General features: G+C 43.0%; 1 long non-coding RNA gene across 1 annotated transcript; it reads left to right on the top strand.

Annotated features, from left to right (window-relative positions):
- The first annotated feature begins 27,006 nt into the window (after positions 1–27,006).
- On the top strand, positions 27,007–31,981 carry LOC144588246 (uncharacterized). The gene is made up of 2 exons (XR_013543698.1): positions 27,007–27,118; positions 31,907–31,981. It is a non-coding gene; the product is annotated as an uncharacterized LOC144588246 (long non-coding RNA).
- Positions 31,982–72,089: the final 40,108 nt, after the last annotated feature.

The following is a 72,089-nucleotide window of genomic DNA, read 5'->3' on the forward strand; positions in this document are numbered from 1 at the left end:
TCTTGTCAATGCTCTAAATTTCCTTCTGAGGTGTTCAGCATTGATTCCAAATCTCATGAAAACCAATTTTCTGAATGCCTCATATTCTTTTGCTTGATCTTGTGGCATTTGAGAATATATCTCAGCTAGTTCCCCACTTATTTGTGTTCTTAAAATAACCATTTTCTCTTCTCCTCTCACATTATAATCCCAGCACGCTCTCTCAAACAGGATCAAGAAAGATTCTTTGCATTCACCCTTTCTAAATTGAGGGGATTTCTTTATGTCCACTTTTGAAATCCCCTCTGCTGAATTATTACTGTTGTTACCGTTTAGAGATGCCAATTCTAATTTTTTCATTTCTAATCGGTATTCCATTTCTTTTGCTCTCATTTCCTGTTGTCTCTTTTCTGCTTCAGCTCTTTCTTTGTCCATTTCCCTTTCCCTTTCAAAATCTAACTCCTTTTGTCTAGTTTCCACCTCAGCTTTGAGCTGTAATTGTCTTTCCTCAGGTCTGTTTTTTTCTCTTATCTCTAATTTTTTTAATTTAAATTCCTGCTGCAACTTCCATCTTTCTTATTCTTGTGAGTTTAACCCAGTTTCTTCCCCTGAGGTTTCCTCTCTTGTTCTATCATTTCAAGAGAGTTATCCTCCTTGTGAGGTAAACTTTGCACGTCAGAGATCTCCATCACTAACTTTTTCCCTCTCTTAGAAGGCATGTTTCTATGTGTTTCTTTAGACAAGTTGGCTGGTGTTTACAGAGGCAGCCAGGCAAGCCTTCGTTTACAATCTTTTTTCCTTTTTAGAGATTTGAGACACTGTAGTTTTCCATTGGCAGCTTCAGATGGCTACTTTATTTCTTTAGGCACCTGGCCTGTTGTTCCTGTGTCTGAGACCCTGTTTCTTTTAGCCTCCAAACACCCAGCTGTTTTAGAAATATTTTTCTTCTCTAAGCCTCAGTTAATTTCAGACCTCCACTATTTCTCTTGACCCTGGCTTCCACTAAGGCCCCCTCAGTGCTCCCTTTTCTCAGAGCTTTGGGATCTAAAGCTAGCCCCTAGGTCCTTCCTTTCTAAGTGTGAGGTAAACTTTTAAACACAGACTTCTCTTCAGAGTCTTTTCCCTGCCTTAGCCTTTCCTAAGGTCTGTGAACTGGAGTCTCTTTCCAAGCTGCTTTAGGGTTCCCTACTCCTTCTTCTACAGCCTTTGACTATCAGGCCCCTCAGACTCAAAAGATTTCTTTTCACTTAGGCTCACTGGAATTCATTCATTTCGAATCCCACCATGCTGCTGCCACTTTTGTCATGCACCCCCTAGTGTCCCCTGTTTGTTTTCCCATTCACAGGTTCACCTTTGAACATGACTTGTTCTTTTCACCCCTTTTTGCTGCCACCAGAGGGTATTATCCTCACTGTACCAAATATAACAAGATTTATTTATGGTTTGGTAGGTAAATCACAGAAAAATCAAGGCTGTTCTTTTATTATTCATTCAATAAATGTGGATTTGATTACAAGTAAGCTTTCTTGGATTCATTCACTTTAATCAATATATTCTGTCTATGTATTTCTAATTCCTTTTAACTCTTTAATATTCTCTAACACACCAGCTTTCCAATATCTTGCCTAAACACTTCACAATCACTCCCTAACTCTCTCACTTCCATTCCCTATCTCCCCCCTCTCTGTTTCTCTGTCTCACCCAGTTCTCTTGACTCCACCCCTCCTGTCCTGTCATAGGCTTCTGTACTAGAGCTCTAAAATGACTGAGAAGAGTGACATGTGGGCTGTCTGCCACAAACCACATCTCTAATATTTCCTTCATTTTTCACCCACAATCTCCCCCCTTCCATGATGGCTGTTTCCTAGACAAAAGCACAAATAGGAGACTGAGTCTCAAGATGTATAAACATATTGGCAGTGCAGAATTTATTATCTAAAAAGCTCAGGCTTGACACACTTCATCTGTAGCCTTCTTCAGGAGCCAAGTCAGTTCCCTCTGCTTTGTTTGTTTCCTAGCCCAACAGTTTACATTCTGTTTGTGATTCAAGTACAGGGCTGAGGGAAACATAAGACTGTTTTTGCTGCTAGTGAGAAACCAGGCTGTCATGGGCAAAGCAAAATGAGATGTGACTTAAGTCATGCACCCTTCTACCTACTCTGCCCAGTGGGAGTCTACTAACCTGGAAGGGGCCTGCTGTTTCATGCCCTGATTTCCTGTGAGTATGTTTGTTTCCAGCTGCTGGGAATGAGAAGTTTTAAAGAACAGTCCACAGCCTTTGCACAGACATAAGTGAGGAGTCCAGAGACATATATCAGATGATAACAATGTTTCCGTTTCATGACGTTCTCTCATTGGGTTCCATGTGCTGGAAATTACTAAGGGCTACTATTTTCCTGGCTTAACTTGTGCAGCATAAATGGTGCAGAACTTGAGCAGAGCAGGGTTTGGATTTGGCGTAATTCAGCTCCTCCCCTGCCCTGGCCCTTTTCCTCCCCTTTTTTGGACCTTCTGCTGGCTGATCTGGCACAGAGTTTTGCTGGCTGATGCATGGTCAACCAGTACAGAGAATTAGGCCAGTCTGGGGGGGGGGTTAGACCAACACAAGGGCAGTTGTGCTAGCATACGGGATTTGTGCCCATTCCAAACCCACACAGAAAAGCCTATCTTGGAGTTTGGATTTTGCCCTAAAACAGTTTACATTGTTGGTAGCCAACAATAGGGGTGGAAAAGTTGTGCAGTGTATGGATCTTCTCCATACAGAGTACAGCTGTTCTTATTTTATTTGGTTGCTACAAGATATCATTTGGTTTATTTTGATAAGAACCCATCAACATCTGCAAATATCTTCATAAATTTAAATGGAAAGTGCATGAGAGGTTAGAAAACATCTGTAGGAAATAGCTGTCCCTAATAGCAACCAAAAATTGGGATAACAATAATTCACTGTGAAATAATAGTGAAAGATTTGTTCCAGTTTACTCCTCTTCTTGACCTTGCTTCTCTTGCTTCTGGAGATGGGCAAGAATTTTTATTTGTTTATTTGTTTATTTATTTATTTATTTATTTATTTATTTATTTATTTATTTATTTATTTATTTATTTATTTATTTATTTATTTATTTATTTATTTATTTATATCCCGCCCATCTGGTCTAGTTGACCACTCTGGGCGGCTTCCAATAAAAATATTTATAACACATAACAGTGTTACAATCAATCTAACACATATAATAATAAACAGATAAGGAAGGAAAGAAAAGAAAAAAGTTAAGTATTGACAGAAGGGAAGGCCTGAACATATAACCATGTTTTTAATTGACTTTTGAAAGTCCCCAGCGTAGGGGCCGCACGAATCGCCGGAGGAAGGTTATTCCAGAGGCGAGGAGCCACTGCCGAGAAGGCCCTATTTCGTGTCCTTTCCTTCTGGGCCTCCCTCAGCATTAGGCTCCTCAGCCTCACCTCCAGGCTCGTGCGGGTGATCCGAGTAGATCTAGGTGGGAGTAGGCGTTTCGCCAAGTATAGAAGTCCTAAACTGTTTAGGGCCTTATATGTAAGCATTAACACTTCGAAGTCAATGCGGAAATGGATGGGCAGCCAGTGCAGCATGGCCAGAGTAGGAGAGATCTGTTGGTATTTCCTCACTCCAGTAAGGAGTCTGGCTGCTGCATTCTGCACCACTTGAAGTTTCCGCATCAGTTTCAAAGGCAGCCCCACATAGAGCGCGTTACAGTGGTCTAATCTAGAAATTATGAGCGCATGTACTAAGGTAGTAAGCGCCCTCGTGTCTAGGTAAGGTCGCAGCCGGGCAATCCGCCAAAGATGAAAAAAAGTGGTGCGGACTACCAACGCCACCTATGTTTCCATGGTGAGCGTCGGGTCCAGGTGAACCCCCAGGCTGCAGACCCCACTCTTCGCAGCCAGGGTCACCCCCCCAGAATCGCTGGTTTTGTGGCTCATGCCAGTTTGCTCATTGGCTGAGCTGGTGTTTGGCACTTCCCAGCCCCACCTCCTTCAGAGGTTGCCGACTTGGAGGCAGCAGCCTGGCTTGCCTGCCCCACCTCTGCTAGGCACTGTCTCTGCAAAGACACCTGCCAAAGGAGCCAGGGCTTTTGTTGTTTAGTTGTTAAGTTGTGTCTGACTCTTCATGATCCCATGGACCAGAGCAAGCCAGGCCCTCCTGTCTTCCACTGCCTCCCGGAGTTGGGTCAAATTCATATTGGTAGCTTCAGTGACACTGTCCATCCATCTCATCCTCTGTCGTCCCCTTCTCCTCTTGCCATCACACTTCCCCAACATCAGGGTCTTTTCCAGGCAGTCTTCTCTTCTCATGAGATGGCCAAAGTATTGGAGCCTCAGCTTCAGGATCTGTCCTTCCAAACCAAATACCTGTTTTGCTGATAAAGAAATTAGCATGAAGCATTCCTCCTTCACCCCTAAAAATCTGCTTTGAAGATGAGGGCACTTTCTGAAACAGCAGTGGAGGTAGCTCTGGGAACTGCAAAAGGGAAAGGGAATATTCTCAGCTTGCTCTTCTCCCTGTTCTCCAAAAGAAGTATTTTTAGCAGAGTTGAAATGAAAATTCCAAACTGTGTGTATTTCAGAAAGTAAGCAAGAATAGCACAGTTTTACACTTGGCTTGTGTCAGTCATAGATCCTTTGTTCTGATCAGTATCAGAATAAAGGCAGAAATGCCTTGAAAACATTCGCAGTGATTTCTACAGGTTTTCACAATTCCCACTATACGTTTTTTTAATCAAGAGAAAATGTTTATGCATGCTGTACACCAGAACAAGAAACCTGTCACAATAACATTGCTCTATGAATATTTTAAAGAAATATAAGTGCCAATACAACAGTCACTGCAAACAAATACATAAATAATTACCCTGTTTCAGAAACTTCTTTCTAAGCAACTCACAGTGCAATTGCATTTGCAGGTATAATGCCCCCCCAAGGTTTCCAGGGAACCTGAAAACTTCACAAAATCCAATGCTTGCATACATAATTATTGGCTTCAATACAAATTTCCGATATAAGGGTAAAATATATGTATTGTAGATTTATGGAGCCCAGAAATTTTGTTTCTTTTTACCTTGATGGCTTAACACAACTTTTCTGGTCTTATGGTGTACTTCCCATTTTATAACTTTGCTGTCAAGCCATCCAATAAATTAATATTATTCACTAGATTGCATGACAAGCCCTTCTGTCCTCATTGTACTCTAAAAGTAATGCCCCCTTTTGCCTGTCCACTGCTTTCTATAATACTCTGCCGTAGGACAAAATAAGTAGCTGGAGGGGGGGAATACTATTTTTATGGCAATAAAATATATGGCAATAGCAGCTGCAATAGAAACAGAAAGCTGGAAAAAATATGAAAATCTGCTATAAATATATTATTAACTATCACTAACACTATCCCTAGGCTATTAGCTGTTAATTAGCATCGGTAAAAACAAGTTGGTAGGAATCAGCACTTAATTATGCATATCATCCCAGTTCAATTTTCTTAAATGAAAAGACATGTACCTCTAATTAAAAATCTCTGCTATTCCTAAAACTGGTTCCTCTGTGTTAAGCTAAGTGATTCAGTTCTTGTAATTCATGCAGACTCTAAATAATAATAGTAACAATGGAAGTTCTTCATTTTGGTAATTTTGCAGAGAAAAATTATAGTCTGCATTTCTCATACTTCAAAAAGGACAAACTATTTCCATGAGCAATAAAATATTGTGCAAGGAGATCTGTGAGAACTTGCTCACTCCCAGTGGGCATGAAATTGCAATCATAGTAAATAACTGATAAAGTTCAATGTTGAGATTTAAGAAATGTCTTCAAGCTCTTAATTAATCAAAGGAAAGAAGCTCACAGGATTTTAAAATCCTAATAAATAATATAGCATTCCTTTTTAAAAATGTCTAAGACTTATGACCTAGTTCAAACTCCTGAATAGAATAACCCAGATTTGAGAAAGCAGAGACTGACCATTCTATCTGGATGCTTACTTTAGAATTAAATCCATCCTTAAAAATCTGTATTATGTATATAAGAACCACAGCAGACAGCCAAAGAAGATTTCTGTTTATTGATCAGCAGGCAGAAATGTAAATGAAACCCAGAAAAGACTAAACACAAATCAGGGTGGAAAAGACATCACCCCACTAAAAACCTGCCCATCCCCAGACACTTAAAGGAACGCATACATTGCTGAGGCCATCACAGAAAACCCCTCAAAAAGGAAAAGGAGCTGCCATGTAAATGGAAAAAGCAGAGCACATGATGAGCAACAGGTGAGGGTGGGAAGCAGGCATGGTAAACCTTCACACAAGTGTCCTCCATGGCAGGAGGATCACTCAGTTGGCAAAAAAGGGCAGTCAGCCCTAGCAGCAGAGTTGCAGGCACACACCCCATTCATAACTCATGGAAAAGAGGGAAGGAGGGAACGGTGCAAGCCAGGAGCCATACATCCAACAGCAACAGCATCACCTCACAGATGGGAAGCAGATGCATAATCTAACCCAACCCTATACCTCTCCCCTCAGAGACCCACACTGGTGGCTCCCAGCTGGGCAAGCCTTTTACTTCTGCCTATGCCCCATAGTTGCTGCAGTTGTAGAGCCAGATACTGTGCCAGCTGAGCACAGCGCATCGTGAAGGACCTGGGCCACCTATGCATGCCCCAATGCCATCTTAGCCCTCATATCCACATGCAGGAGCAGATCCACATGCTCACACACTTTCTTAAAAGCTCATTCCACGGTAAAGTGCAGCTGCTCCACAGCAGCTACCATGTTCTGCATCTACTCCATGAGTGCCTGCACACTCCTGCTGAGAGTGGTAACAGCCCCCCAGAAGGAAGCTATTGCATTCTGCCATATCCAGGCACTTTCCAGTCACCCAAGTTACACATGAGCCCAAAGGGAAGCCACATGCTGGGGCAACAGTTGTGCAAGTCATGGACCATGGTCCCATGTGCAGAACACCACACCATTCTCACCCTTGTCTCCCATTTTCCTGCTGCCTCTCTGCTGCTGCAATGGGATGCTCCACTCTTGGACTGTTGGCTTGGGAGACATCCCCTCCAAACACCTGTTCAGCTTCTGTGTCAACTGTTATTCCTTCAATCCCCTCGTCAGACAACTCATAGATTTCACTAGCAGCACCACTGCTGAGGATAACACATTCAGCAACAGATCTTTTGAGAAGTAGCTGTGTTTCAAGAGAGAACCACTTTCTAGCTGCAGATCAGTTGCCTTGGAGACAATATAGGCTCAATGGGTGCCCAGAAGAATGCCCAATGCAGGCAGCATCTCCTCTGAGGCATCCCTTAGTGCTTCAATGATGACAGGAAGCCTTTCCGCATGCAGTGAACCTGGAGGAAAGGCAAGTAACATCAGTCCCCACAAAGTTCCTGCTGTGGAGGAGTGATACTTCCATCCCTAGCAGCCCTCCCATCTCACCCACAGAGTAGATTCATGCTGACCATTAGAACTGACATATATAGCAAACACTGGTGTTTCCTAGGTGGCCACAGGCTCTGCTAGCCATGGTTGCTGAAATGCAGCATATGTGCCAGGGCAGGTGGTTCCACTCCGCAGACATTCTCACTGGGAAGGCAGCAAGGGGTTATCTGCTGCTGATTCTCGTCTACTCTGTCTGTCAGTCCTCAAAGTGGCTCAAGAAGAGATGCAGACCTCTCACCACTAGCATCCTCTGTAAAGCTAGGCTGATTTGAAAGAGATGTACAAATAGAAAGGGAAGCAGTCAGCACACACCAGGATATGATGTTCCTCCCCTCCCCATCCAAACAAGATACTTACAACTAAGTGAATCAAGGCCTGTGCCACACACAGCTGTCATAGGGATGTTGTGCTCGGGACGTGTTCATTTTGAAACAAATTCATTATTTTATGCTGGCACAGAGTTTTGCAGGTAGATGTGAGATCAATCAGCATAGGGGTTTAGGCAGCCCTCCCTGGAAAAGACCCTGACTCCCTGGAAAAAAATCTTGATGTTGGGAAAGTGTAAAGGCAAGAAGAGAAGGAGACGACAGAGGACGAGATGGTTGGACAGTGTCATAGAAGCTACCAGCATGACTTTGGCCCAACTCCGGGAGGCAGTGGAAGACAGGAGGCCTGGAATGCTGTGGTCCATGGGGTCATGAAGAGTTGGACATGACTTAACAGCTAAATAACAACAAGTGGGGTTAGGCCAACAAAAAGGCAGTTGAGTTGATATAAGGGACTTACACCCATTTCAAACACACCACAGCCAGCCTATCTTATATTTGGATTGTGCCCTTATCCAGGCAGGTCCCTGTGTTAATCCAAAAATCCTTAGAGCACCTGGGTTGAGGAACAATGCCAAATATGAAATCATTTGAATCATATCCTATCACATGCATTAGGGCAAGATCATCCTTTCCTATTCTTGCATAGGAAAGATGCTAGGAAAACGTCTACTAAGGGATGTTGAGTCTCCAAAGCCAGGAAGTTTTCCCTTCTTGCTCATGATTGGGCAGTCAGATTGGGTCCCTCCCACCCTATCGGCTTTGTGGCTTGTGATTGGAAAGCCAGCTCGAATCCTTTCCACCATGAATCCACCTACCCCCTACCTCCTGGCTCATGATTGAGCCAGTCTCCTACTGATCCCATAGTTTTGCCTTGCAACTTTGTGTGAGTAAATACATATAGATAACTAGCAAGGAACGGTTTATAATTTTAACATAAAACTAAGAGGGGACAACTAAGCACAGACATCAGCTGAAACTGGTAGGAAAGTTTTTGTGGTTTCATTTTCAGCTTCAAATAATGATGATAATCATATTATTTTATTCAGGATTGAAAAAACCTACTCAGTGTCATGGAGGTGGAGCGAGAAACTATATAACAAAATAAAAATATTACTGATTTTATTACTTTGACCCAAATCAAGAGTTCTGCATATGGATACTGTTAATCTATAAATATGAGAAGAAACTACAACTCTCTCTGAACTGAAGATCAATTCTTTGTGTGATTCATCTTCATCTAAGATAGAGTTAAATGAGTCTACGACTGATGACAAGTTTGTACAGGAATCTTCAAAAGCCTTTACAAATCTATCCTATATAAAGAGGATCTTTTAGCATCATGGAGGAAGGAGGGTGATCTACACAGTTGCTAGTTCTTGTGCAGGATCATCAGAGTCCAGAGTCAATTTCAATCAAGCACCATAACTTGTTGTGGCAGTGTACTGGGGGATAGATCTTCTGTTTATATTATACACCTTCTCTAGTTCAAAAAGGAGAGAGAAGTATTCTTCTGCTAGCCTTCTAACCTATAAGAAAGAATGTTCTTGGTAACTCAAGGGTTGCTTTATGTAGTGCTTTTTGCTAGTTCTTTCTCTTAAGGGTAAGAATATCTTGATTTTGTACTATCTGTCAAACCTAGGAAACTGTAGCATTGGGTCACTGCTTAAAGAATGTTTCATGCTCAAATATTTCTGTGTCTGTTACTGGATGATCCTCCACATGCACCATCCATCCTGTCCAATTACACTGCTTGTCACTTTGGTGTCAAATGAGAAAATAAAAATACTAACCTGTTTTCTGCTCATCAGAACTGCTGCTCTTGAACTATCCCTCTTCATTCTTTCAAGTGACTTGCCTTGGAACATCTCTTACATTGTGAACCATTGTCAAAGCTTTCCACACCTGTCCTACAAAACTCCATGGTCAAGGACAAGAGGAAGTAAGTTACTTCTCTATAAAGTAGGACATAATCATTTATCAAAAACTCTACACATATCCTATAAAGCAGAGGTTGTCAACCCCTGGTCCGCAGCCCATGCTGGTTCGTGGACTGAGCTGGACTGGGCTGCGAAGACAGACCTCCTACCCTTCCCTGCATGCACTCCCCTCTCCACAGCTGCTTTGCACATATGTGTGCATGCCAGCACTGGCATGAGCGCTCCCCCACCCCTTCATGCATGTACCCAAGTGAAGGGGTAGGCAGGCATACGGGTGGGCATACAGGCACTCCTGCACATGTGTGAAGGGGTGGGGGAGCACTCACACCGGTGCTGGTGGGTGGGCACTACCCCACCACTTTGTGCATGCACTTGAGAGTGTGCCTGCATGCACCCACACTAGCATGGCAAAGTGCCCCACCTTCCTCAGAGGCTCAGCCGGTCCGCGGGCCCAAAACAGTTGGGGACCAATGCTATAAAGGTGTTAATGAATTGCAGTATGGGTTCTTCTATGTATTATTTTCACTACAGTTGTCCTTAAGGAACATGGCAAGGCGTAAGAGTGGAATGACCTTTTTTTCGGGAGGGGAAGATTTAAATTGTATCGGTTACTTTTTCACAAAACTTCCGCATCTAATTTTCTAAAACTTAGTAGGCCTCCATCCTTTTAGAAAGGGCAACTATCATAGTATATCTTATCTAACTGGGAAGAAATAAAAAGAAAAAGGTATCAGCCTATTTTATTGTTCCACATCACACCCCTAATGTTTATCTCTTAGTGTATGCATGGCCGAAATCTAAAGAAGTACAACACAAAACACCAGCAGCTATTTTCTGATACATTGCAGGGGTAATCTTGAAATGATGAATTAGTACATTTGAAAATTCTATCTAGTTTTGATGAAGAGAACTGCTGATTTGTAGTAACAGTTGGAAACACAATTTTTTTGCATTTCTAATTCATGATGCAGATTTTGATCCAGATTTTCAACGTATGAGTATCTGAAACTCTTAAGTAGAATTATATAAAATTCCACAACACTCAGGTTAAAGGTATATACTTACTTTTCCCATTTAATTCAGTGGGTTTTAAGAATACCCAATTTGGACTCTTCTGAGTCCTCTGTGCCATGAGTGAGTTGTGGGTAAAGGTTATGAGGTGCATGCAGTACATGTTTTTTCTTACCTTTGAGTGCCTCAATAACTGATGCTAGTCTCAGCTGAAGTTGCTGCAAAAAAGAAACAGGCAATCCATAAATATCCTGAATGCCATCCACATTACTGAAGAGGCTTTTTGAAAACAGGGGCAGTGTAAATATATATAACCATAAAGTGGGTGGAGGAGAGGGATTTGTAATCTTATCTACTTCCAGCCTTTCATTCAGTGTGATATCAGTTTAGGAATGGCTGGAGATGTTGAAAGACTTTTCTCTTCTTAGGTGCAAAGTAAAGATGAGATGGGATAGGCAGTTGTCATGATTGAAAGGCTTTATATTATGAGAGAAATCTTTGGATAAACAGGGAATTGATTCATCATGGCCTCCATTTGATATTCCTTCTGTAATGTGTATAATATTCTGTCTGAATAATAGCAAGGAATGTGAGTTGGTGTGTGTTGTTATTTTAATAGGATGAGATTCTCCAGGTTTCCATTGAGTACTAAAAACAAGAGTGAGCAGGCCCCTTTGCCAATTGCCTCTATGCTTCACTCAGTTCCAATCTATCATTGTGTGGTGGCTTTAGCACCTCTTATTGTATAAACCTGTCAAAGCATTCGATGTGAAAATAACACAATCTGCCCAGGCTGCAAAACAGTTATTGGAAGAGTTCATTTAGGTTTGTTTTGTTGCTGTTGTTGTTGTTGTTTTCCTTTTCTCTTATTTTCTCATCCTCCACCAACCATCTGAAATCTTGGGAGGAAAATATGACAAGGCATTTATATTGTATTCTTTACAGGAGAAATCACTCACTGAGGACACAAAACAAGCCTATATATTGCCAATGGTAAGAAGTGAGGATGAAGCAGCACAAAGTGAAAACTATTGTTTAGCATTATCTATGATTTTCTATATATGTGTATTTTATATGTACACAGATTTAAGTGAGCTGTTAAAATTACCTTTTAAACAGGCCCCCGTTGAAGCACTTAAAGTACTTCCAGATTTTTCTCTTATGATGTTTAAAATTAACAAAGCATTCATCCTTATAAAGGGTGGAATGAAAGCTCATTTGCTGTAAGCATCAAGGAGGCAGCTCATCTAGTGTACATAATGTTGGCACTGTTCACCCCACAATGGGAACCCATCCTGCCCAGTGTCACAGCTGGGGATCAATTTTGTTTCATTTCTGCACCTCCTTAAAATGATAATTCTTTAATTACAGCTGAAAAACTGCATAAGTATGCTTAGGGACATGGTCTTTGAATAAAAACTAAATATTCTTAGGCAAGTAGACTTTGTTCCTCCCCTGAGAATCTTGCCAGTTCCATCATCTCCTGTCTGCCTGAAAGCAGTGAGTGGGATCTTGCATGAATCACATCGACTTCTATCTTTCTAATTACCACCTCATGTTTTTGAACATATTAAAGTGTGATGGAATAATTAGATAATAGGTAGCTGTTTTTTATGTTGTGAAAACTCTGCCTCCCATTGAAAAAATGCTGTATTTTAATTTTTTTCTCCATTTTGTTCAATTTTTTTCCACATAATATGTATTAAAATTAAAATTATATTAATTGTCCCTAGATGTAGGAGAGTAACAAAGGCTGATCCCTGCCCTGGCAAACTTGTCATTTAGAGAAGGGTTCCTCCTAACAAAAAAGAGTAATGATCATAGAAAATACAAAATGGCTATTTCCAATGAGAATCTTAAGTCCACCAATATACTTTAGACACCGGTGGAAAAAAAGAGGATAAGGGTAGAAGTTGGAAAACACTAGGTAATTTAAGGATCAGTTTGAGACACTAGTTTATTTGTAATTATGTTTCCTATCAGTTTTGGATGAGAATTTACATATATGCAAAAAAATAAATAAATTTAGAGCTGTTGATTAAAGAAAGGAGTTTTGTCTAAAGCAAGAAAACATTGACATGTCAAGACAGTATCCAGTAATAAAATGTGATGGCTAAGTACTCTGAAGAAAAAGAGGAAGAAAAAAAATCTGCAGCTAGGGGCAAATTTGTACCTAGTGCAAATTTATCTCTTCCCTCCCTGATAATTATCCTGCTTCAGTCAAGTTTTCCCAGCTGATATCTGCCTCTAGCAAACTTGGAATATATGGCATTGTGCTTTCAAGAAACGGACCACATATTTCAAAACACTGATCCTATTAAGAAGTCTCCCTGAGTATTGATTTGATGAGGGGGGAAAGATGGCTCCAGAGAACATTCAGCTATGAAGAGAGAGCAAGTGGGGGAGGTACTTTCATGGGACTAAGATCTGAAATATTGATTCAGTCAAATTAATTGAATTTTTGCCTCAAGAAGTGATTACAAAAATGTTTCTCCAATATTAATTTGTATCTCCTTTGGATAAGACTTACATTAATTTCTTCACCAGTCTCCATTACACTTTTATTATTCATTAGCATCTCTTGTTGCAAGTGTAAGAGACCTTGCTGAAGCATGTTTATTCATAGGCTAACCTTTTTAAATAATTCCAACATCTCTCTAACAGAAACCTTCCTGGCATGCTGAATATCTTGGCTTTGTTTCATTATTCAACCCTTGTGCTCTGTCCTCCTTTTGAGATGCTGAACATGAATCATTCTTCTTTTCCCATCGCTCTTTTCTTCCTATCAAAATGTCCTCTCCAGTCCAATCCCCAAGGGTAATTTTGCAGAAACACACACACACACGAGAGCAAGTGAATGAATGAGCAAGAGGTAGATCTAATTTCTACAAACATTGGGATACAATTATTGATTTGCACCAAGTTCTTTTTATCATATCTGTTCCTCTCTTTTTGTTTCCTCGTTGTTATACAGTACTTTTCACTTGAATATTTGGTCTGAAATCTTTAATTCATGTGGGTACTGGAGGTGGCATTTTATCTCTGCAGAGTGCAGGTGAATTTGTGAGTTCATTTTGCAAGGCAAATGATGGACAAAGGAAAGCTAGGGTTTACTTTATGCTTCTCTCCCCCTTTTCCCCCTTCTCTCCACCCCACTACCCACACATCATTATTCCAGATTTTACAACTCTTTTCTGATACGATAGATTAAAAATCAGAAAGCCCCATCTTAAAAGGAAAAAAATCTCTCAGCATGTGGAATATCACATTTTAAATTTAGCAGAACAACACCATTGTGAACACCACAACAAAATGGAGGTTACTTCTGACATAATGCAAAAAACATGAGCACTGTTTTCCTCTAGAAACAAACAATAGTTATTTATTCATTCAATTTTTATAACACTCATCCAATGAAGGGCCATTGCCCTGGAATATTTACAACAAAGTTAAAAACCCAATCAGCCTCTCGAATAACAAACAGTAAAATTAGACTTAAACACAAGATAATAAAAGACAGCAAAATACTGTCAAGCCAATTTGTAACAACAGAAGTAAATGATACAAGTGAAACAGAAAACTATAAAAATGGAATAATATTATTAAAGGCTACTTTAAAAAGCTCAGCCCGAACTAGCTTGCAAAAGGCCTGGAGGGAGGGGACCTGGCAAACCATAGATGAGTTCTAATATCTACTATTGCTGCATGAGCATGCAGCAATGACATACATCAGAACAAATCACCATTCTTCAAGGTGGGCTTCTGGTGGAAATGGCTGCTCATTAATAGCACTGTGTGCTTTGTGTCTGCCCTACTGAGAGCCTTTTTTTTGTTGTTTAAAATTCAGAAGGTGGAATTTCAAACATTCTTCTCCCACTTAAGAGAAGGTTATTCAGCCAATGGACATATCTGGATATTGTTCAGACTGCCTAGACCGTTCAAAAGACAACAAGACCTTGGGGACTGACAGGCAATTCATGCGGGTAAGAGCAGACCATCCACCTTTTTTTATTACCCTTTTGGGATTTTTTCTTGCCTGTTCTTTTTCTTAAAACATGACTTATTTCAGAGTGAGGCTGCCTTTCCCCCCTTTTTTCTTTTCCTTCCGTCCTTCCGTCCTTCCTTCCGTCCTTCCTTCCGTCCTTCCTTCCGTCCTTCCTTCCTTCCTTCCTTCCTTCCTTCCTTCCTTCCTTCCTTCCTTCCTTCCTTCCTTCCTTCCTTCCTTCCTTCCTTCCTTCCTTTTTTTGTCTGCATACAACAAGGAAGCTGTCCAAAAGGAGACCAAGAAAAACTTATTTCATCTCTTCCCCCTCCTTTCCATTTTTGCTTTGTCTCTTCATGGGGATAAGGAGTCTCTTCTCTTTTTTCATTAGGTTAAAGACCTTATGTGAGTTAAAGAGAAAACTGTACTGAATAGATGTGGGGATGAATATAAAAATGAATCAAGATAGTCAGTGGATATCTCTGATTCATCAGATATTCATTGCTTCATATTTTTGAAGTCTGGAGACCCCGACAAATATGAAGCAACAAATATAACCCATTTATATTTGGCCCTTCATTCCCTATCTGCTTATTCACCCATGGATCAGCTGATCTTCAGGGGCATAAGCAGAGGGGAGTTTTCCCTTTGGGTGGCTTGCTAAAGCCTTCCCAAAGGGAATCCCACCCCACCCCACCCCCGTTTACAAAGACAAGGTGGATTGCTTTGCCCAAACTTCCTCTGTCTTTCTATGCACCTGCGGCATAGACGGGGAAGCAAGACCAAAGGACTTCAGTCTATTCAGTCAGTCTTCCCCTTCTTTCTATGCATTGGCAGGCATAGAAAGACAAGGGAAGTGGGCCAAAAGTGATCCCCCACACTGCCGTATTTGTTAAGACATCAGCGTGGGGGGATAACGTCATCCCACTTCCCGTCTCTTTCTTTGCCCGACCTGGCATAGAAATATGGTGGGGAAGCCTGTCTAAAGCAGTGCCCCATCCCGCTGTGTGACAGTGGGGGGGAATCGCCTCAGTCAGCCCTCTCCACTGCTCCTAAGAAAGCCAAGCTGCTGGAACTGAAACCACAGTTCCAGCAGTCTTGCTTCTGTTTCTGCAGAGCAGGAGGAGGCAGTCTGGCCAGGGAAGTGACAGTGAGAAGGGGGTGAGGACTCTTTTTTTCTAGATAGCCCCACCAGCTGTCTTTAAAAAAAAAGACCTGATGAATCGATGAATTGATTCATGGTTTGTCAGGCCACTGGGAGGCAATTCATGCTTCACTGATGACCCACAAACCAAGACAAAGCACCAATTCTCACCTCTAGTGCTGAACTGTGATGAACTGAGAGGCTACTGATGTATGGACATACAATTGAAATCTACAATCAAATATGATTTTTACAAACAGCATTAAAAGACGCTTTATACATCTCATACAGAGTAATATTTAGGGCTTCTGTCTTTTCTCTTCTTTGTTCTGTTAGTATTAGATTAAATTTAGTTTCCAGATGTCCCTCTTAACACAACTAAGAACAACAACAAAGAAATAATAAACCAAACTAGATTTTATAAGTCTGGTTGTTAATAATGCAGACTGAATATTATTTGAAGTACTCTGAAATAATGTGAAAATGTTGATTATACTGTAATACAAAAAGTGCTGATTGGTTACTATCTAATAATCCTATAATAACACAAAATTATTGTAATATTTGATACAAACTTAAGAAGGAATAAGTGCTGTAGAGGAAAAAATTATAAGGTATAGTAAAATGAAGAAATAGGATAAGGAAACTTAGAATGACCTCTACTTGTCAGAAGGCAATAACAAAAAAAAAACAAAAAAAAAACCACACAACAGGATAAAGATCATTATGATCTAATAGATCATATGGAGAAGCTCTCAGAGACATTAAGCCAACAAAAGCAAAAAAAAAAAAAAATTAATCAGCAAGTGCATTCAACCACTCTGCAAGTAAAGGGCACGTATGAAAACTAGAAATAGGCACCCTCAAAAAAAGAAATTTAAACAGGACTAGTAGAAATTAAATCTAAACTCCAAGAGATCGATAAAATAAAAAAAAGCAAAAAGAATTAGCCCAACATCAAGAAGCCAAAGACCAATTCCTGGAAAGACTAGAAGAAAGGACTGAAATCCTGGAAGTGCAGTGCAAGAATCTCAATCTTCAATTTAGAGGGGTGCCAGATGAGTTCAATAAAACACAGCTTGAAGATAGTTTTTCTAAGCTTCTACAGGAGTATTTAAAGACTTAAGGAGACTTTCTTAATACTGATAAAATGTATAGAATAAACTCCAAATTTGCATGAAACAATAGATTGCCCCTAGATACATTGGTTGCATCTTCAAATTTTAAAAAATCAAGTGATATAATACTGAACAAGCAAAGAGATCCCTCACATATAGCATCTGGAAAAGAAGTATAAATATTTCAAGATCTCCCTCCAACTGTATTAAAAAAAGAGAAAGGAATAAGATACCGCTGGAGAATTCAATTTGCCTTGGAAGTTTCACAACCTAAAGGCAGAAAAAGTATTCTGATGATAGACTAACCTAAGAAATTAGCTGAAAAATTGATGCTTGGGAACACAGCTGAAGAATTTGAAAAATCAGCAAAAGAAAAAGAAGCCTTAGATAAAGGAAAGGAGAAGCTTGATCAAGTCACAACTCTTCGATTAAAACAACAACAAAGATTCTATCAGTAAAAGTCAATGGCTTAAATTCTCCATCAGTGCGATCCACAATATTGAACTGGTTAAAGAAACAGAATGTATCTGGGCAAAGTGTATATGTCTTCAGCCAATGAGAAAAAAAAGTGTGGCCAGACATATCAATTATACTACAATTACGATACCCCAAAGAAAGATATATTATCCACCAGAAGATAAAACATATGAATTAGCATCAGTATATGTTCCAAAAAAGACCAAAGGAAAAAAATCAATGATTTTTTTTCAAAAACTACTGAACATCCAAGAAGGAAAATAAATATTATTTTGAGGGGATATGAATGGGGTGTTTGTCATGAAAAGGACAGATCACAAAAATCCAAAGAAGGTAAACTAGATAAGAATGTCATAAAATATATGCAAATGTTGAAGTCAGAGGACATGTGGAGAACCCTCAACCATTCTTCAAGAGGTTGTACTGCATTTTTCCATGTACAGTATAAGACACCAACATGTATAAAACACACCCCACTTTTCTAAATCAAAATTTCTTTCTTTGCATTTTTGTTGCAAAAAGCAGCTTTCCCCCTCCAGGATCTGCAAAGAAAATGCAGGGGGAAAGCGATTTCTGCTTTCCCCCTACATTTTCATTGCAATCATTTTGCAATGAAAATATAGGGGGAAAGTAGGAATTGCTTTTCCCCTCCATTTTCTTTGTAAAATCTGCAGGGGGAAACAAGGATCAAAGCACTTTGATCCCTCTCCCACTCTTTACTTCTGAGTATAAAACGACCCTCAATTTTTCTTTTAATTATTTTAGGAAAAAGTGTCATTTTGTACATGGAAAAATATGGTACTTTCTCAAGAACTGATATGTGCTGGACAGCTAAGAAGTTATTTATGAGTTTGAAGTCTATTGAAATTCAGCCAAAAACAATTTCTGATCATAATCCAATGTTGGCTACATGGCAAAGAGAAATGATAGCAAAAAGAAGATGGAGAATAAATGATAAACTCTTGCTGCAAGAAGATAAATAATGCGGATTGGGGATATAGAAGAGTTTTTAAAGCTAAATAAAACAGAAGGCCTTTCAGTCACATCTATCTGGTAAGTAAGGAAAGCATACATTAAGGGAAAACTAATAGTGCTCACCTTTAAGAAAAAGAAAGGAAAGATAGAACAAATCAAGAATACAACAGAGGATTAGGACTCTAGAAGCTCTACATAAAAGAATGATTTAAAAAACCAGTACTAAGTCAAATCTAACAATTAAAAAATCAATTAGGTATGCTTCAAACAATATGCAGAAAAAAATTAAAAACACTTCAAACATGCAAACAAACCAGGAAGATATCTTGCATACTGTCTAAAAAAGAGAGAATGGGGGGGGGGAAATGAGGATAAAGGGAAAAAGGAGTATGAAAGAAGGATAGCATTACATATACAAGAAATCGAAGAAGAATTTAAATTCTTCTTCTCCAAGCTCTGTAAAAAAGATGACTTAAAAATAGATGAAACGAGTGAATATACAACAGATGCAACTCTCTCAGCTGAAGACAAAGCATCACAATTTGAACCAAAGCATCACAATTCAAGAGATTACACAAGCTATAAAGGTATTTTAAAAAGATAAAGTGCCAGGACCTGATGGACAGTCAATGATACACTATAAAAAATTAGAAGAAAAAATAATTATATAATTACAAAAATCAATGAACTATGTAAGTGAAAAGAATATAGTACCAAGATCTTGGCAAGAAGCATATATTACATTAATATATAAGGAGGGTGACTATTCTTTATCATCACAATCATACAGGCCTATATCATTGTTAAATGTGGAGTATAATTTTTTTTACTTCTATTTTGGCTAAAAGATTAAACAAATGTATTGCCATACTGATCCATCCAGACTAGATGGGTTTTGTACCAAAAAGATATATCAATTTTGTAATAGATGCATTAAAAATAAGGCAATAAAAGCAGCCCTTATTTCCTTGATGCCAAAAAAAAGCTTTTGATAATGTGTCATGGACCATTTTACAAAAAAACACCGTAACATTTTAATTGTGGTCCTTGATTTCAGAATTAGATACAGAGTATATACACCAAATAATGTTCTAAGATCATGATAAATGGGGTTCTAACAGATGGATTTAATATAGAAAAGGGAACCTGTTAAGGCTGCCTACTGTCCCCTCTCCTTTTGGTTCTTGTTGATGGAGACTTTTTCTTCTAGGATCAGATAAGACCATAATATTCTAGGACTTAAAGTAGATGGAGAAAAGTTTAAATTGAAGAGTTATGCTGATGATGTGGTTCTCACAATCTCAAATCCCCCAATCTTCACTGCACCAAGTAAGGAAACAAACAGAAAAGTTTGGATTGCTTCATATCCACATTTTTGCACCACTGCACAGTCTTGCGGTGACAGACCCATGATTTTTGTGGTGTCTGCCAGGAATAGATGGAGTTTGTGAGTGGACAGCAGTTTGAAGATGATCCTGCAGGATAAATCATGTGGATCCATGAACATCTCTGCCACTGGAAAGCCATGTGCTGGAGGCCCTTGTATTCTGTGGGCATTGATGGTCCATATGATTGAACTGTGGTTTGGGGGTGATTCCACAGAAAAATTGTATGGATCTATGATGATCCATGCTTCAGATGAATGTTTTTGAGTCACTGCAAAGCCATACTGAAGGTCCCATGATTTCTGAGGTGTAGTCTGTAGAGCTGCAGCTGTGACAATGGAAGGCCAAGCAGCTGGAGGAAAAGGAGAACATGTAATCAGGAAAGAGTGCCTGTTAGATCTTTTAGAGGGGGTGCATTTGCATCAGAATTCCAGTAGGTCCCCCGGCTCCTGAATGGATCTTTTAAAATATTTTCACATGATGGATTTTAAAATGTTTGGCCAGGAAGGAGATTGTCTTTCACACCAAATGCCATGGCAGGGTCAAAAGTGACAGACTCCTCCTCCTCCTCCAGGTCAGACTCACTCCCCACTCCTGCCTGTCACCCTCAAGCTGCCCAGTTACCTTGTCCATGGCTCCAGCCTGTCTGCCTCTTTGTGCCCATGCCCATGGCCGCCACCACCTGGTGGGAAATTTTGCTGAGGGGAGCAGGGGAGGGGGGAGGTCATGAATGGATCTGAAGGCAGCAGCCACACAGTCTTCCTCACAGTCTTCAGCCTTAAGCTGGGCCAATGAGGGCTTGAACTAAGAAGGGAGCTCTCAATTTGTTGTTATGTACCATCAAGCCACCCTCCCTTATGGTGAATTCATGAATGAGCAATTTCCAAAATCTCCTACCCTAGACTGCCCTGCTCAGCTCTTGCAAACTCAAGCCTGTGGGAGTCAGGGAGTCAGTCTATCTCATATTTAGTCTTCCTCTTTTCCCACTGCCTTCCACCTCTTTCTGCATTCTTGTCTTTTCTAGAGAATGCTTACTTCTCATAATACGCTGAAATTATGACAGCCAAAGTTTTAATATTTTTGTCTACTCTCTCTTCTGGGATTTATCTCCCAGCTCTGAACCTCAAAGTCCCCTGGAGTGGCAAGAGTGAGTAGGAGGGGTTATGCAAGGCAGTCCTCTCCATGTCTGTCCCACAGAGCTAATGGTGCTCACTCCCTAGAGGAGAGCATTTACGAAGGGAACCACAGGGCAGTAACCCTCTTGCAGCAGCCTTGTCTTTGATCGATCCTCTTCTCCATTTTTGCCTAGAGGAAGCACATTAAGATCAAGGGGGTGGGGTGACAGCAGGGCTTTGACATGAAGTGAGAAAACCTGCATTTCCTTCAGGTATTTCTATTGATGCTTACTTAGTATCGCTGACTGGATAGCTCATGGGTTCAGGTACTTGGCTGCAGAGCCAGAAGTTTGGAGTTTCTCCTCCCAGGAGAAAAGCCAGACTATATGGCCTTGGGCAAACTACACAGTCCCCAGGATACCCCCAGAAGAAAGGAAGGGTAAACCACATCTGTGTATTCTCTATCTAGAAAAACCCTGAAATGGATCACTGTAAGTCAAAATTGACTTGACACTGCATGATGATGATGATGATGATGATGATTTTCTTAGCATCAACAGAAATACCAAGTCCACTACAAACCAGAGCACAATGCCAACTGCCAAGCAAATGGGAGGGAATCTGCTGGAGGCAACTGTACATCTCCCTGCATACCAAGTAATGGGAGAGGGCAGGTGTAAAAGAGAAAAGAAAAACCTATGGAGGGATCATTGAAGGGGAAGGAGCAGAGGCAAAAATGGCAGGACACTTTCTCATTTTCCCTCCCTTCCTTTGCTCCACCCTCTCACCCATCCACTCATCCCTTACAGAGGCTTCTATTCAGAACAGTGTTTTCTCAAAGCAGCCCCCCTTTCCTGGCAAAGAGTAGCTTTGTTATGTTATGTTGTGCTATGCACAGGCTGACCGCCCTGGGATTGTGTCTGTCCTCACCTGTGAGGCTTCCAGCTGACTTTTTTCCCTTCCCCAAAAGTTGGGTTCTGGAGAACTAGCTGCCAGATGTCTATGACTCTCAGTTTGCAGCAACAGAAGTATTGCAAGCCTGTAGCTTTGGAAGTGGGCTCCTTGTTCCCTCAGACCAATACTCATGCCCTTGCCTTGGTACCTACAACTGGAACAGACTCCCTCTGTCCTGTCCCCCATGTCCCTCACGAGCCATCCACCCTTCTTCTAAAGTCTGAATTCACCTAGTGATGCACTCCTCCCTGCCTGGCTGATCTCCGCGGATTGGTGGGAGGGAAGGTTCTCATGGCACCCCAAGGCTTGCCAGGTGCTTGGTGGCTTGCCACATAGGCGATGCTGGAGGGAAAGGGCCATCTTGCCTGCCTGGCCTGCCTTCGAATCAGAACCAAACTTCTCTTCACTCAGGTTGGACTCTAATCGAGGAATCCAATGCTAGTATTAACATTGTACATCTCCCACGTGAACTTCTATTTAAAATGAAAGACAGGGGGAGTGCCATCATATTATTTCCTCAATTTTGTGGGGCAGAGTCTGACTCATCTCTCTGTATGAGCGAGCCCATGTGTGTGGTGTGCGTCATCCCTCATACTGGAAGTGTCTCTTTATTTTTGCCTTCAAATAAAGAGCTCCAGTAGATACCCTGGGGAAACAGCATGGGCTTAGGGAGTGGCCAAGATGCAAATCTCTTGCATTCCAATTTCCTATGGACTCCAAGCAGGGATGACAGATCTATGCATATGGAAACTTAACTTGCTCTACCGCATGCTACCTCGGAGCTGCAGGCAGGCACACATGCACTAGATTTAAAATATTTACCTCCCTTCCCCCAGTGTGATGCATTTTAAGTGTTGCAATGGAAAGCATTTGCCTGGATTCAATTTCCATCTTAACACCTGTTAATGCCTCCCACTTTCTGGGTGGCCCTTCCCTTTGGAGTTCCCCATCTGGGGCATTGTCTGGAGCGACTGTGAGTGCCTTGGCCTCCTTTATTGTGCCCCTAACCACACCCCAAACATGCAGCTTGTTCCTCCAAGGGCCTCAGAGCTGTTCATTGGCTCGTATTGCAAAGTCACCTGGCAAATGCGACACACGCCTCCTTTGCAGGTCTTATCTGAGAAATATTATTATTCCCCCTCCCCACCACCACTGCCTCTTTATAGTGTCCCACTTCGGCAGCATAGTTTTCCTCCTTGCAGATGTAAAGGGGCATCAAGCACAACACTTGCTACTCCCCAAAGAAGAAAGGAAGTGGGGGGGGAAGAGAATTTGCTGGGTGTCCATAAATATGCGATTGGTCAGAATGGTATGCTATGGAAATGTCAGGATAGAATGTTCAAAGTTATAAAAAGCCAGATGTCCGTGATTTTCAGGTTGTAAAAGCACTAATTTTTAAAAAAAACTGAATTAGAATCAAGAATAACTCAATCAAGTTTAAAGAAGAAAGCAATTAAAATGAATGTGCTGTTTTTCAGGTATGCAAATAGTTTTGCTCAGCAAAACTGAGCCAGAAGAATCTTGTTGTTAGATCACAAGCTAAATATGAGCCAATGGTGTGATGTGGCGACAAAAAAGGCAAATGCTATTTAGGCTGCATTAAGAGAAGTATAGTTTCCAAATCCTGGGAGGTGTTAGTTCCCATCTATTCAGCACTGGTTAGGCCTCACCTTGAGTATTGTGTCCAGTTCTGGACACCACACTTCAAGAAGGATGCTAACAAATTGGAACAAGTTCAGAGGAGGGTGACAAGGATGATCAGGGGACTGGAAACGAAGCCTTATGAGGAAAGGCTGAAATAATTGGGCATGTTTAGCCTTGAGAAAAGAAGACTAAGGAGTGATATGATAGCACTTTTCTAATATTTGAAAGACTGTAATATAGAGGAGGGCCAAGATCTGTTCTCAATCATCCCAGTGTTCAGGACATGCAACAATGGACTCAAGTGACAGGAAGCCAGATTTTGGTTCAATTTCAGGAAAAACGTCATGTCTGTTAGAGCAGTACGACAGTGGAACCAGTTACCTCAGGAATTGGTGAGTGCTTGAATAATGGAGGCATTCAAGAAAAATTAGGTAATCACCTGGCAGATATGCTTTGACTGTATTCTTGCATTGAGCAGGGGGTTGGACTTGATGGCCTTTGTAAGCCTCTTCTAACTTCACTTTTCTATGATTCTATGAAATTTTGTCTTATCAATGTTTTTCATCTCTTTTCAGTGGCTGTACGTTTCTGATCACTTGCATCTGCACATAGTTTAAAAAAAAATCACAACCTGTAAACCTGCTTCTGCTACATCTGTGGCAAACGTGGTGCTGATCCCAGATCAAGTTTCATATTTATAATTTTTGTTTTGTTTGGGGCACCACTATTTTTTCAGTTGGCTTGTGGAATGGTAATTCCTGGTACCAGCACAATATATTGATGCCCTCTTGGGCTGGGCAAGTAGCAGATGAAAGGAAGAAAAAGTGGATGGATTAGCCTGCCTAAAAGATCACTGAGCTTGGGTTCCAACTGGCATGTGCCTCAAGGAAGCCATTCTGAAGGCATTGCTTCCAGAAGAGTGTCTTACGGAACATCATCCCTATGGCAGCTGTGTGTGGCATAGACATAAATTCACTTCTTTGTAAGTATCTGTTTGGGTGGGGAGGAGAAACTCTGTTGTGTGCCAAATATTTTTCCCTTTTTATTTGTACTTCTAGATCATCCTGGCCTTGCTGGGGATGAGGAAGGGTCTGTATCTCTTCCTGAGCCATTTCAATGACCGGCAGAGAGAGTAGCAGAAAATCAGCAGCAGACACCTCATGGCTATTCATCCACTGAGAATGTCAGTGGAGGGGAACCAGTTACCCTGGGACGCACCAGCTCAAGAGTCATCTAGCTGATCTGTTTCATTTTGGCAGCCATGCCCAGCAGAGTCCCACAAAGCACCAATGTTTGATATCTATGTCAGTGCTGATGGTGGTAAGGATTCACTCTGAGGGTATGATGGAGGGAGCTGCTAGGTATGGAGGCTTCACTCCCTTACACCAGGGACTTGGTGGTGAACTGACATTGCTTGCCTTTTTCTCCAGGTTCACTGCAGGTGGATGGATCTTCTGCCATCATGGAAGTGCTAAAGGGGGTCTCCCATGCACGTTGCACACATTGGAAATTAAGTCATATGCCCATCAAGCTGGCCCTGGGAGATAAGATAGCATTGGGGCATAAAGAAGTTGCCCTGCTCCCTCATGATGTGCTGTGCTCAGCTGGTATGGTATCTGTAGTGGCTGCTGCTTCTATGGCTGCAGTGCCCATGGGGTGAGGGCAGTGGTGAACAGGTCATCTGGCTGGTAGCCACCAGTGTGGGATTCTTGGGAGAGGAATGTTGGCTAGATTGTGCACCTCCTTCCCCTCTGTGAGGTGCTGCTCCTGTGGATGTGTGACTCCTGGCTGGCATGTTGCCTTCCCTCCCTCCTTTCCATGGTTTATGAATGTGGTGTGTGCAGGAAAGTATGTTGCTAGAATTGGCTCCCCTTCTTTGGCATCTGAGTCCTTCTGCCGTGCATGGTTTGCCATGCATATTCCCTACCCCATTACTTATTTACTGTGTACTCTGCTTTTTTCCCCATCTGCCCACAAAATGGTGTCTATTTTTCCTTTTGGAGGGATGCCTGCTTTCCCCTCCCTCCAGTAGTACCATCTGAGACTTTTTGTGGTGGTTTTCGCAATGTACAGTATGTGTCTCTTTAATGGTCTGGGGATTGGTGGGTCTTCACTGGGTGCTGTTTTTGGCTCTTTGATCTGTGTTTGTCTTTTTCTGGGTATCTTGTACATTTCTGTCAGCTGATCAATAAGCAGCAGTCATCTTTGACTGCCTGCTTTGGTTCTCTCTCTCTCTCTCTCTCTCTCTCTCTCTCTCTCTGTGTGTGTGTGTGTGTGTGTGTGTGTGTGTGTGTGTGTGTGTCTGTGTCTGTGTCTGTGTGTGTGTCTGTGTGTCTGTGTGACTGACTTGTGGTTTTTAATTTTTTTCTTGTTTGGCAGCCTGAAATCATTCCTTTTCTGAGCTGGGAGGGGTTTGGATACAATGCAGCCTCAGCTGGTCTATGTCTGGTTCAGCCAGTCTAAAGCCATCCTGGCTAGTTAGGATTGTGCCCTTAGTTGGTTATGATGGCTCAATGACCAAAGAAAGAGGGGGCAATGGAGGAAGCTGTAGAGTAGTGAATAGCTGCAAACTGCCATAAAAAGATGGGATTGAAAGTTGTAGGAAGGACTTGAGCTCACCTTAATAACAGCTTAGATTGAAAATGAAATGCAGGGAACATTCAGTTTGGTAGTAATAGTTGGTATGCTTTCAGCTTCATGACTATTCTCTTTATAATTTAACATTCCTTTAACAATTTGAAGCTCCTTCTTCTGAAATACAGAATGCCTTGCATTTGTTTGCTGAGCATTGCCTCATCCATCACTTATGGAGTTCTGGAAGAAGTGACTGCCCAGAATCATTCCCCCCCCTTCCCCATGTATTGGGATGCTTCACTTGTCACTGGGCCTTGAAAGTCGTCAGTTTTCATCAACAGGCCCTGACAACATGGGAGGAAAAATGAGTCACCTGAAGGGAGCAGAGGGCATAGCATTTCAAGAGTGATCTCTGAAGACTGATTATGCCTCGTCCTTGACACCCTGCCAAGGGCTAGATACAAAGAACATTTGGCATGTAATGGAGCCTACAAATCACTAGTTGCCTAGAGTTCTGCTCAGACCACAAGAGGATGGCTGGCTTGACTTTAGCTCAGTTTTTATTACATGTTGTAAACTTCTGACTGTTCTGATATGCATTGTCATTGACTGGCCTCTGACAGGGTTGTCTAAACTGATTGCAATCAAAAATGCTTCACTGAAGCTCACAGGAATGAATTAGAAAGAAGCACACAGGGTGGAAAGATACTGCATGTAATGTTCACAGTCACTCCCACCATCACTGCCCTCTCCACTGTTGAAAAGCTGATCCCACTTTAGGGAAAACATCAACATATTGAATTGGGAAATGGTTTGCAATAATAAAATGCAAGTTGTATGTTATGAAATTCATGTAGGGGAAAACTATATTTCACAACTTCCTGCTTGGAATGTGATTTTTTTTTATTTTTTGCAGCAACCAACTTAAATAATATTGTATAAAATGGAAGAAATTAACAAAATGTAAGATAACAGAAATTTTGTCATCAAACTGGAAACAAGATTGGGCGCACTCACCACCTCTCCAGGTAAGTGGTTTCACTGTCTTACAGCTCTAACAATTAGGATTTTTTCCTGGTATTCAATCAAAATCTTTAACTTGAACCCATTGTTGCATGTCCTGCACTCTGAGATGATTGGGAACAGATCCTGCCCCCCTCTGCCTTTCAAGTATTTAAGAAGTGTTATCTTATCACCCTTCTGTCTTCTTTTCTCAAGGCTAAACATCCCCAATTCTTTCATCCTTTCCTCATAAGACTTGGTTTCCAGCCCCCTGACCATCCTTGTTGTCCTCCTCTGAACTTGTTCCAATTTGGTAGCATCCTTCTTGAAGTGTGGTGGCCAGAAGTGTGGTGGACACAGTACTCAAAGTGAGGCCTATCCAGTGCTGAATAGAGGGAAATTAGCACCTTGCAGGATTTGGAAACTATACTTCTCTTAATGCAACCTAAATAGCATTTGCCTTTTTTGTAGTCACATCACACTGTTGGCTAATATTCAGCTTGTGATCTAAGACAATTCCAAGATCTCTCTCACTTTAGAATGGCTGAGCCAGGTATCCCCCATCTTGTAACTGCATTTGTTTCTTTTTCTGAGCTGCAGTACTTTGTACTTAAACCTTTTGAATTTCATTCGGTTGTTTTCAGCCCAGTGCTCCAGCCTGTCAATATCATTTTGAATTTTGTTTCTGTCTTCCAGGGTATTAGCGATTCCACTCAATGTTGTGTCATTTGTAGATTTGGCAAGCATTCCCTGCACTCCCTCATCCAAATAATTAATAAAAATGTTGAAGAACACAGGGCCCAGAACTGAGCACTCAGGCACCCCACTTGTTATCTCCTCCCAGTTTGAGAAGAAGCCATTAATCATCGCCCTCAGAGTATGATTCTGTAACCAACTGTGTATCCACCTGACACTTGATCTGTCCAGCCCACACCTAGTTAGCTTGCTAATCTGGATATTATAGGGCAATTTGTCAAAAGCTTTGCTGAAGTCAAGATATGCTATGTCTACAGCATTCCCTCTGTCTATCAGGTAGGTTACCCAATCAAAATATGAGATCAGATTAAACTGGTAGTATTTGTTCTTGACAAATCCATGTTGGCTTCTAGTTATTACAGCATTATTTTCTTGCATAGTGACCATTTTATAATTTATTCTAGAATTTTCCCTGATATTGACATCAGGCTGTCTGGTCTGTAGTTCTCAGGTTCCTTCTTTTTTGCACTTTATGTATATAGGGATAAAATTAGCACTCCTCCTATCATCTGGCATAATAATGGACAGTGTTTTGGAGAGTTCTTCAGCCAGTTCCTTCAATATTCTTGGATGTAGTTCATCCAGCGCTGGAGATTTTAACTTGTACAAGGTAGTAAGGTATTATTTGACTCTTTGTTTATCAATCTCCAGCTGTAGTCCTCTCCCTTCTACTTGTTCTTCTCATTTGCCTGGAGAGTCATAGTCTGTCCTATGGGATGAAAAAAACTGAGCTGAAATAGGAATTGAGCACTTTTGCCTTTTCTTTGTATTCTATTATCTTTTTTCCATCTTTATTGATTAGCTGAGCCACTGTTCCTTTTCTTGGTCTTTTGCTACGCACATATGTACCAGAAGAATGCTTTTTTTTTTGTTGCCTTTAGTGTCTCTAGCCAACCATATTCTCAGCTTTTGCCCTACTAATATGGTCCCTGAAATTCCTTGCTACATGTCTTTACTTGTCCTTTGTGGCCTGGCCTCCTTTCCACTTCCTATTAATTTTCTTTTTTTGTTTTCAGATCCTCTCTGAGCTTTTTGTGAAGCCAAACCAGCCTTTTTTTTTTTTTTTGCTATCTCCCACCTTTTGTTCTTATTGGAATTGTTTTTAGTTGTGCCTTCAGAACTTCCTTTTAAAGAAACTCCCTCCCTTCTTGGACTTCTTTTCTTGTTAGGATCTTCTGCCATGGGACCTTACTTATGACTGTCCTGAGTTTATTAAAAGTGGTTTTTCTAAAATCTGGCATATATGTGTGGCTGTTTTGGTTTACTTTGAAATCAAGAATTCTAGCAGAGCATGGCCACTCTTGCCCAGAATTCCCTTTACTGTCACTTCCTCCACCAAGTCATTGCTACTGGTTAGAATCAAGTCAAGGATAGCTAATCCTCTAGTTTCTTTCTCCAGCTTTTTAAGGAGAAAATTAGCAGCTACAGAAGCCAGGAATTTCTCAGCAGAATTTCCCTCCCAACAGATATCAGGATAATTGAAATTTCCCATCACTACTCCATCATGTGTCTTTAAAATCCTTGCAATTCATTTTTCAAAAGTTTCATCCGCATCTTCTCCTTGTTCAGTTGTTTGGTAGTAGACTTCAACTATTGTGATCTCTTTTTTTTCACCCCAGCTCCATTGATCCAGATGCTCTCAATGGGACAGCCAGTATCCTCCCCCTGTATTTGTGTGCAGGAATGTTGTTGTTGTTTTTTTGATCTATACTACAACTCCACCCCCTCTTCTATTATTTCTTCGTATGTGTTTTTTTTTTTTTTTGGAACAATTTACATCCTTCAATTGCTGTATTCCAGTTATGGGAGTCATCACACCAAGTTTCAAGTGTTCCTATCAAGTAATATTTACCCTCCTGAGTGAAGATTTCCAGTTCTTGTTTGTTTCCATATTTCTGGTACTTGTATATAGACACTGGAGATTTTTGATTTGTGACCTGCTTATCTTTGTGCATTTTTATGAATATGATTATTGATGTTAATGTTACCATTGACCCTCATAAAAACCATTCCTCTTATTGTACAAAGACTTCATTTATCTTTATCTTTGTACTTGTGGCTCCCTCGCACTTCCACTTTAGTTTAAAACCCTGCTGATAAAGTTCTTCATGCTGTGGACAAACACATTCTCCCCAGTTCTTTTGAGGTGCAAACCACTTTAAATCTGGTGCTTACTGTCTATAGCTCCTTTTTAAATCATATTATTCACCTGTAGGTCAACAATACCATTTGGTAAGAGTGGTAACAATATGTTTTACATTCAGAATCCTGAAATGATCTGATTTTTCACTATTCATTTTCTCTGTTTAGAAATAGCTTCTGATCTTACAAGACTGAAGCAATTACATCAAGTATATCAGATCCTAGTTAAAACAGTGGAATATCTTATAAATATAATTTGTCCTCTTGAAACTGAATTGAAAGATCCACTGTATTTAGTGTGTGCATACAGGCTGCGAAACTCAGACCAAATACTTGGAGTAGGCCCTATTAACATAGAAGTACTTGCCTTAAAGTAAATATCAAACATACACATATTTAGACTGCATTCAGAATGTTAACATCTCAAGTGGACTGTAATGAGTTACAAAAGGAACTCTCAAAGCTAAATGAATGTAACTCTCCCTGCCATCATCAAGTATGTGTGCAACCTATGTTTTTGAATGCAGGCACAAAGGTCTTTCATCACATTTTTTTTATCTCCTGCCTCTTCATTGCTGTTGAGCCAAGCTACCTCTCAGGAAGAAACCACCTATTTAGATAAATGTTTACTTTTGCAAGCAGTCTACTACTTAGAGTATATACAGGAGCCTACAAGGTACTTAATCCCCACTGCATCCCTTTTTTGGCAGTCCCAAATCAACTAGGAAATAAAAGGAGATTGCTGGGCTTCAGATGAGTTTGGAGTTTTTATGACTTGTACCTGAGCTATACTTAGCTCCATGTTACAATTTATGTTACAATTCTGTAGCTCCATGTTACAATGGAGGCTACAGTTTATATATATTAGGAGATGAACAAGAAGTGATGGGGATGATAGAGTCTTTCCTATCACTGAAATAAGAAATGCAGGAAGTTTGGAATTTGTTAAGAGAAGCAAAGGGAAGGTGCCCTCAATCCTTTCCAGGCTAGGTGGGAAGAAACCAATCCAACTATTTTCTCCATTTGAAAGAAAAGGTAGTTTGAGATTAATGCCTTTTAGAAGGCAAGAAGCCAACAGGGTGTGTGCAAAGCATGCTTCTCCTACTGGTTTCAGTCAAGTTTGAAATTCCTTGCAAAAGAAAATTTGGGAGATTCTTCCATGCCTACTTCTACTCTATGTCACTGATGTAAATTTGAATTGCCTAATGTGCAGTTTCTGCAAGTTATTTGCTACTTTAGAAAATCATTTGATGATTTGGTTAGCAGTTGGTTTCCTACTCCAAACAATCAGCATGTCTGGAGGCTTGGTGCTCTTAACTGTGGAAGTATATTGCAACTTCCCCAATCCTCCCTTGGAGTTTTAGAGCCTGAAAGCAGCCACAAAAAGGGCTGTCTTTGCATCCCACCAAACTTGCCTTTCAAGTTGGCAGGCCAGAGAAACAAGCCTCCCCCGAAGATCTCGAAACCCATTGAGGCTCATGTGCAAGAATTAGGAAATTTAGTAAGAATGAAAATAAGATTAACCACTAATAAGCACCATTTACATTTGCCCATAGGATCTCCCTTTCCTCACATGAAAAACTGTGACTGTTAAAATTCCTTCCTTTGCCTAGGTATTAAAAGTAATAAAACTATCCTCTTTTGCATCTGATCTCTTTACCACCCTACTAGAAAGGGAGGAACAAAGGTTGTAGTCTGTGAAGTAATGGTCAGGTGAAGACTTTTAAATTATAACCTGTTTCTGCAACTTGACTCCTCTTGATTTATTGGGTCTAATCTATCTAGGACTAACGAAATAAAGCAGTCTTGTAAATTTAGGAATAGATATGTCCCATTGTGCCATCAACTGACTGGGTCAAAATTGGGATTATGACAAGGCTGTATATTGTCTCCCTGTTTATTTAATATATATGCAGAATACATCATGCGAAAGCCTGGACTGGATGACTCCCAAGACGGAATTAAGATTGCCAGAAGAAATATCAACAACCTCTGATATGCTAATGATACCACTCTGATGACAGAAAGTGAGGAGGAATCAAAGAACCTCTTAATGAGGATGAAAGAGGAGAGCGCAAAAAGCTCAACATCAAAAGCAAGATCATGGCCACTGGTACCATCACCTCCTGGCAAATAGAAGGGGAAGATATGGAGGCAGTGACAGATTTTACTTTCTTGGGCTCCGTGATCACTGCAAATGGTGACAGGAGCCATGAAATTAAAAGACACCTGCTTCTTGGGAGGAAAGCAATGAGAAACCTAGACAGCATCTTTAAAAGCAGAGACATCACCTTGCTGACAAAGGCCCACATAGTCAAAGCTATGCCTTTTCTAGTAGCAATGTATGGAAGTGAGAGCTGGACTATAAAGAAGGCTGACCACCGAAGAATTGATTCTTTTGAATTGTGGTGCTGGAGGAGACTCTTGAGAGTCCCCTGGACTTCAAAGAGAACAAACCTGTCCATTTTGAAGGAAATCAACCCTGAGTGCTCACTTGTAGGACAGATCCTGAAGCTGAGGCTCCAATACTTTGGCCAGCTCATGAGAAGAGAAGACTCCCTGGAAAAGACACTGATGTTGGGAAAGTGTGAAGGCAAGAGAAGAAGGGGACGACAGAGGATGAGATGGTTGGACAGTGTCACTGAAGCTACCAACATGAATTTGACCCAACTCCAGGAGGCAGTGGAAGACAGGAGGGCCTGGCGTGCTCTGGTCCATGGGGTCATGAACAATAGGACATGACTTAATGACTAAACAACAACAACAATTGTGCCATCATTCCTCAGTCACAACCATCACTTCTTGGCTTTCTTCAATATTTAAATATTTCATATGGACCTTTGATACTCAAATCTAGTGAAATTATCATGCATGTCTTAGACTATGTTTACTCTGTAGATTGTTTCATGTAACTGGAATTTTATACATGAAGCATGTGGAGAAGTAATATTTTAAAATTTTTTAACACTTGCTTCTTCTTATTTGGAAATTAAAATCATGTAACTTAAAGAAATGGGCACAGAAGGCAGCAACAGACGTCCCAGTAATCCATTGAAGATCATGCTGCAAGAATCCCTCTATGAGTTGAAAGGATTTAGATTATCAAAGCAACATGAAATAGACTATGAAGGGGACTAAGTCTGAGGCCAATTATTTAGAAATGAACTGTGGTTAATGAACTGTTGATTGTGATTATGACTTAATGATTGTATAAGCAAGTGAGCAAAGTGTTGAGTATGTAGGATTGTGAAAATGGTGGAAACAGCTTATTACAGTCCCATTATTTGCCCGTAATGCTATGCTTTTATTATTGCCAACTGATTCCATTTGCCTCTGGGAAGGGGGTATACTAGCTAATTATTTAATTATTTCTTATTATTTTATTTTATTATTATTACAAATCTCTTCTTGTCTATTTATTAACTCCTCTTCTTTTTTCTGTTGCACTATATTGCACTTTGTGATTGTTTACATTTTTCCATCACCTGCACTTTCAGGAGAATATCAATAGCCTGCTATCCCAGCAAAAGGGCACAATGAGTAACATCCAGGTAGTGATGGGCAAGGGAAAGTATGACTATGGAAGTGTAGTTGATCAGAATAGAACTTTGTGCAGATGTCTTGAAGCAGTATCCCATTCTAGTTCTTTTGCCACTTCTCAGGTGCGAGGCAACGTGCTCAGCCAGCCTTACACTCTCTCTCTGAAGTTGCTAAATGCCCAGCTTATTCAAGACGAGATAGATCTGTCTTGCATCAGTGAAACCTGGATTGGTGCTGAGGGGGACATTGCCCTATCATATCCACCTGGTTCTTCTTTGTGGTCTCTGTGAATGCACACAATTGGCTTGTTCTGTGCCTGCGCAGGACATCTCAGAAGTTTCTAAGCGTAAAAATAATTGATTAGGGGGTATTCCCCTCGTGCACATGCTCCACCCACCAAAAGTCCCCTCAGTTCCTTTTTGCCACCGCTTTGGTTGGACCTATTTCGGAATGCTAGAGCTATTGTTCGATTGTACTTATGAGATCATTCCTTTATTTTTCTTCCTTAACCAGCTCCTTTGTTGGGCGTTTCCCCTGTTAGTTCTACAGTGGTGCCTCGCATAGCGATCGCTTGTTTTTCGACAAAATCACTTTGCGATGAACTTTTTGCAATTGCAATGTTCCCTATGGGGGAATTGCGCTTTGTGATGACTGGTTCCCTGCTTCGGGCACCGATCATCGCAAAGCGATGATTTTTTAACAGCTGATCAGTGGTTTCAAAATGGCCACCGGGTAAATAAAATGGCTGCCTGCTGGGTTTTGGGACGGATTCCTCGCTATAGAGGCACCGAAAATGGTGACGCTATGGAGGATCTTCGCTTAAAGGTGAGTTTTCAGCTCATAGGAACACATTGAAGGGGTTTCAGTGCGTTTCTATGGGCTTTTTAATATTGCATAGTGATATTTTCGTTCTGCAGTGATTTTTGCGGAACGAATTAACATCGCTATGGAGGCACCACTGGACTTCCCTTTTTGATACAACCCAACCAGATGATTCCTCTAAGAAAAAGGACAAACCTAAATCTAAGAAGCCTAAGAAGCCTACAAAATTGGCTCAGATAGACCAACCCCAGTCGGTACTTTCATCAGCGATTCTAGAGGAGTCATCTAGAGATGCCCCAGGTTCGATCTCGGATAGAGATAACATGGTTACCACAGAGACAGAGTTCCTATCTCAGTCCCCAATCTGAGTTTCAGAGCCCCCGTACTAGACTTTCTCCCCTTGAGACAAGTCCTAGGAGGTTACCCACTCGTCCACTCAGACTTCCCTGACTAAAGATCTGCTCTGGGCACCACTCCAGTCCAAGGCTATACTGGACCACACGTATCCCACCGCTGCCACCAATTTATGGAGCGGGCCACTCTGAAGCCTCTACCAATACAGGCCTCCAAGAGTGCTCACTACTCTTCTTCAAACTGCTGCCACCAACCTATCCTTAATACTCAAAAAGGACACGTGTTTCTTTCAAACAAATATTGATTTATACAAAATAAAAGGGAGTAAATCACAGGTAGTAATCAAGTTGTTAATCACGGTTTTCAATTACTAAATCACACAGACTTTTCCCTCACTGACTAGCTCTCACAAATCTATCCCACTCTCTCAAACAACTTCTCTCATCTTCCAAAACTTTCAAAAGCTCTCCCTCTCACACATCACACACACCCCTTATATAATTGAGCTCCTCCCCCTTCTGCACCACCCTCCGTCCTCTCATTGGCTGATGTTCCCCTGCCCAGCTGTGATGGACAGGTGAGAGCAGAGCTGTTATGTTACAATAACCCACTTTGACAGTGGCCCAGGTTACAGCCTCTGTTACTGGCTTCTCACTGAGTACTGGCCTATCTCCAACTGATGTTCATTCCAGCCTGGCCTCAGCTCATTTAAGCCCTAGATCACCAAGGCGGGCAGTACCTATTCAAGTTTCTGGTTCAGAGTTGTCGCATCATTCTCCCTGAAAATACCAGGAAAAGAGATGGTACCTCTCCTCTTTTCAGCATGACCCCCCTCACAGGGAGTTTTATTACTATCCTGAACCATCTCATTATACTTCTAGAGATGAATATGGGGATCAGTACCATCAATACGACCCCTACTATCCTGATGATCTGACAGAACAGGTGTACTATGATGAACCTAAGAGAGTGAGGTACGCCTACCCACCTCGATATTCACCTTCTGTGTTGCCTTCACCACCTCAGCATCAACGCTGGTCTCCTTCTACTGTGTATCAGGAATCGACTCACCAAGTGTCGATTCCTACCAAATCAGCTCTTAAGCGAACTATACCTCTATTGCCTTCTCAGCAAAAGTCTAAACAGGCCAAACACTCCTCCAAACAATCTTGACACCATATATCTCTTCAAGTTACTACCACCTACAAAGGACCTCCTCCTTCTGACACCGAACAGCAATCAGTACCACACATATCTCCAACTGTACAGCTTCCCCCACCATCTCAACCATCAGCATGCCGATCACCATCTTCTGACTCCTCTCTTTCTGCTCAAGACTCCACATCTGGCATTTCTCAAGAATCACCCTCCAATTTGCCCACCCCTTCTTCTGATGTTGCTGAAAACCATCCACCATCCCCATCAGAAGACTTCATGTCTACTTCCAGCTCGTCACCCAAATGGCAAAATCTTTAGAACTAAATGTCGAAGAGCCACCACCTCAGAAAAAAGATTTGGTCTTCGATGATCTCAGTCAGGATAAGACACCCCCTCTTAGCCTATCTTTCATTCCTGTGATATTAGAGTTGGTCAAAGAATCATGGGATAAGCCTCCTTCATTGTTACAAATTTCCAGATGCGTAGAGAATCATTATAAAACACACGGTCCGGTTACAGCATTTCTTTCTAAACACCCCACACCGAATTCAATCATAGTAGAGTCTAATCAATCAAGAGCATAGAATAAATAATCTGTAGCCCCTACCAACAGGGAAGGACAGAAATTTGACATCCTAGGCACTCCTTTATTCCCTTACATCCTTTCCGATGAGAGTTGCAAACTACCAAGCAGCAATGAGTGAGTACCATAGGCAGCTATGGAACAAAATCCCACCTTTTCTTCAAGCCATGCTTGATGCCTCCAAATCTGAAGCTCTGAATGTTCATGCTGAGGCCACAACCTTAGCTAAACAACAAAGAATTGCTTCCCATCATACTGCAGATGCTGCATCTAAGGCTATGGCCACTTTTATTGCCTTGAGGCACCATGCCTGGCTGAGATCTTCTCTTTACACCATCCAACATGAGGGGAGACTTGAGCGGGGGGAGTAGCCATTGTTCATAAAAACACCTTAGAGACTGTCACCTCTGCTCTGGCAATTCCAGGCCTGGTGGTCCTCCACATGTTGTTGGGGGGCAAGGGATGGATTTCAGACTGTCTGCTTTACCATCCTCCCCATGAATCAGCACTCTCCTTTCTGGAGCTGGTGAACTTTATCTTGGTGGTGCTGTTGAGGTCCCCCAGGCTCTTGATTCTGGGTGACCTCAACATTCATGCTGAAACTGCAGTTTCTGGACCAGCTCTTGATTTCTTGGAAACCATGGCTATGTCTCTCTCAATTATAGGTTTGGGAAAATTATATGACAGGAAAAATTAATATGGAATTTGAATGAGAAATACAGTACATTCAAAATGTATTATACTGCCCAAATATGGTATTAAGGAAGTTAATCCAAGTGGGGGCATCTTCCCAGCTGATAGATATCTTGTACCTAAGGGAATTCAGCTCTTTGAAGATCTATGTTCTCAAGAGAGCAATAGTTCGGCATCACAATGTTTTGTCTAATTTAAAATGCCAAGTGTTTTTTCTAATCTCTAAAAAACAGAGATTTCCATCATGTTTACGTGTCTCCAAAACACACTGCCACCTGGGTTTTATAAACAAGGGAGAAATCTCTGCTGGGAAAACATTGAATGAGAAATATCTAATGTGATGTGGCTTATTTATGATGCTCTTGTTTATGTTCTGATAGACCTGTATTAATAACAATTTGTATTTTAGTAGGGTTTATTTGAAAGTGACTGAATGAGAGTTCTCTAAAAAGATAACCTTCTCTTATATAGAACTTGTTTTCTTGGTATTTTTGAATTATTGAGTTTCAGTTCTATGTTTTTTAAACAGAAGTTCTTATTTTATTAGACTCAGCATTTATTTTTAATAGAAATATTACTTGCACATATGAACTAGAGAAACTTGTAATAGAAGGCTGTAATTTTTAAAATATGCTCATGTAATTTTTACATATATTCCAAATATATTTTACATTTCTGGCTTTTAATTACTCAACTTCTTGCTTGATAAATAAACATTTTAAAGAAGAAAAGGATTTATTTTTGAACTTTTAAGAAAAAATACTGAAAGGTATCCAGGAACGAAGCATTAAATTAAATATAACAAGGTACAATATCTTCTGAGACCATAAATAAATTCTTTGTCAAATGTGTAAATGACACAAAACTAGAAGTCCTTCATAAGGCATATGTTGATCAGGAGCCTTATAGAGGATATTCAGATCCCCCCATGGAAACTGAAAATCTGTCAACAGCTGTACCCACTTGGAGGGCCACACACAGGACCTGTTTTTTCCAACAGCACAGGGAGTGGGTGGCCCAAGGGTGACTGACCTCTTGTCATGGTCTGGACAAAACCAGATAAAATTTGTCCTCCCAGTGACTCTTCTCCCTCCACCGTGGAAAGATGGGACACATTAAAATAGTTTGTCCTTGCACCCTACTAGATCCAGTTGATTTCCAGGACATGATGCCGTGGGGGGGGGATACCAGCTGATCTGGTTGGTGCTTCTGTTGAAACTCAGGTCACCACAGTGACCTGGGCAGTTGACATGATTGCACCCACATGCTCTTTCTGCTGCCAAGACCATCCTGCCCCATGATACTCTTAAGAACTATGGGTGATGAAACAGAAGGGTAGAGAACATTTGGAGGTAGGCCCGAACAATACTTAAAAGGTGCAAAAGCTGCAAAAATCACAACAAATGCCTACTCAGCAGCAGTGAAAGCTGCTCAAAGATCTTTTTATGCTGTCCGGATAAGTGTTGTGTGAAATCATCAAGCAGAATTATTCTCCATTGTTTGCCGTTTATCTGGTCAAGGTGATGGGTCTCCCAGTAGTCTTACCTGTGACCAGTTTGCATCATTTAAAAAAAAAACAATATGGAGGCCATCCCCAGAACCTAGACTGCCACACTTTGGCAGTAGATCATGTTGGGATGTCCACTGCACCAGCTTGTCCAGTTATATTAATTAATTTCAGTCTTTTTCATCATCTGAAGTTGACAAGGTGCTGGATCACTGCAGGGCCATAGCAGCCTCCCTAGACCCTTGCTCAGCCTGGCTTTGCACAGAATCATAGAATCACAGAAAAATGAAGTTGGAAGGGGCCTACAAGGCCATCAAGTTCAACCCCCTGCTTAATAAAGGAATATAATAAAAAATATCTGCCAGGTGATTATCCAAGTTTTTCTTGAATGCCTCCAATGTTGGAGCACTCACCAACTCCCAAGGTAACTGCTCTAACAGTTAGGACATTTTTCCTCATATTCAACAGAAATCTGGCTTCCTTTAACTTGAGCACGTTTTTGTGTGTCCTGCACTCTGGGATGATTGAGAAGAGATCCTGCCCCTCCTCTGTATGACAGCCTTTCAAATATTTGAAAAGTGCTATCATATCACCCCTCAGTTTTAAAAACTGCCAGGACAATAACAACAGAATAGACCACTTCTGTCATTAATGCATCTCTCCTTGAGGGTTGGGTTCCCCAAACCCTCAAGGAGACATTTATGAGTCCCATCTAGAAAAAACAAACTTGGCGGCTGATGATTGTAACAACTATCACCCTGTCACCAATGTTCGTTTTTTAAAGCAAGCTAGTGGAGAAGGTGGGGGAAGAAGTGAATTGTGCTCCTTATAGACCACCCCATAGCACTTAAAGCAGTGGTACCCAACCTTTTATGAACTGCAGACCAGTTGAGGGGTGGGGTCCATGTGGAGGGGGCAGGGCACACTTGCACACATGCATGGATGGGTGGGGCGCACTCACAGGTGAGCATGGTGTGCTCATACTCATGTGCAGGTGGGTGGGACACCCGTGTGTGTGGGTGGATGGGCCATGCATGCATGTGGGCATGTGTGGGCGGAGTGCGTGTGGCAGGGTGGGACAGCTGTCATGGACCAGCAGCAGGCTGAGGACCAGGGGTTGGGGACCCCTGACTTAAAGCACTTTCTGAGTGGTTTATAAGTTAATTATGCAGGCTGCACATTGCCCCCACCCCCAGCAAGCTGAGTACTCATTTTATTGGCCTCAGGCACTCCTGGATGAAATCAATGTCCTCAATCCATTCCAGTCCAGGTTCAGGCCACATCATGGCACCTCTTGGACTCTCAATTGTAAGGTCCCTCAGGGGTCGATAATCTCCCCGTTGCTGTTTAAAATCTATATGAAGCCACTGGGGGAGATTATCCAGAGATTCGGAGTGGTGTGTCAGCAATATGATGATGACACACAGCTCTATCTTCCCTTCCAACCTTCAGCAGTGAATGCCATCCTGTGTTCTACATAAGGATTAAGTAAACACACAATAAAGGAAGGGTAGTAGTCCCATTCTGTCTGTCTGTTGTCACTTTCTTCATGTTAAAAGCTTATTTGAAGAAGAAAGTGTCCTCTATGTAGGGAGCTCTTTTGTGCAAATCAGAACAGCCTAATTTTTCAAAGTTCTGGCTCACAGGGTGAGTCACTTTATATAAGGAAATCTGTCACTATTTGTCACTTTCCATATAAAAAAACATATGCTTCCCATCCTTACTGGATCAATTGTAGTAGCTGTCCTTCATGTGGCAGAGACTGAAAGAAAAAGAAGAAACAACTGTACAGAGAAGTTCTGTGTTCTCTGATATTTAACTACAGGTGTACCTCGGTTTACAAATTTAATACATTCTTCAGGATATTACGTAATGCGAAAAATTCATAAACCAAAATGCAGATTGCCATAGGACCAGGCTATAAACCTCCAGGCACAATGCATCCTGAGGAAACTTGCTTTGTACTGTGAAAAAAAAACAGGCATTATTTTCAATGGATTTTCCTTCATAAACCGAAAATTATGTTAACCGAGGTGTTCATAAATCGAGGTACACCTCTACCAGCATCATCAATGGAAGAAAAGCTGGCTGAGAATAAGTATGTCTATATAAAATGTTACTTCATGTCTTGAGACCTTGAGAATCCAGGATATGTAGGAGATAGAAAATAGCATCTCAGTCAGAAGAAAGTGCTATTCTTATTTTTGATTCTGTCTGTTCCCATTTTTCATAGCAAATTTCCCTGGGTAGTCTGCGTTTATAAGAGTTAACAGGTGCCATGTCACTAACACAGGAAGTTTTTATCTTCCTATCAAAATCTTGCATAAAAACATACACTTTGGAGTATTGATGCTTCCTTCAGATTTTTTTCCCTTTTTTGCCTGCTGGGCATTCCCAACAACAAGCTGACATAAAATGGAGTATCCCACCCTGTAGTTATGCTGCCACCAACCATTCGCGCTACCAAGTCACCCAGACCAGGAATGGATTTTAATAAACAAGAGAACAAGGTTTATTGAAAAAACAAACAGGGTAAATAAAAGGATCAGGTAAATAGGATACTGGAACTTGGTATAGTCCCAATCATACACATACAACAGATTGGTTCCCACGGAACACTTTAAGGTAACACACAGACCCTGAACCTATCCGTTCTGGCTACCTAGATAGAAACCTGAACCTATCAGGTATGTACTATCTGACGAACAGTTGTACCCAGTCTGACCCACAGACTCCAACTCCACTTCTCCACGTCAGCTCTCTTACGAAGGACTTCCCCCAAATATATACAGTACAGCTCCTCCCCCCTGATGTCCCGCCTTCCACTCCCCATAGGATGGAACTTTCCCTCCAAACCCATGACAGACAGGTACCATCAGTGCTGTATGTGACACCTCCCCCCTTTATAAGTTGTTTTGCGGGGGAAAAGCTAAAGTGCTTTTCTCCAAAAAAACAACCAGGATCAAAACACATAAACAGTTATACATTCTAATACAATCCCATAACCCATACTTACTCACTCTAGGTCAAACATATCACTTATGCATTTATACATTAATATTTGCAATACATTAAGTTACCTTTATTAATACAAACCAAGCCTGTTCAATAAACAGGTACATTTAACTTTTGGTCACCAATATACACAGTCCATGGTTTCTTCGCCGTCTTCACTCGTCGGGTCTTCTTGACAAGGCGTCAGCAACACAGTTCATTGTCCCTCTGACCACCTTCACTTCAAAGTCAAAATCTTGCAGGTTTAAAGCCCACCTCATAAGTTTACTATTATGTGTTTTCATTGTCTTTAACCACTGCAGTGGTGAGTGGTCAGTGCACAGAACAAAATGTCTTCCCCAGATGTAAGGTTTGGCCTTCTGAATCGCGTATACTATGGCCAGGCACTCCTTTTCCACGGTTGCCAAATGTCTCTCACCTTTCTGGAGTTTCCTACTCAGGTAGGACACTGGATGCTGGTCACCATTTTCATCCTCCTGGCAAAGAACTGCTCCTACCCCGCTGTTAGACGCATCGGTGTAGATGATGAACTCCCGGTCGAAGTCGGGAGCACGCAGCACTGGATAATGGATGAGCGCCTCCTTCAACCTCTGGAACGCCTCCTCACAGTCGCTGATCCACGGGATGCGGTCATCAGTCTTCTTCCGCGTCAGATCGGTCAGCGGAGTTGCCATCTCGCTAAACCTCGGGATGAACTTTCTGTAGTAGCCCACCAACCCAAGAAATGATTTGACTTTTTTCTTGGTGTTGGGTCTGGGCCAATCACGAATGGCTTCTATCTTGGCCTCTAGGGGTTTGATCACTCCTCCCCCTACTATGTGACCCAAGTATTTTATTTCTGGGCTACCCAGCTGACACTTGCTTGCCTTTACTGTTAGCCCTGCTGCACTTAACCTCTGCAGCACTATCTCCAGGTGTTTCAGGTGATCTTCCCAGGTATTGCTGAAGATCCCTATATCGTCAATGTAGGCCACAGTAAAGTCACTGAGCCCTGCTAAGGTCTGGTCCATCAGCCTTTGGAATGTGGCTGGTGCATTTCTGAGACCAAAACTAAGGACTCTAAACTCATATAGACCGAAAGGGCTGCAAAATGCGGTCTTTTCCTGATCCCTGGGATCAATCCTTAATTGCCAGTAACCCTTTACTAGGTCCAACGATGAAATGAACCGACAACCCCCTATGGTTTCAATCAGGTTGTCTAGCCTGGGCATTGGGTAGGCATCAGGAGTGGTTACGCGGTTTAATTTCCGGTAATCTACACAAAATCTAATGCTCCCATCAGGCTTGTCCACCAGGACTATCGGAGAGGACCAAGGACTAGAAGAGGGGACGATTATGTTCTTCCTAAGCATCTCGTCCAGCTCCTTCCGCACCTTGTCCCTATAGGGTCCCGTCACTCGGTACGGGGATACTGCTTGCGGGGGTGCATCCCCTGTGTGGATCCGATGCATCACTCCCTTCACTATCCCCGGCTTATTTGAAAAAACCTTATGATATTTAGTGAGCAGCACTTTTAGTTCTTGCTGCTGGTCTTGGGTGAGTGCAGGACTGATCTTCACCTCATCTGGGTTGTATTTCACTTCCCCTCTACCCTCCCAGAAGGGCAATTCAGCTTCCTCACTCTCAGCTGCTTTTATGGCAAATAAAACCCTCTGTTCCCCTCTGTAGTAGGGTTTCAGGGCATTCACATGTACCACCCTCCGTGCTTGGTGTTCCTCCTGTTCTATAAGGTAGTTCAGGTCCGACATCTTGGAAATGACCCTGTATGGTCCTGCCCATTTGAGCTGCAGTTTGTTCTCTTTGCAGGGCCTAAGCCAAAGCACTTCCTCCAATGGGTTAAAGTGCCTCTCCCTGGCTTTCTGGTCATACCAGGTTTTCTGTCTGACCTTCTGAGCTTGCAGGTTTTCTGCTGCTAGCTCTAGGTTTCTCTTCAGGTCATTCATTAAAGTGTCTATATACGTCACAACATCTTGTGGGTCACCCTGGGTGATCTGCTCCCAATTTTGTTTGATTAAATCAAGTGGACCTTTTACTTTTCTCCCAAACAAAAGTTCAAACGGACTGAACCCGGTACTGGCTTGGGGCACTGATCGGTAAGCAAACAAAAGGGATTGCAGCTTCTGGTCCCAATTGTTTGGATTCTCTGTCAAGTAAGCCCTAATCATGCGCATCAGAGTCCCATTGAACTTCTCCGTTAACCCATTACTTTCGGGGTGATAGGCAGTGGTTTCCTTGTGTTTAATTCCACAGATTTGCCATAACCGTTTCATGAGCTTTGATGTAAACGATGTGCCCAAATCTGTGATTATTTCTGAGGCAAATCCCATCCTGGACATATACCCCACCAAGGCATCTGCCACTGTGTTAGTTTCGATGTTAGTCAAGGGAATGGCTTCGGGGTACCTCGTGGCATGGTCCACAATGGTGAGAATGAACCGGTTCCCCCTCTTTGTGGCCTTGGGCAAAGGTCCCACAATATCCACTCCTATACATTTGAACGGGGTATCAATCACAGGCAAAGGGCACAACTTCGCTTTGGTCCTGTCACGGTTATTCCCCTGCCTCTGACACACATCACATTGTTTACAGAACTCCTTGATCTGCTTCCCTATTTCAGGCCAGTAAAAATTTTGTGTGATTCTCTGCTGTGTTTTGTTCACCCCCAAGTGCGCAGCAAACATGTCAGAGTGCCCCCTTTGTAAGATCATGGGGCGATACTTTTCAGGTACCACTAGCTGACTTCTGATCCCATCTCCCCCTTTTGAGACATTCATCAGGGTCTCTCTATATAAAATTCCCTTTTTCTCGTGAAATCTCGCTGGGGTTTCAGGTGTTAGCTGGGTGTCTGTCACCTTTTCAAAACACTTTCGGAGAGTAGCATCTGCCTTTTGCTCTTGGCCAAATTTGCTGTCTGTGGTTAAGGTTTCTGCCACAGCTTCGGGACTACCCTCATCTGCTTCAGCCTCGGGCTCTTCAGTACCCCCCTGAACTGTCCCCATGGTAGCTTGTGAGCGTGTAGTCACTAGCACCCGTTTCACATGTTCAGCCAGGTCATTTCCCACGAGCACGGCTGCTGGCAGAGTCGATGAAATCGCTAGACGCCAAACTCCCCTCCAGCCTTGAAAGCTCACAGGTACCTCAGCTACTGGCAGTGAGATCACCTGCCCCTCAATCCCTGCCACCTTCAGGCTCTCATTTGGGATTATATGCTTCCTAGGAATAATGTCTGGATGGCACAGGGTCACCTGGGAACAAGTATCCCTTAGCCCCCTATACTGATGGTCAAGTATTCCTACGTCCACCCCAGCGGCCTCAAACAATTGCGAATCTGTCCTAACTAGTAAGCAGCGCTTGACCTCCACAAGAGGACCATTTTCCCCAGCCTGATCAGCAGATGTAACTGGTCCAGAGTGAGTCGCCATGGCAACAGTCTCCCTCAGTGGCAAGGAGCTTTGCTCTGTCTGGACACAGAACACAGCTTTTGGCTTGGTTCCACTCAAATCATGAGGCAAATTTCCCTTTAGCTGCTTTAATTTCTCACACTCTGAGATTAGATGGCCCTTTCCTTGACAGAAATAACATTTTCTGCTGTACTTGGAGTCTTTCTCATCTGTTTTTGGTTTTCCCTCCAAAATCTGAGGTCTTGGTGGTTTCATGTCAGAGGGCTTCCCTTCAACATGGGCCCCTCCCCCTTGCTGGTTTTTCCCTGGTCCCTGAGAGTACCTGCTGTAGGTTTCTTTGGGCTTACCCACAGTTTTCCCCTCAGCACCTAAGGGCTTCCTTATTTGGGAAATAAAATCTGCGATCTCCGCTGCTTCTGTCACAATTTTCGGTTTCCTCTCTCTCACATGGAACTTTAGTTCCCCATGCAGGACTGAATAAAATTGCTCCAGCGCTATCAGGTCTTTGAGCTGCTGGAAGGTCTCTGTCCCCTCCTGAGACAGCCATTTCTCTAGCAACCTCACCAGTTGGGCCCCCACTTGGGTAAAAGTCTGCTCTGGTTTTTTTGTGAGTGACCTGAATTTTTGCCTCAGCTGTTCAGCATTTATCCCATGCCGGGCAAACACCAGTTTTTTAAACTCAGCGAAGTCTTTCAGCAGTTCCACTGGCATCTCTGCATAGACTTCTGCCAGGCTGCCACTGATTAAAGATCGCATAATGGTCATCTTCTCAGTTTCCCTTACTGAGAAGTCCACAAACGCTCTTTCCACGAGGGAAAAGAACACCTCAGGGCAATCTCCCTTGTTGTACACAGGGAATTTCTTCAAGTCAGTTTTAGACAGGCTGCCTTCCCCATTCCCTGGGTTCCCCTCATTATTATTGTTATTCCTATTTCTACTCATTATTTCCAGCTTCTTCAGCTCAAACGCCATTCTTTCTAACTCCAACTGTCTCTGTTTCTCTTCCCTTTCCATTTCAAATTGTCTTTGTTTCTCCCTTTCCCTTTCCTCCATTTCCCTCACCCTCAGTTCATGCTGTTGGGCTAGGAGCATTTTTCTGAGTTCTGAGGTCAGTTCTCCCGCGCTCTCATCCTGCACTGAGCCAAATTCCTCCTCAGAACCTTGGTCTCCCTGTGGTTCTCTCACTTCCCCCATTTCTGCCATTTGGCTTCGAGTCAAGGGCATAATCCCCCCCAGAACAGGCTGCCTTCAAAAGTCACGCCTCAAAATAAAACGACTTTTTTCCTTTTGCCTCAGAAACAGCCTTCTATAGACTGCTGCTGTCCCTCCAGCACCCACTTGCAACTGTTGCCAGACAGAATTCACCCCCTCTGCTAGGCCTCTCAGCAGACAGGCTAGATCACTGTTACTTCACGCAGCTTTGCCTCAGCCCTTTCCCGCCAAAACGGGTTGCCTCAGAGCTCTCTAATCTAGTCCCCCAATCTGAGTTTGCACGTTCTTCCACTAGCCTACCTCCCCGTGAGGTAAGCCTAGAAGATTACCTACGCGCCCTCAGATTTTCCCTGACTAGACCCCCCTTGCTCTGGGTACACTAGCCAAGGCTTTGCTGGACCACTGGGCAACTGGACCAGTCGTATCCCACCCGCTGGACACCAATAAATGTAGCAACCCCAGACCTACTGGAGTATCCCACCCTGTAGTTATGCTGCCACCAACCATTCGCGCTACCAAGTCACCCAGACCAGGAATGGATTTTAATAAACAAGAGAACAAGGTTTATTGAAAAAACAAGCAGGGTAAATAAAAGGATCAGGTAAATAGGATACTGGAACTTGGTATAGTCCCAATCATACACATACAACAGATTGGTTCCCACGGAACACTTTAAGGTAACGCACAGACCCTGAACCTATCCGTTCTGGCTACCTAGATAGAAACCTGAACCTATCAGGTATGTACTATCTGACGAACAGTTGTACCCAGTCTGACCCACAGACTCCAACTCCACTTCTCCACGTCAGCTCTCTTACGAAGGACTTCCCCCAAATATATACAGTACAGCTCCTCCCCCCTGATGTCCCGCCTTCCACTCCCCATAGGATGGAACTTTCCCTCCAAACCCATGACAGACAGGTACCATCAGTGCTGTATGTGACAACCGAGGTGTTCATAAATCGAGGTACACCTGTACCAGCATCATCAATGGAAGAAAAGCTGGCTGAGAATAAGTATGTCTATATAAAATGTTACTTCATGTCTTGAGACCTTGAGAATCCAGGATATGTAGGAGATAGAAAATAGCATCTCAGTCAGAAGAAAGTGCTATTCTTATTTTTGATTCTGTCTGTTCCCATTTTTCATAGCAAATTTCCCTGGGTAGTCTGCGTTTATAAGAGTTAACAGGTGCCATGTCACTAACACAGGAAGTTTTTATCTTCCTATCAAAATCTTGCATAAAAACATACACTTTGGAGTATTGATGCTTCCTTCAGATTTTTTTCCCTTTTTTGCCTGCTGGGCATTCCCATCAACAAGCTGACATAAAATTACATTTTCCTTGGTTGAAAAAAAAGTTGCACATTGCTGAAATCAGACCTGTGACTGAAGCCCAGAGCATTGGAGCAGCAAGGTATCACTGCAAAGCAATAGCAGATAAAAAAAGAGACACATTTGTAAACAGGCTGTTTGTCCTCATATTTTTATTCACCTGTGGTGAGAGAATATCTTCTAATAAAAGCCAAGAGGGTAAGTCAACCTGCCATAAGTACGTCAGACTTCAGTGGGTATCTGCACTCAGTAATTTATTTGTTACATATTTTGTATTAAAGAACAATATTTCAGTTAATTTCTGCTACTCATTGCATGAGTGCTGAAAGACTATTGGTAACCAGAGCCCTTACAACAGATATTTTATTTAATGTATTTATGGTTTTATTTGTATTTAGGATACTTTTCATTGACCATAATAAAATTTATCTATGTATGTATGTGTGTTCTGTGCCATCAAGTCATAACCAGCTTGGGGCACAATCCGAATTCCAAGATGGGATGGCTGTGGGGGGTATAGAATGGGTGAAAGTACCTTATGTTGGCACAACTACTCTTGTGCTGGCGTAACCCCCCTTAGGCCAGCCTAATCTTCTGTGCTGCCTGATCTCATATCTGCCAGCACAATTCTGTGGCAGCATAAGATCAGCTGGCAGAAGGGCTGGGAAAGGGAGGGGCAGGGAGGAGCTGCATTATACCAAATCGAACTCCTGCTCAGCTCAGCTTCTGCACCCTTTATTCTGGCACAAGTCAGGCTGGGAAAATAGCAGTCCTAAGTAATACCGGGCACATGGAACCCAATGCAAATTCCCAAAAGTATTAAGGCCCCAATCCTCCCACCTCTCAGGGAGACAAGTTAAGCTGATGTTAAGATACAGCACAACTACCAACCAATTACAACATACCACCATCAGTATATAAACCCTATCCAGGGATGCTTTCACTCAGATGACAACGTGTGCCACAGGACTCTATCTCTCTGGCTTCACAGCATGCACACTTTGCACTCACAAGCAGACACTTCACTATGGGAAATGGCACTTTGCACCACAAAACACTCCACAGGAGGACTTAGAACAAAAAGCAAACAACAACCCAAAGCATATAAGTTCTCTGCCTCATATCCTAACAGGTGGAGCCTTCCAGCAATGCAGCTGCCAGCAATAAACAAAAACCCAGAAACCTGGGGCTTCGAACTCCCAACAGAATGCCCAGGTAAGTGAAGGGGCAAAAGTCATGAAATGGCAGTATTGTTATTATCTGATGCATGTCTCTGGACTCCTCATTTATGTCAGTACACAGGCTGTGGACTGTTCTTTAAAACTTCCTATTCATAGCAGCTGGACACACACAAACTTGCAGGTAAGGGGGCAAGGAATAGCAGCCCCTTTCCAGGTAAGGAGACTCTCGTGGAGATGAGTAGCTGGAAGGGTTTAAGTCACATCACCCCTTTGCCGTTCCCATGGCAGCCTGGTTTCTCACTAGCAACAAAAAGGCTTGTGTTTTCCACTCAGCACTGTCCTTGACTCACAACTAAGACACAAACAGCTGGGCTAGGAAAACAAATGCCCATTTCCTCCTGTGTTCTCTCCCTTCCAAAGCTAGTGCTTTGACTGTTATTCCTCCCCCATCCCTCTCTTCTTTCCACAGGCAGCTGCACTACAAGCGTAGCTCCCAATCCACTCAGCCATGTGTGACAACAGCCACAGAACTCCCTCAGCATTGTACTTGGTCTATTTAGTCATCTGTGCATCATGTGCAGCACAGCTATGCAAAGGTACTCTGCAAGTGGCCCTCTGCTGTCTTTCTGATCAATTGCTAAGATACAAGGGTGCTTCTGAGGGGAGGTACCAATGCCAGGCCAAAAAAAAAAAAAAAAAATGCTATTTACAGTACAAAGACTGAGTCCAATTTGTTAATTCTTATTACACAAGGAAGCTCAGAATCATGCTTCTAGGGAGGGATATTGCAGGAAAAAGGGGAGGGACATAACCTCCCCCCCTTTTCCTGCATAATATAAGGGGATGGGTGGGAAGAAACCCATGACTTGCATTCAATAGGCAGTGGGCAGTGAAAACAAATGCAGAAGGCCTTGCCATCTAATCATTGGCTTGGGAAATGGGTTGAAAGTGGGAGGAGGTGATGATAGTTGTCTGATCATGACTCATGTGGCTGAGGGGGCTGGGATGACAGGGACAGGAATTAAAACTGCTACCTAAACATGAGTCAGGGGTGTAGGAGGGAATAAAGCAGGCTCCCCTATAATGAGCCAGGTGGCAGTGATTGGGTGGGATGACTATGGGAGATATTCAAGCTGGCTCCCCTATAATGAGACACAAAGCTGGTCAGGTGGGAGGGATGCAATACTGAAGGGGCGGTGTACACAAAAGCACTACATGAAACACACAAGAAAATCACACCTTTAATAAAATTTAAAAAGGATCAGATCACACAGAATACAGCTTGGAAAGATAAAACACAGCAAGCTACACATATATATGTACATGTTTTTCGTTCCCTCAAAGAGTCTCTGTAAAAGAATAAGAATGGCTGGGTTTTTACTCTCTTCCCCCAGGCAAATACCAGGACCAATCTTATGCGAATTGAACTCCAGAACCTGGACAGTCACTGTACAATACTTTTTTCCTATATAAGCAGTATTTCCTTCTTACCTTGGAAGTCTCCTTTTCACCCAACCTTTTCACCGAACCTCTTTGCAAGAGAATAAATTGCTTTCCTGTCAGAACAATACAACAAAGTAACCATGTATTTCCATAATCTGCCATGTTGTAAATTCTATCCCTTCTGTGATTCCCACTCTGATAAAGTTTAGATTCCTTTATAATCCCATCCCTTCTGCTAATAGGTCATAGGGGCCAGTGAACCACCCATTTCTCCTCCCATTCCCTTGTGTAACCAATATTATAGAAGTCTTGGTCTTCCTGTGCATGGCACGGGGTTTTTTGCCTACACTTGGAGGCATGACTTCCGTCTGCCTTTTTATTTAGCTAAATAAAACAGCAACCACTTGAAGTCTCTCTTGTGTCAAGGTTATTGGTGTTCAAACTTTGACTCAGTATTCTGGAGACTAGCTCCTGGTTTCAACAATACGACTGCCCAATCATGTGCAAGAAGGGAAAGGAGAGCCCAAGTGCAAACTCTGAATGTTACCCAAGCAGGAAAAAGAGTAGGAAGATGGACAGAAAATGTGCCAAACCTTGGAATGTGTAGAGTTGTGTCAGATGGACTATAGCTCATATGATCCCTGAAAAATAAAACCTAGGAATTGTAGTCCAAGGAGGGAGGGAAGATGGGGTAATGTGGGGCATCCTACGGAAGGAGCATGACAACACATTCAATGAAGTGGCAAGGAACATTCTGGTAGGCTCCATTAGGGAGGTCATATGCAAATATTTGGGTCTGTGGATAACAGTTCTCCAGATCCAAAAAGTGGGGAGAGAGCAGGGCTGGCCACAATCATGTGTTAGCTTGCTGTCCCTCATAGCCCAAAGTATGCATGGGCATGTTCTGGAACTGTATCCCTTGGGGATCCTAGCCCTGGGCTGCTTCCACCCCCCTCACATTCAACTTGCACATAGGGGTTGTGGTTGAGGAAGCCTCGACATCTGAGGGAACCTGCACTCCAGGGCTGAGTTATGTAGCACACCACACACTTACACCACCTTTGACACTTTTCTGGTTTGCGAAGAAGATGATTGCCACCATGTGCTGCAAACAATGGAAAAACATTTTCAGGATCCTAAAGAAATTCTCTGTCATCATCCTGGGTTTTTTATGTTCTTCATTATGGCAGCTGATGCATCCAGGAAGGTCCTCAGGGTATGGTGTCAGTAGGAAGGGTGACAAATGATAGCCCTGATCACCCAGATGGGGAAAACATGGTCATCAGTGTTTGTATGGGTCTATACAGTACCCTCCTATTCACCACACACTAAACTTACCAGCAACCAGCCTCAGCCAGCAGGTCAACTCTCTTGCAAAGCAAGCAGACTGAATATCTCTAGCACCTGTGCATTGTGAACAGATTCTGCCATAGTGCCATTCACATAGGTGAAGATTCCCGAAGTATAATGTGTAGCCGATCACATTGATAACATATTGGTAATATATTTTGCCATACACACAGAACCTGCCAGGAAGAGGAAATATGCTGATAAAGATTCCATTGCTGAGACCAAAGACTCCAGGAAAACCTGAAAATTGCAGAAAAGGCCTCCCTGATTAGTGTCAACTTTTCCTTGGTGGTGGGGAATCAGATAAAGTATGGGCAATGGTGGACCATGGCATTCAGAAAATGACTGAGAGCCCTGCACATGGAGAATTGTGTCACATGATGGGCAGTGGTGGGATTCAAATAAATTAACAACAGGTTCTATGTCCTAATGACAAATAAATAAATAAATAAATAGATAGATAGATAGATAGATAGATAGATAGATAGATAGATAGATAGATAGATAGATAGATAGATAGATAAATAAATAAATAAATAAATAAATAAATAAATAAATAAATAAATAAATAAATAAATAAATGCCCAGGACAGTGGGATCTGATGAGGGTTTCTTCCACAGTGGTCTCCATACTGCCTATCATCATAACTACTTCTCACATGATTAAGACATCTAGATAAGTGTATCTGTTTGGGCATACCGCTACTGTTACCCTCACCGTGGGCATGTGCCAAACATACACAAACACACACCTCACAGTGGGTGCTTATGACCAAGTTTGACAGAGAACTGACACATCTCTCCTTCCCTTTACTTCCTATTTCACCCTATAGCTCACCAGTAAAAATTGCTTCCATCCCCTTTCCTGCTCCTGAAATGACTGATAGCCCTGCTTGTTATTACCTGGAGGCCGGCCGCCTTTGCTCACCTGTTGTGGAGTTATTTCCCCCTCCCCCACTTCGTTCTGGCTTGGAAGGTATGGTCTCTTTTCAATCTGTTGCCAGTCCACCTCAACCCCACCACCTCAATCGGTCCTTCAGTTACTGACTCATCTGAGGTCTCCTCCTCCTTCATCTTTCCCCTCCACCCTGCGCCCACCGCTTCTCCTCGCCAGTTGCTTTGAGGGGCGTGGTGTTGGTGGCGGCGCTGGTTGTGATGATGGCTTCCCTCAGAGCCCTGCCAGGCTCCAGCTCCCCCACTCACCCTCAGCGGCCACTTCCTCCTCTCAGTTCCCTCTTTCCCTTCATGCCACTGTGGCACAGGTGGCATGGCTGGCAAGTTGTCCTCACAGCACACCAGACTCATGGTACATCCCATCCAACCATGGTACATCCCATACAGTACCCACTGTGGTGGGTAGGTGCTTTTGACTGTGGCACCTACAGCGACCTTTGGTGTCACTGAGCTCCGGCTGTCCAGAGGGGGCAGGTCAGAACTCCCTCTCCCCCCCCCACATACACACACACAATGCCCAGAGTGCAGGCTCTGCACCAGGCACTTGCAGCTGTGCCTGAGCATGGAAGGGGCTGCCAAGCCTTCTCTCACACACGCGCCCTGCTCCTCCCCCTGCTGCCCTCCCTGTTTCGGATGCCTGTCCCCCCCCCGGACCCCACTATTCCCTGCTTCCATGCTGATCTCTCTTCCCCCCCCCGGCATGCCATAAAAGGGGTAATTCAAGGATGAAGCTCCTCCCCTCCCAAAACACCTCAGGGAGTGGCAAAGAGGGGAGGAGAGCAGCCTTAGGTGCCCAGCCAGAGGAACTGGTCGAATTAGCTGGCACCGTGCCCAGAGGGAGAGAAAGAGGGAGCGGGGAAATGACTTTTCCCATGAGTGAGACAGACGGACATGGAGACACCAGTCCGGTGACAGTGTCTCAGAAACAAAAGGCGGCCAAGGTATGGGAAGCTGGTGGTGGGGCAAGTTCATGGAAACTGGCACACACAATTAAACTATCCTCTGAGAGCAACAAAGAGAAGCAGTGTTGGATGGAGAATGAAAGGCATGGCATAATAATAGGGAAGAGCAGGGCACTCTGACCCTGGAGCAGTCAAGCAGGAGCAGGCAAGGCACAGGGTCAGGATGCACAAAAGCTCATCTCCCTTCCCACTACCAAACACACAGATAGTACAGATCCAAATAACTGTTTCCTATTCATTGGAGAGGGCAGCTCTGGTTTACTTCAGCCTCCAGCATACACTCAGGATGCAGGGTTAAATCTGAACGCGCAGATACTCAACATGACAATCTTCCTAAGCTGGGTCCCAAAGAGAGTGCCACAATGCCCACAGCTGTATTGAACCATGCCAACAAACAGGTGCTAGCAATTTTCTTTTCCACCAGGGACAGGTATTTTGTCACGTTTATGGGTTTTAAATGTCAATTCCAGACCAGCCCATCTCCAAATGCTGCATATTATTATTATGACAGGAGGGATCACTCGCAGCAGTATGTTGTTGTTAGAAATATGGATTTCCCCACCACCAGCTACTGTGAGAATTGCAGCTAAATTCAGGAAACAAACAAGGGGTGTTGCTTTGGTTTGGAGAAGATCCGTTGGAGGTGCTTTCCTGGGGAAGTCAAGAAGATAACTATTTATCCTGCCCTGTGCCTGCCAGGCAGTTTACAGAACTTCAATAGAACTCGGGGTGTTCCCCCAGAAAGAACTCCGGATTCATCATATGGAAGTTAAACTTGCTTTGACTCACTCCAAAAACTCTTCCCCCCCCCCGTAGTCTTCCGGTCTAGAAATGATATTTAATATATGCACAACCCGGATCTCTCCGTATTTACGCAGGAGAAGTCCCCTTGAGATCAAGATGGTTTAAGCAAGGAGAATACACCTGTTTCAATTCACACGTGCATACACACAAACAGCCATGCTTGGATCATCCCTTTTCCCCTCCTGCTAAGAATGGAATCAATCCTGATGATGTTCGGGGGATGGCCTTCCTTTCTCCTTTTACACCTGGGATTTCCCCCCACAGAAATGGTATGGCCTGTACTCATTTTGGTCAATATAGCACCTTGGAAAGTTGTGTACCATTCTACATATCTATATTTCATCATATGCTAAATTACATGTCTCATATTTTTTTAAAAACCCTATGAACAAAAAGAAGCATTCTTACTTGAAAGTAATCTCAGAAATGAAAGCTTGAAAGCCAATCTCAACACTCCAGTCCTCTGAAAATGCTGGCCACAGAGACTGGTGAAACGTCAGGAAGAACAACCTTCAGAACTTGGCCAAAGAGCCCGAAAAACCCACAACAACCAATATCAACAAATGCTTGATTAGTATGCTCTCATGTATGTCTTTTCTGGAGAATGCTGCCTTCTCATGATGGTCCCTCCCCCTCGGAGTCCCTCCAGCCCCCACCCACCCCCCATGTTGACCTGTGGTCAAGATGCACCTGAATGTCTGGAGAGAAGAGTTTAGATTCCCCTTATCTATTGATATGTTTATGTGTTTTCCTTTCTTGGCCCTGGATATATGGCCTTCAAGAATAGCAAATCTTACTAGTGTTAAAATACTGATAGCTGTCTTCCTCCTTCTAACAGAGTGGGCCATCTGTGTGCCTTTTGTCTCCTGAAATTGTCAGTTTTGGGGCAGGAGGAAGAGTTCTTTGTTATTCTAAATGAGGCTTGGAGGTTTGGGTATGATCTCTTTGTGGTGTGAGTGGCTTTTCTATTGCATACCTTGCTTGCATGGATCAGTGAGACCGTCACTGGTTCATGCATTGGATATTCTCTGAGATTTAAAAAAAAAAAACTGTTTCTAGGCAGAGCAACAGTCTTATGTGGTACCTTTAACTTGAAAAAAATCATAGTAAAACCAGGACAGTTGGGTGTTTGACTGAAGTGGTCTCACCCCAAAACTTTTTCCCTCTGTGTCCTGCCCTCATGCCTCGTCAATCACCCCCCTGCCTCGAGGCCATGGGCTTTCCTCCAGTGACGTCAAGGACTCATCCTCCCCCCTCTTTCCCCCAGTGACGCCTCTGCTCTTTCCAGGGCTTTATCTTTCTCACCCACACCCCACCTCAGACGGCTCAGTGTGGCGTGGGAAGGGAAGCAGCTAATTGTGCCCCCCCCCGCTCGTCGCTGGTCACCTGGCCCCTCCTCCTTCATTCATCTCAGGCCAGCAAACGGTTCTAAGAACCAATAGTACATTTAGGAATCGGTTCTATAGAATAGGTGCGAACCTGCTGAATCCCACCTCTGATGATAGGCCCTGGTCCCATCCCTCTGGAAATCTCCAGTTCCAAAGTAATGTAGATCCAGTAGTACTTTCTGGTGAACAAGGATGCTCCACTTTCACTGGAGTGACCCCTGGGGCTTTGCATCACACACAGTTCTTGGATGCATACCCTATCAAGCCAGAAGGCCACAATACACTCAGTGTCTGTCATCATGATAATGATGATCTGTGGGGCAGTAGGCATGATCTGTGGGGTTTGTACTTGAAGCTAACACTCTGGCTGGCCATAGACGCATGCTGCCAGTATTGGGATGTACAATTGTGCCTTCATAAGTAGTGGTGGGAATGGGAAGAGTGTCATTCCAGATTGTTCTCTTTCATGTTGTGCTATTCTCCTGCAGAGACAAAAGATTGGGTGGGGAGAGAGTGAGGGCACCTTCTTGTGCTAATGTAATACCCGTTTGAGGGAGTCTGGTTGATATAAGCTGTATCAGGAACAAGGGTGCATTCTCTTATACTGCCCCATATGGATTGTCACAGCCCTTTGTGCCTCCCACCCCTGCTCATCCACCTTTGCACCCACCTGCTGGAGTCGGCAGGTGGCATTTCTGGAAATCCATTTACATCTGTTTTTTGTTGTTGTTTTTCAGCTGCAAGGTGTGAGTTTTTAGGAAAGTCTTTTATATACTGGCTGTCCTGCATGGCCTTGGCTTGTTGAATAAGAGCTGGCATTCAGGAAGGGGAGTTTAGCCCAGAGGAGAGGATACTTTCAGAAAGTTTCTGGATGTTGTTAAAGAAAACATCTTAAGGAGTGTGCTACCTGCCAGTAGCAGCCTTGCCTCTTTTCCACATTTGTGGTTTTGGGACTCTGAATGGCTGGCTGTGAGAAGGCCTCCAAAAAAGTCAGAGATCAACTGGCAGCACAAGAGAAGGCAATGCTTTTAGAACTACTAGCATAGGACCATGAAATGGCACTTAAGGCCCAGGCTTGACCGGTAGCAGATGAAAGGAAGAAAAGATGGTTGGATGAGGCTGTTCAAAAGATCAATGAACTTCGATTTAATCTTCACTCGGGCACTGCTGTACAGAAAAAAATGGAACAGAACATATTCCAAACTGTGAAAGCAAGCCAGACAATACAACTGTTTTGGCATGTGCCCCAAGGAGGCCATTCTGAAGGCATTTCCTCAAGAAAAACACATTGTGAGGAACATCATTCTTATGACAGTTGTGTGTGGTATCAATTCACTTCGCTGTAATTATCTGTTTGGGTGAGGTGAGGAGGAGCACTTCTTCCTGGTGTGCACCAATTGTTTCCCTATGTACTTCTCTCCTAGATCAGCCTGGCGTTGCAAGGGATGCTATTGGAGAGGGGTCTACATCTCTTCCTGAGCCATCTCAATGACTGGCAGACAGAAGAGAGAAAAATCAACTGCAGACACCCCATGGCCACTCTCCAGTGAGAATGTCAGTGGAGGAGAACCTTCTGCCCCAGAAGTGTCACCAGCCAAGGGACACCTAGCAGTCTGTGAGAGGAAGTGACAGATTTCTCCATCCATTCACCAGAAGTGTAGTCACAAATTTGCCACCACATTCCCATTTTCATTAGGTACAATGCTTTTTTGTTATGTGCTGTGAAATCAAAACTGACTTTGTTGTTGTTTAGTCATTAAGTTGTGTCCGACTCTTTGTGACCCCATGGACCAGAGCACGCCAGGCCCTCCTGTCTTCCACTGCCTCCCGGATTTGGGTCAAATTCATGATAGTCACTTCAGTGACACTGTCCAACCATCTCATCCTCTGTCATCCACTTCTCCTCTTGCCTTCACACTTTCCCAACATCAAAGTCTTTTCCAAGGAGTCTTCTCTTCTCATGAGATGGCCAAAGTACTGGAGCCTCAACTTCAGGATCAGACTGCTAGGTGTCCCTTGAGCTGGTGACACTTCTGGGGCAGAAGGTTCTCTTCCACGGACATTCTCACTGGAGAGTGGCCATGGGGTGTCTGCAGCTGATTTTCCTCTCCTCTTCCAGTGAGCACTCAGGGTTGATTTCCTTCAAAATGGATAGGTTTGTTCTCCTTGAAGTCCAGGGGACTCTCAAGAGTCTCCTCCAGCAGCACAATTCAAAAGCATCAATTCTTCGGCAGCCAGCCTTCTTTATGGTCCAGCTCTAACTTCCATACATTGCTACTGGAAAAACCATAGCTTTGACTATGCAGACCTTTGTTGGCAAGATGAGGTCTCTGCTTTTTAAGATGCTATCTAGGTTTGTCATCACTTTCTGCCCAAGAAGCAGGTGTTTTTTAATTTCGTGGCTCCTGTCACCATCTGCAGTGATCATGCAGCCCAAGAAAGTAAAATCTGTCACTGCCTCCTTATTTTCCTCTTCTATTTGCCAGGAGGTGATGGGACCAGTGGCCATGATCTTAGTTTTTTTTATGTTGAGCTTAAGATCTTCAGCTTTCTTGAATGGATTTCTGGTTTTTCCCTTTCTATTCTTTTCCTCTATTTCTTTGCACTGTTCATTATTAAGGCCCTCTTGTCTCTCCTTGCTATTCTTTGGAAGTCTGCATTCAGTTTTCTGTAACGTTCCCAATCTCCCTTGCATTCTGTTTTCCTTCTCTTCTCTGCTATTTGTAAGGCCTTGTTGGACAGCCACTTTGCTTTCTTGCATTTCTTTTTCTTTGGGATGGTTTTTGTTGCTGCCTCCTGTACTATATTAGGAGCCTCCATCCATAGTTCTTCAGGCACTCTGTCCACCAAATCGAGTTCCTTAAATCTGTTCTTCACTTCCACTGTGTATTCATAAGGCATTTGGTTTAGATTATACCTGACTAGCCGAGTGGTTTTTTCTACTCTCTTCAATTTAAGCTTGAATTTTGCTATGAGAAGCTGATGATCAGAGCCACAATCAGCTCCAGGTCTTGTTTTTGCTGACTGTATAGAGCTTCTCCATCTTTGGCTGCAGAGAACATAATCAATCTGATTTCAGTATTGCCCATCTGGTGATGTCCATGAGTAGAATCTCCTCTTGTGTTGTTGGAAAAGAGTGTTTGTATTGACCAGCTTGTTCTCCTGACAAAACTCTATTAGCCTTTGCCCTGCTTCATTTTGAACTCCAAGGCCAAACTTTCCTGTTATTCCTTTTATCTCTTGACTCCCTACTTTAGCATTCCAGTTCCCTAGAATGAGAAGAACATCTTTCTTTGGTGTCAGTTCTAGAAGGTGTTGTAATTCATCATAGAATTGGTCAATTTCAGCATCTTCAGCATTGGTGGTTGGTGCATAAACCTGGATTCCTATGACGTTGAAAGGTCTGCCTTGGATTAGTATTGAAATTATTCTATCACTTTTGATATTGTATCCCAGTACAGCTTTTCCCACTCTTTTGTTGACTATGAGGGCTACTCCATTTCTTCTATGGGATTCTTATCCACAATAATAGATATGATAATCATCTGAATTGAATTCGCCCATTCACGTCCATTTTAGTTTACTGACACCCAGCATGTCAATGTTTATTCTTGCTTTCTGTTTGACCACAAAAGGTTCATAGATCTTACATTCCAGGTTCCTATGCAGTGTTTTTCTTTGCAGCATTTGACTTTCCTTTCACTTCCAGGCATATCTGCAGCTCAGCGTCCTTTTAGCTTTGGCCCAATCACTTCATTTGTTGTGGAGCTACTTGTACTCCATTCTTCCTCAGTAGCATGTTGGATGCCTTCTGACCTGAGGAGCTCATCTTCAAACAACTGAAACATATATTATATCACCAAAGATCAAAAATACTTAGTTATCGCCAAACGTATATACCTTTTGATCAGACCTACTGAAATCAATGGAGCTTATATTATTCCTCATGATTAAATTAAGTTACAATTAGATGATAAATAGCTCACAATTTAGAGCACTTCTGGATTGGTCGAGTGTGAGCTGTTTTCCAGTGATCACTCAACATAAAACCAGCCTGACTCTGGTCAGTGCTCATTTTTGATTCAGCAACAGGGCTACTCTTTTTTTTTTTTTTTTTTTTTTGAGCTGGACTGGACAATTCTGATATGCAAGATAAATTGCTTTAAGAGAAATAACTCCAGTAGGAATGACCCTTTGCACCATGATCAGACACAATCTAGATGAAAAAAGCAGAGTACACAATAAGCAAGAGATGGGTATGGGAAGCAGGCAAGGCAAACCTTCAAGGAACTGTTCTATATGGCAGAAGGAGGGTTCAGTTGCCAAAAAGGGGAGACATTCACACCCCATTCATAAACCATGTAAAGGAGGGAGGGCACTTTCCAGCCAGGAGCCACACATCCAGCAGCAGCAGCACCTTATACAGGAGAATCAGATGCACAGTCTAGCCTAGCCCCATACCCCTCACCACAGAGCCCCACACTGGCAGTTTCCAGCCAGGTGACCCTTTCACCTCTACCCATGCTCCATAGGTGTTGCAGCTGTATAGCCAGGAGCCACTACAGATGCCATGCCAGCTGAATGCAGCACATCACAAAACATCTCTTCATCCTCCATCTCAACCATCCTTTCCTCAATCCCACCCCAACAACTCATTGTTTTCTTACAATTCCACACTGACGGGCATCTCATCAGGAGCAGGCTGGCCAGCTCAATGGGTAGAATCCTCAATGCATATAGCACCTCCTCTGAGGGCCCCACCTAGTGTTTCCATGATAGCAGGAGACCCTTCCACCTGCAGAAAACCTGGAGAAATAGGCAGTCAATGTCAGTCCCTCTTTAAGTCCCTGATGTAAGGGAGTGGTGTCTCCATCCCTAGTAGCCCCCCACACACAGAGTAGATCCATAATGACTATTACCACTGATGTGGATGGTAAGCATTGGTGCTTCTTGGGTGGCAGTAGGTTCTACTGGGTATGGCTGCCAAAATGCATGAGATCTGCCAGGTGCCCCTTGGCCTGGAAACACATACAGGCAGATGGTTCCCCTTCATGCACATTCTCACGGATAGGGCAGCCATGGGACATCTGCTGAGGATTCTCCCCTACTGTGTCTGCCAGTCCTTGAGGTGGCTCAGGAAGAGATGCAGACCGACTAACCTGCAAGGCCAGGCTGATCTAAAGGAGAAGTACAAATACAAAGGGAAGCAGTCAGCACACACCAGTAAGAGGTCTTCTTCCCCTCCCCACCCAAAAAGATACTTACAACCAAGCAAGTCACAAGGTCTGTGCCACACAGAGGTTCCATAGGGTAGAGGAACCCTGGGATGTGTACTTGAAGCAATGCCTTCATGGGTTTCTTGGGGCCCATGCCAGAATGGATGTATTGCCTGGATTGCTCTCTCAGTTCTGAATAGGTTTTACTCAAACTATTGTGTGTGTCTCAGACCCCAAAGGTGAGGGTGGAACCCAAGCTTAGTGATCTTTTGGGCAGCCTCATCAAACCAACTTTTCTTTCTTTCATCTGTCCCTGTCCCATTCCAGGCATTAAGTATTAGTTCATGGTCCTCAGTGAGTTCATACAACTTTGCCTTCTCCTGTGCATGCCAGTTGGGCACCTGCTTCTTGAAAGGCTGGCCACGCTCAGCTATGGCCTTCTCTCGCATTGTGAATACGAAAAGCACAAATGTGGAAAAGAGGCAAGGCTGCTGCTGTCAGGTGGATCCATTCTGCTTAGGATATGTTCGACAGCAGCTTTCTTAAACTCTCTGGGAGCATCCTCCCCTCTGGGCAAGCCTGCCCCCAGCCTCGAAGGGCATTTCTCATCCTGCAAACCAAGGCCACACAGGATGGCCAGAATAGGTAAGGCTCTCCAGGAATGTACACTTTGCAGCTGAAAGCAAACCAGATGTAAATGGATTCACAGGAAGGCCACCTGCTAACACCAGCACTAGGGTGCAAAGGTGGATAGGCAGGGGTGGGAGGCACAAAGGGCTGTGACAATTCCAGTTAAGGGGCAATCGTGATGGGGCAACTCATGTTGTAAAAACAGCTCATGCCAGCAGGCTTCCTCAGAAATGGTGCAATCACTGTGGAGACTGGGGACCACAGCAGAAGAGCAAGCTGCCCAGACTCCCATATATCTCCTCATCCAATCTTTTATTTCCTGCAGGAGAGCACAAGTATTACATGAAAGAGGACAGTCCTGACCTGACACTCTTCTCATTCCCACTATTATTCCTGCAGATGGATTTATACATGGCAATACTGGCTGCAAACTTCTATGAACAGCAAGAGTTTCAGCCTCAAAAATAAACCCACACAACTGTCCCACAGATCTCCAGCCTCACCCTGACAGACACTGAGTGTATTGGGGCTTTCTGTCTTGATAGAGTGTACATACAAGGATTGTGTGTGATGCTTGGCCCACAGCCCCAGTGGTCACTCCAGTCAAAGCAGAGAATTCCTATTCTCCAGAAAGTCCTACTGGGTTTGCATTACTTGACTACAAGAGACTTTCAGTGGGATGTGGGCAGGGCCTATTATGTGTCACAGTCCTCCACCAGCAGGGCTCTCAGAGATTTCCTGGATGCCATAGTTCACAACTGCCAGTGGTTTATCCAGTTCTCCACCACTGAGGAAGAGTTGGTACTGACTCGGGAGGCCTTTTACACAATTGCTGGTTTTCCTATGTCATTGGTCTTGTCAATGGAACCTTTGTGAGCATACTTGCTCCAGTGTGCTGTCAAAGTGATGGCCACCTGATTCCAGGGAATCTTCACCTTCTCTGTGAATAGCAGTATGCCAGGATCAGTTCATGATGCACAGGTCTTGGAGGCATCCAGTCTGCTTGGTTTGTTGGAGAGGTGGCTTGCTGGCTGAGGTTGGTTGTTGGGTAAGTTTAGTTTGTGGCAAATGGGAGGGGATAGGGAGGACCCATACAGATATTAATGGCCATGTTCCCCCTCCCCAGGTAATTGAAGCTATCTTCTGCAGCCCTTCCTGATGACACCATACTCTGAGGACTAGATGGGGGTATTTGTATACAAATATCCCTGCACATCTGGACTTAACGATGGTTCAGTCCCTGAGGCCGGACCGTCCACTCACTGCAGCAGCGACCTCGCTCATCCTTCCATTCACTCCCGGAGCCCCACTCTCTTCTCACTCAGCTAGCCACTTGGCAGCCATGCAGGGAGACTCGTCCTCCCTCCCTCTTCCTGGAGTGGCTAGCTGAGAGAAAAGAGAGTGGGGCTCCAAGAGTGATTGGAAGGATGAGCAAGGCTACTGCCACTGCTGGACGCATGAGTAGATGGTCTGGCCCCAGGGGCTAGACCCTTGTTAAGTCCAGCTACTTAGGGATATTTGTATTCATATACAAATATGAATACCCCCCAACTCTACTGAGGACCTTTCTGGATGCATCAGCTGCTATAATGAAGAACATCAAAAACCCAAGATGGGCAATAACTTGGGCTTGGAATGTTAGATGCCCCTAGATGTTGGAGCTCAACCACAACTCCCTCTCTGCAAGTTGAGTGTGAGCGGGGAAGCATCCCAGGGTCAGGATCCCCAAAGGGCACAGTTGCAGGATATGGCCCATGTATACTTTGGGACATGAGTGACAGTAGGCTGGTGCATGACTGTGGCCAGCTCTACCCACACCCCATTTTCTTGGAGCTGGAAAACTGTTATTTAGAGATGGAGTGCTCCTTGGCATCTTTCTGCACACAATTCCACCCTCATTCTGCAGGATGGCCTATTACTCCCTCTTCCCTTTGCCCTAACTCATGATTAGTGGCAAGGAGAGACTAAATATGTTCAGAGCTGTACTTTAGGCAACAATTCCTAGGTTATGTTTTCCAGGGATCATGGGGGCTGTAGTCCATCTGACACATCTCTACACAGTGCAAGGTCTTCTCCCTTCATTGTCCATCTTCCTGCCATCTTTTCTGGTTGAGTAATGTTTAGGCACTTGGGCTTTCCCTTCCCTTCTTGCTCATGACTGGGCAGCCAGATTGGGTCCCTCGCATCCCCAACAGCTTTGTGGATCATGACAGAGGGAACAACTCGTATCTCTCCTACCCACCCTCTGCTTCCTGGCTAATGATTGTGGGGCCAGACTGAAATCCTTTCCACTGTCAACCCACCCACCCCCTACTGTTGTAACTTAGAAAATGAGCAGATTGGCAGCAGAGAGACATGTGCAGAGTACTTGTGAAGCTGTGCTGTACCTAATGCATAGCTGACTGACCACACTGGCTACAATGCTCAGGCAGTTATGTGGCTTCAAACACACATGGCTGACAGGTTTGGGAACTACACCTGTAGCACAGCTGCCTGTGGGGAAAAAAGAGAGGGATGGGAGAAAGACAATAGTCAAAGCACTAGAACAGCAATAGTCAAAGCACTAGAAGGAAGAGGCCATGGATGGAATGGGTGTTTGTCTCCTTACCCAGCTGTTTGCATTCCATTTATGAGTCAAGGACAGTGATGAGAGAGAAACTCAAACCTTGTTTGTTGCTGGTGAAAAGACAGGGTGCCATCAGAAAGAGAAAGGGAGATGTGACTTAACTCTTGCAGCCTCTCTGCCAGTGGGATTCTACTTACCTGGAAAGAGACGGCTGTTTCTTGCTCCACTTACCTGTGTGTTCAGCTGCTGGGAATGAGTCCACAGCCTTTGCACAGACATCAGTGAGGAGTCCAGAGACATGTATCAGATGATAACAACATTGCCATTTCATGACTTTCTCCCCTTCGCTTATCTGGGCTTTCTGTTGGGAGTGGGAAGCCCCTGGTTTCTGGGTATTTATTGCTGCCTATCAGTGGTGGTGAACTCCTACTGGTTGGTAGTTGTGCTGTATCCTAACATCACAGCATTATGTTTCCCTGAGAGGTGCAAGGATTGAGGCCTTAATTATTTTGGGAGCTCCCATTAGATTTCATGTGTTGGAAATTATTTAGTGTTACTATTTTCCCATCCTAATTTGTGCTGCCATAAAGGGTGCAGAGTTTAAGCTGAGCAGGGTTTGTAACTTAGCTCCTCCCGTGCCCCTCCCCTTCTGCTGCTTTTTCCCCCCACCCTTCTGCTAGCTGATCTTATGCTGGCACAGAGTTATGCCGGCAGATGTGAGATCAGCCAACACAGGGGGTAGACTGGCCTAGAGTGGGTTAGGCCAGCACAAGGGCAATTGTTCCAGCAGAAAGGACTTACACCCATTCTAAACCCACCAGAGCCATCCTGTCTTGGAGCTTGGATTGTGCCCTTATTCAGCGGGCAGACAAAATAAGTGTAAAATGCAGGTCTGAACTTCTAACAATAAAAAAATCTCAGAGTCACTTTTCTGGTTTCTGTGTCCTTTGCAGGGAAGCTTTTCTGAAACAGGTCAGTATGATGAAGACATCATCTGATCTATTTTGTGTACATTGAGACATCACAAAATTAGCCCAAGGCCCCTTGCTGTGTGCTGATTGTCATGCGAATTCACTTGGCATCTTGAGAAAAATGAAGTGGCCTCAGGCATACTCCTTCAATATTTGGTCAAACTACACCTTTCCAGATTTCAGATGCATAAGCAATCAGGAGGTGTAAATATAGGATTAACTCTCATGCATAAAGAAAATTTGCCTTGTATAAACTGTTGTTATTTTCAGGTCTAATAGTGATTTCCGGTGTGTTGTATGATGTTAAAAAAATTCCACATCTCTAAAGGAATCTATTGGAATTATTAGAATTAAGTATATTTGCAGCTTAAAGTCTACAAGGTTGAATACAAATAAAACAGATACAGGTAAAATAAAACAAAATCCATATACATATATTTTATTGCCTATGACATTTTCTGATCTCAATGATATCTAATCTTCTCCCTTGAATGAAATTGTCCCTTAATGAGGAAAACCTATGACAATTGTATGCCATTTAGGAGCATGGAAAGCAGACTTATATTGATGTAGCCACAGATTCATCTAGTCCCAATGTGTTTGGAAGAGAAAAATGTATTTCTGACTGAAATCTGGGGACTTCTATTTTTCGTTGTTGTCTAGTCATTCAGTTGCGTCCGACTCTTCGTGACCCCATGGACCAGAGCACGCCAGGCCCTCCTGTCTTCCACTGCCGCCCAGGGATTGGTCAAATTCATGCTGGTCGCTTCAATGACACTGTCCAACCATCTCATTTTCTTTCAACCCCTTCTCCTCTTGCCTTCACACTTTCCCAACATCAGGATCTTTTCCAGGGAGTCTGCTCTTCTCATGAGATGGCCAAAGTATTGGAGCCTCAGCTTCAGGATCTGTCCTTCCAGTGAGCACTCAGGGTTGATTTCCTTCAAAATGGAGAGGTTTGTTCTCTTTGTAGTCCAGGGGACTATCAAGAGTCTCCTCCAGCACCACAAATCAAAAGCATCAATTCTTCGGCGGCCAACTCTCACCTCCATACATCGCTACTGGAAAAATCATAGCTTTGACTATGCGGACCTTTGTCAGTAAGGTGATGTCTCTGCTTCAGATGCTGCCTAGGTATCTCATTGCATTCTTCCCAACAAGCAGGCTGCTATCACCATCTGCAGTGATCATGAAGCCCAAGAAAGTAAGATCTGGCACTACCTCCATATTGATTTGCCGGGAAGTGATGGGACCAGTCACCATAATCTTAAGTTTTTTGATGTTGAGTTTCAGACCATTTTCTGCGCTCTCCTCTTTCACCCTCATTACAAGGTTCCTTAATTCCTCCTCACTTTCTGCCATCAGAGTGGTTATCAGAGGTTGTTGATATTTCTTCCGGCAATCTTAATTCCACCTTGGGATTCCTCCATTCCAGCCTTTCGCATGATGTATTCTGCATATAAGCTAAATAAGCAGGGAGACAATATACAGCCTTGTCGTACTCTTTTCCCAATTTTGAACCAATCAGTTGTTCCATATCCAGTTCTAACTGTTGCTTCCTGTCCTATGTATAGGTTTCTCAGTAGAGAGATAAGGTGGTCAGGCACTCCCATTTCTTTAAGGGCTTGCCATAGTTTGCTGTGGTCCACACAGTCAAAGGCTTTTGCATAGTCAATGAATCAGAAGTAGATGTTTTTCTGGAACTCTCTGGCTTTCTCTATAATCTAGCGCATGTTAGCAATTTGGTCTCTGGTTCTTCTGCCCCTTCGGAATCCAGCTTGTACTTCTGGGAGGTCTCGGTCCACATACTGCTGAAGCCTACCTTGGAGGATTTTGAGCATAACCCTGCTAGCGTGTGAAATGAGAGCAATTGTACAGTAGCTGGAGCATTCTTTGGCACTGCCCTTCTTAGGGATTGGGATGTAAACTGATTTTTTTCCAGTTTTCTGGCCACTGTTGAGTTTTCCAAACTTGCTGGCATATTGAATGTAGAACCTTAACAGCGTCATATTTTAATATGTTAAATAGTTCAACTGGAATGCCATCACCTCCACTGGCCTTATTGTTAGCCAAGCTTTCTAAGGCCCACTTGACTTCACTCTCCAGGATGTCCGGCTCAAGGTCAGCAACCACATGATTTGGGTTGTCCGGGATATCCAAATCTTTCTGGTATAATTCCTCTGTGTATTCTTGCACCTCTTCTTGATGTATTCTGCTTCTGTTAGGTACCTCCCATTTTCATCCTTTATCATGTCCATCTTTGCAGAAAATATTCCTCTAAAATCTCCAATTTTCCTGAATAGATCTCTGGTTTTTCCTTTTCTATTATTTTTCTCTATTTTGTTGCATTGTTCATTTAAGAAGGCCCTCTTGTCTCTCCTTGCTATTCTTTGGAAGTCTGCATTCAGTTTTCTGTAGCTTTCCCTACCTCCCTTCCATTTTGTTTTCCTTCTCTTCTCTGCTATTTCTACAGCCTTGTTGAACAGCCACTTTGCTTTCTTGCATTTCCTTTTCTTTGGGATGGTTTTTGTTACTGCCTCCTGTACAATGTTACGAGCCTCTATCCAAAGTTCTTCAGGCACTCTGTCCACCAAATTGAGTTCCTTAAATCTGATCTTCACTTCCACTGTGTATTCATAAAGGATGTGGTTTAGATTATACCTGACTAGCCGAGTGGTTTTTCCTACTCTCTTCAGTTTAAGCTTGAATTTTGCTATGAGAAGCTGATGGTCAGAGCCACAATCAGCTCCAGGTTTTGTCTTTGCTGACTGTATAGAGCTTCTCCATCTTTGGCTGCAGAGAATATAATCAATCTGATTTCGGTATTGCCCATCTGGTGATTTCCATGTATATAGTCACCTCTTGTGTTGTTGGAAAAGACTGTTTGTGATGACCAGCTTGTTCTCTTGACAAAACTCTATTAGCCGTTGCCCTGCTTCATTTTGAACTCCCAGGACGAACTTTCCTGTTGTTCCTTTTATCTCTTGACTCCCAACCTTAGCATTCCAATCCCCTATAATGAGAAGAACGTCTTTCTTTGGTGTCACTTCTAGAAGGTGTTGTTAATCTTCATAAAACTGGTCAATTTCAGTCTCCTCAGCATTGGTGGTTGGAGCATAAACTTGGATTACTCTGCTGTTGAAAGGTCTGCCTTGGATTCGTATTGACATCATTCTATCATTTTTGAAATTATTTCCCATTACAGCTTTTCCCACTCTTTTGTTGACTATGAGGGCTACTCCATTCCTTCTACGGGATTCTTGCCCACAATAGTAGATATGAGAATCATCTGAATTGAATTCGCCCATTCCTGTCCATTTTAGTTCACTAATGCCCAGGATGTCAATGTTTATTTTTGCCATCTCCTGTTTGACCATATCCAGCTTACCAAGGTTCATAGATCTTACATTCCAGGTTCCTGTGCAGTACAGTGGACCCTCTACTTACAGAATTAATCCGTATTGGAATGGTGGCTGCAAGTCGAAAAGTCTGTAGGTCGAATCTCCATTGACCTACAATGCATTCAAAACTGATTAATCCCATAACTGGCAGTTTTTATTCTATTTTTGTTCCATTTTGGTTTTTTTCTGGTCTGTAAGTTGATTCTCCGTCTGCAAGTCGAATCTAAATTTTGTGGCCAGAGAAGTCTGTAACTCGAAAAGTCTGTAAGTTGAGCTGTCTGTAAGTCAATACCGAAATCACTGTATTTTTCTTTGCAGCATCAGACTTTCCTTTCACTTCCAGGCACGTCTGCAGCTGAGCGTCCTTTCAGCTTTGGCCCAACCACTTCATTAGCTGTGGAGCTACTTGTACTTGTCCTCCGCACTTCCTCAGTAACATGCTGGACGCCTTCCGACCTGAGGGGCCCATCTTCTAGCGTCATATCATTCAGCCTTTTGTTTCTGATCATGGGGCATTCTTGACAAAGATACTGGTGTAGCTTGCCAATTACTACTCCAGGTGGATTGCATTTAATTGGAACTCTCCACTATGACCTGTCTGTCTTGGGTGTCCTGCACAGCATAGCCCATAGCTTCCCTGAGTTACTCAAGCCCTTTCGCCACAACAAGGCAGCAATCCATGAAGGGGAAGCTATTTTTACAGCTGTGGGAGCTTCAACAATAATTAAGAGCCCAATCCTCCAACCTCTCAGGGAGATATTCTCAGCTGATGTTAGGACACAGCATGACTACCAAACAATTAGAGCATTTCACCACCAACAAAGAAACCCAATCCAGGGAATCCCTCATTCAGATGACAACACAGTTTTTTTAACAGCTATGTAAATGAAAATTTTGCAGAGTATCCACATTGTATTTTATCCTGTGTAGATTTGGCAACAGAATATTAATCCCAGACACGTTAGATTTTCAATATAACTACAATAGGGGATTATGGATTGGTTGTAAACCCCTGCAGCAGATACTGAAAACTGGATAATAGTGAAAGATAAATACAGTACATCACAGAAGTGAGTACACCCCCTCATATTTCATCAGTATTTTAGTATATGTTTTCATATGACAATACTGAAGAAATGACACTTGGCTAAATGTAAAGCAGTGAGTATACAGCTCGTATAACAGTGTAAATGTACTGTCCCCTCAAAATAACGCTTATCTCTCTGGCTCCACATCATGCACCGTTTGCACTCACAAAGAGACATTTGAGTGGTGGTTGCTCACTATAAGAAATGGCACTTTGCACCACAAAAGATTCCACAGCAGGACTTAGCACCAAAAAAAAAAAAAAAAAAAACCACACCACAAAGCATGTAAGACCTCTTTTCTAACAACTCTCTGCCTCGTATCCTAACAGGTGGAGACTTCCAGGAATGCAGCTGCCAGCAGCAAACAAACACTCAGAAACCTGGGGCTTCCGTTACTATCTGATATATTTCTCTGGACTCCTCACTTATGTCTATGAAAGGGTTGTGGACTGCACTATAAAACTTTTCATTCCTGGCAGCTGGACAAATCAATACTCACAGGTAAGGAGGGAAAGAAACAGCAGCCTCTTTCCAGGTAAGTAGACTCCCACGGGGCTGAGTGGCTGAATGGGAACATGAGTTAAGTCACATTTCCCTGTGTTTTTTTCAGAGCACTCTGGTTTTTCACTAGCAACAAAAATGTTGCTTCCCATCATCATTCTTCCCAAATGCAGCCCTAATGCAAACATGCGCTGGATTTAGAGAAAGCCAGAGAATTCCAGAAAAACATCTACTTTTGCTTCATTGACTATGCAAAACTTTGACTGTGTGGACCACTGCAAACTATGGCAAGTCCTTAAAGAAATGGGAGTGCCTGATCACCTTATCTATCTCCTGAGAAACCTATACATGGGACAGGAAGCAATGGTTAGAACTGGATATGAAACAACTGATTGGTTCAAAATTGGGAAAGGAGCACAACAAGGCTGTATATTGTCTCCCTGCTTATTTAACTTATATGCAGAATACATCATGCGAAAGGCTGGAATGGAGGAATCCCAAGGCGGAATTAAGATTGCCGGAAGAAATATCAACAACCTCCGATAACCACTCTGATGGCAGAAAGTGAGGAGGAATTAAGGAACCTCGTAATGAGGGTGAAAGAGGAGAGCGCAGAAAATGGTCTGAAACTCAACATCAAAAAACTTAAGATTATGGTGACTGGTCCCATCACTTCCTGGCAAATCAATATGGAGGTAGTGCCAGATCTTACTTTCTTGGGCTTCATGATCACTGCAGATGGTGATAGCAGCCACGAAATTAAAAGATGCCTGCTTCTTGGGAGGAAAGCAATGAGATACCTAGGCAGCATCTGAAGCAGAGACATCACCTTACTGACAAAGGTCCGCATAGTCAAAGCTATGATTTTTCCAGTAGCGATGTATGGAGGTGAGAGTTGGCCGCCGAAGAATTGATGCTTTTGATTTGTGGTGCTGGAGGAGACTCTTGATAGTCCCCTGGACTACAAAGAGAACAAACCTCTCCATTTTGAAGGAAATCAACCCTGAGTGCTCACTGGAAGGACAGATCCTGAAGCTGAGGCTCCAGTACTTTGGCCATCTCATGAGAAGATCAGACTCCCTGGAAAAGATCCTGATGTTGGGAAAGTGTGAAGGCAAGAGGAGAAGGGGTTGAAAGAAAATGAGATGCTTGGACAGTGTCATTGAAGCGACCAGCATGAATTTGACCAATCCCTGGGCGGCAGTGGAAGACAGGAGGGCCTGGCGTGCTCTGGTCCATGAGGTGACGAAGAGTCGGCCACGACTTAATGACTAACCAACAAAAGCTGCTCACCCTGGACTTGATCTCTCCCAATTTTGCCAAAAGTAGGGGTGACATACCAAGCAACACAGAGTCAAATATTCTTCCTCTTTCTAGTACCCTTTGTATTTCCCCTATTAATTCTCATTTTTTAAACTAGCTCTGTCTGAAATTATAAGCGTGGGAATGAAATTGTTCCTCAAAAGATTTTTGAAGTTGTGAAGACTTCTCGGTCCTGGCTTTATGGTGGTCAGTTGTCTTTTCAATAACTACTTCGTGAAAGTCCCACATGATTGAGTAGAATTAATTTCTTTTTATCCACCTCTGTTATATGATTAGCAATGAAAAAAGAAAGTCAATATCTTATAGTACTCTTTGGAGATTTACAATTGTTGATTAAAACTATGAAACCACCCCCAGTGTGATAGCCATTCACTATCACAAGCCAACATGAATTTGACTCAACTCTGGGAGGCAGTGGAAGACAGGAGAGCCTGCTGTGCTCTTGTCCATGGGGTCACGAAGAGCCGGACATGACTAAATGACTAAACAACAACAAATCATGAGCTAGAAGTACTCAAAGAATGAAATTACACTCCACTGCTCTTCCTTCCTGTCTCTGTACAGGCTTTTGGGTGCAGTTCTACTTCATAGCTGTATCATGAACACAGGAGTGCTTGGTAGTATACTGTACAATGAAATGCATCATATATACATTAGTTATTATATTACTTAGCTTGGCTAAGTAGGAAAAACCTAAATTA

This window comes from Pogona vitticeps, chromosome 3 (assembly GCF_051106095.1).
Source record: "Pogona vitticeps strain Pit_001003342236 chromosome 3, PviZW2.1, whole genome shotgun sequence".
Lineage (NCBI taxonomy): Eukaryota > Metazoa > Chordata > Lepidosauria > Squamata > Agamidae > Pogona > Pogona vitticeps.